This window comes from Lygodium microphyllum, chromosome 26 (genome assembly GCF_053477565.2).
Source record: "Lygodium microphyllum isolate KBCC chromosome 26, Lygodium_microphyllum_v1.1.10, whole genome shotgun sequence".
NCBI classification, from domain to species: Eukaryota; Viridiplantae; Streptophyta; class Polypodiopsida; order Schizaeales; family Lygodiaceae; genus Lygodium; species Lygodium microphyllum.
Window position 1 is genome coordinate 110743604 of NC_141160.1, and position 72089 is coordinate 110815692.

General features: G+C 42.2%; 1 protein-coding gene across 5 annotated transcripts; it reads right to left on the reverse strand.

The window, feature by feature from the left end:
- Window positions 1–18836: 18836 nt before the first annotated feature.
- Window positions 18837–47190, reverse strand: LOC148013676 (uncharacterized). 5 transcript variants are annotated; one of them, XM_087668416.1, is made up of 6 exons: window positions 47119–47168; window positions 21708–21757; window positions 21267–21361; window positions 20538–20617; window positions 19686–19812; window positions 18850–19606 (listed from the first exon to the last, which is right to left on the reverse strand). In XM_087668416.1, exons 3-6 carry the CDS (start codon window positions 21270–21272, stop codon window positions 19337–19339), a joined length of 483 nt encoding a protein of 160 aa, XP_087524542.1. In that variant the 5' UTR covers window positions 21273–21361; window positions 21708–21757; window positions 47119–47168; the 3' UTR covers window positions 18850–19336. The 5 variants fall into 5 exon arrangements, with proteins under 5 accessions (XP_087524539.1, XP_087524540.1, XP_087524542.1 ...); XM_087668413.1 differs by lacking the exon at window positions 21267–21361 and having other exon boundaries at window positions 18837–19606; window positions 47119–47172; XM_087668418.1 differs by lacking the exon at window positions 47119–47168 and having other exon boundaries at window positions 21719–21739.
- Between the last annotated feature and the right edge of the window lie 24899 nt (window positions 47191–72089).

A 72089-nucleotide genomic window follows, 5' to 3' on the forward strand; every position in this document is an offset into this window, starting at 1 on the left:
TCACTGGGCGTACCTAATTTGAGGACCCCTAGGTGTCGTGCTATGATTGTGAGTGCTTTTTCTTTTCTTTTCTTTTCTTTTCTTTACAACTATGTTGAGGCTATCAGCCTTTTAATGGGTTGGAAAATATTGAGATTCAAAGGCTCTGGAAATGGATATTACAGCGATGATTGTGCCCTAGCCTCATTGCTAGAGAAATAGTTGTTTAGATGGGGAGATACACTGGATATTTTGCAAAACCTCTTTGTATTGTGCGATGTTGGTACAATTGAGGTAACAACTGCTGTGAGTGCCAAGTGTAGAGTTTAACCCAGAAAGAGAGAGTGGCCCTTGATCCTACTTTGGGTCATGCAATGTAGGTGATTGGCAAGGGAGATTCTTGCTTTTGGCATTGAGGCTTCTGTCATGGCTCTTCGTGAGGTTGGTGGTCTTGCGGTGACTTGGGCCCTAAACACTTTCATACAAATACCTGTGTCGTCGTGCATCCACTTGATGCTTCATGAGAGTATATGCAAATCACATGCGTCAATTATGACAAGCATATGCAATGCAAAAATATATTATTTCATCTAAATCCTATGATGTTAATTGCGATGCATCTCATCGGCGCTTGTTAAAGACATGCCATGTATTAGTAGTAAGGGAGGTTTATACAGTTGGGGGAGCTTTCCCCTTTAACCACTCAAGGACAAAAATTTAGCTTATACAACATAGGGGCTATTCTATTTGTATGAGGCAGGGTGAGTTTGGGTGGTGAGGCGACTAGGGTTGTTGACTTGGCGTGTGCCGGTGAGGGGCTCCCATCAGGCTGGGCAAGGAAGATATCGGTTGGGACCTGAATGGTGTAGTCCCGCAGTTGTTTCAAGAATGATTTTAAATAATTCATCAAATTTCCTCTTGTTTCTAGCTGCCTTCTCCTCTTTCTTCGAGCACCTAGTACCCAAGCGTCTGGTGAGGGCCTGTACGGCCAGGGTTGCCACCCCTCGGGCATTCCCTTGAGCCTTTGTTTTCTTGGCCTAGGAATTTTTTGGTCTGCATCTGGGGTGGTGTCACTTAGGGCCTCTTTTCGGTGGGTACCTCTTAAGGGTAGGCACATAGCGCTCTGGCGGAGGAGCTTGTGCCGTATGCTCCCTCCGACGGTGGATAACGTCCTTGCAGGTTAGCTCCATTGGGTTCTCGATGACGACTACTATGAGGAAACCTAAAAAAAGTGAACCAAGGGTTAGGCTCTGAGGTAGGATGGAATTATTCACATGACAGGGATTAACCAATAGATCATCAATTGCATAGTAGTCATTGTAGAGGGATGGCCCCTATGATAATATTTGTCCTCCTTCAATCACGGGGCGTATTCCAGCCAATAGTAGATCTTTGCTCACCCCAAATCACAAGGACTGGTTGTGATGAACTAGGGCAGGAGTCGTTTCTAGAAGGGGAGATCGGAAGCAGAGGGAGAGCCCGTAGAAAGGGACGGTGCCCCATGTACGCCCTCAAAGGTGTTGATCAGGGCTTCCCATGGTGGTCATGAGGACTTGGATATTATTTATTCACAGTCACAAAACACATTGTTCATTTATGTACAATTTATGCATCTATGTTGCTTCCTGAAGATAAAGACCAATTGTAAAACTCACGATTATACTAGAGTGTGGCACACACATCCAGTACTCGTGCCAGCTTACTCAATAACAATAGATATTTTGCAACATCGAGTAGCATGGTACCTTGTCGGAGCCTACTCACAACATGTAGCTCCTCCTCAGTGAGAATCTTATTGATTAGAGGGCTTTCTTGGCTAGTTTCGACTAAGTCCATACCTCGAATGGCAGTTAGCACTTGAAAGGAAGTTGGCACCACATAGATTAGGTCTCTTTGAGATCGCCATTTGGCCAATCTCTCCTCTGAGACTGTTATAATCTGGGCTCCCAGTTTGACCATTGTAACGCGGTTTTCAAACCAACTTTTTTCAAATTGACTTTGACCCTCTGATTGTCATTTTAGTTGCTCTATCTCTAAGAGATTTGGTTGGCAGAGCACATCATTGAATGTCACAGTTAAGCGTAGTTCGTCGGCTTCCTCGTCAAAGATGAGTCACATGCATTCATGCAGGAGTCTATCATAGTACTTGTCAAGATGTTCTTGCTCTTCCCAGGATAGGGAAAATAGCAAGTATTCTTCAAGCTGCTCCCTAGGGAATGCGCTCATGTCTATAAGGACGTAGACATGTGCGAACACTTTGAGCTTAGCATCCAACTCAATTAAGCATTTTGCGACACTTCTATGTTCAATGAGGGCTTGCTAGGTTGGTATCTCATGCAAGGTTCTAGGAGTTTCCCTAGGATTTATCATAGTTGGGGACTTAGGCCTAGACAAGCAAGATTGGTCAACTAGGATTGCTAATGTCCTCGGGGTTTCTGTGTTTCTCCTGAGGCTTTGTTGTTATTGTGTCATGGTTCTCCTTGGATGTGATTGGTATAGATTTGTCACCGTGTTGTGACAGTGTTGTATCCACTCTTGATTGAACGCAAGTTCTGTTGTCGGTGGATTGAGTGTTGCAAGCAACCGCTGATGGTGATGGTTGCTTTGACTTATCAAAACACATTAATGTTTCTGGGGTTTCACCACTATTAGGGGAGATGGCAATGGGTTCCTTAGTGGGTGGACTCGATACTTTATTCCCAAGTTCTTCCATACTCTCGATCTCAATCTTCTTGGTATCCTCAACCACTTGTAACTGCCGTTGTGTTCGTTGTGTTCTCCTCTTGTTCATGGGCAATGAAGGTGTCGTTTGAACTAGGTCAGTCGGTTGATGTGCTTGGTTGGGCCTTAGCACTCTCTTTCTCTGGTGTGCTCTCATGGGACTTAGTTGTGACTTGTTGAACAGCCTTGCTAGGTTGATTGGTCAAACGCGCCATCTCCTCGGACACATCTTCGAGAGGTTTCTCCTCAAGTATAGGCTTTAGGTGCTTTGACAGCGCTAGAGGTATCAAGGATGTTGGTTGTGACACCTCTTCCATCGGTGAATGGCTAAGGACACATTCTGCAAGGGGCATTGTCACGGCCAAAGGCTATGACTGCTATGATTCCTGATTGGAAGTAGTAACAGCTAGTTCAATGAACTAGCCACTATTGGTAGGCTGCAGTGTGAAGTCCTTAAGCAAATCAGAAGTGGACGTGTCTTTTTTTGCCCTTTGCGCATTCACTTGTGCAGATCGAGCATTAGTTGAGCTAGTCACGATGGATTGCACAGGCATATCCTTAGGCTGAGAGCTAAGGGTGGTGTCATGTCCCACATTTTAGACATTTGGAAGCTCAGATGAAGATAGAGATTGGGATTGAGCAGTTGCACTTGACGACTGATGTTGTGCTTCCTATGTCTGTTTAGGGAAAGAGGGTGTAGGAGACTTGGGACTCGCTGTTAGATGATTCTGTCATTTTCTTTGTTGAGCAATTAACCTTACCATGACGAATGTTGTGCCTATGATGCTCGTTATCCTCTTGGTCAATCAAAGGCTCCTTGGGCACTAGTGGCTTTTGTGCACACTCGACGGGTACATATGATATTTGCTTGTTAAGCACGCTAGGCTATGGATCTACCCTTCAAATAGTCCTGTTTGGTTTCTTGATTTTTGTGAGGGGCTTAATCACTCCAACCTTGTTGAGCAAAGACTTGGATTTTCGTGTAGATTTCCTCCTTCGCTTCTTTGCTTTTGACACAATCTGGTCTTCAACTAAAAGAGGTGATTTAGCAGGGGACTTTGGTACCCAAATCCATCGTTTACCTGCGTAATACCCTTGAGCACATAGCAATGCTTTAGATATCCATCGTGGCATTGTGTTGGCTCTCCATCGATGCCTTCATCTATGAGGCTTCAGATTCCTTTGTGGTCTTCTACGATATTTGTAAGTCCAAAGCCTGTCCTTGGCATTATCTCATGACCTTCTTATTTCAAGTATGGCTCACTCACTAGTTCTTTCTGTTCAACATGCACTTGTATCAACTCTTGCAACAAGTCCTTGCTCTCATTAGTAGACTTGCCTGTTATGTTAGCACCTTCCTTGCTTTTCCCCCGAGGTTCGATGAGGCCACCCTTGCTAAAGGTTGTGACTATCCTCACACCCGGTAGTGCCAAGTGTATCATATGTGCTACATAATCAACCTCACACTTTGTTGCCTTTTTGAAGGGTCTTCCTAGGAGGGTTTCTTTTCCACAATTAGCACTATGTGGAGGAACATGGAAGAGGATAGGAAAGCTTTCCGTTTCAATAGCTACAAGGATTTTGCACTTTTCTATAAGTGATTTAGTGTCCCCCATAAGGACTAAGAGTTGCATTAGTCGATGTGAGCTCTGGTTGGCCTAGTAGGGTCCATGCATCATAGGTCAAGATATTAAAATCAGCTCCTTCATCAATGAGAGCATCAATAGTGTGCTCTCTTTTCGCAGTGAATTTGACCCTAAGATAAGCAGGCCGTACTATGTCTTCATCTTCCGGATCTTGACTTATGATTTTTAAGCCTTCTAACAAATGCCCTTGAGTCCCCAACTACATGACCAGATGTGGATTCTCCACTGATGTCTTGGATCGTCTGTGCAATGCTATTCAAGGTGCATCTATCGTCAAGACTGTCATATCTATCATCCTCGCAGTTGTAGCTTGATGCTGTTGCTTTCCGCTTTGACTAGATGCATTCCGAATGCAACACATACGTGTTTTTACGGTGTGGCCTTTTTTCCCTTATTGGCTAGATTGTCCCGTTGAGGTTCTAGGGTCTCCATGCTTGTGTAGAGCCATTACTACAATAGGATCTAATTTGGAGGACCTGTCACGGTGCGCATTCTCTCTCCAACCTACTTCGGGGAGGTGCGGAGGGGGCAGAGCCCCTCTGCGGGGGTCCGGGGGGGCATACCCCCCGACCCGCATGGCCGTTACGCTAAACACCATGCGTGATTTGAAGGACCATTCGTAGCCAAGTTTTGAACTACTTGCTCTAGATTTTAGCTCGATGATGGATCTATGTTGTGCTTTCAGCTCTATACGGTCTCTGGGTCGGTTTCAAGGGTTAGATGTGAAACATTAAAAAAAATCCAAATTCGGCCGAACAGGTTTGAATTGCAGTGGCCGAATGTCTGATTCGGCCCGTCCGAATGGCCGAGGTCCGAATGTAACTGGGCCAAATGTCAAATTCGGCCAGTCTGAGTGTGGTTGTCTGAGGGCCGAGTGGCCGAGTGGGCTGAGGGCCAAGTGCAATCACACGGGCCGATAGCTGAATGGTGAGTACAGGATGGGGTGAGTGGTCCGAGGGCCGAGGACGGGCCGAGTACAAGACGGGGCCAAGGGTTGAATGGTGAATTCGGCCGGGTCGAATGGTTAATCGGGCCAGGCCAAATGGCAACTTGTCCGAGTGGGGTTGGGCCGAGACGGCAGGGTCAAGGGCCGAATATCAAGTTGGTCTAAATGCATGATTCAGATGGGCCGAGCGAAGGGCATCCGAGTGAGATGGGCTAAATGGTTGATTCGGCTAGGCTGAGGGATGATTCTGGGACTCAGCCCAGAATCACTGTTACTCGGATGGGCCAAACGTGGTGCAATTTTGGCCGACGCAACAATAAATCGCTCGAATCACATGACTCAGGTCACGGCATATCGCATGCACCTCTAGATCAAAGCTATGGATAGAGGGGAAGAGTTATATATACCTAGAATGGCAAATAAACTTCACAATGCAAAGCGGCAAACGAATCAAACCCTCTTGCCCTGTTATGACAACAGAAACCCTAATGCTTGTTTTTCTTCTTTTTTTCTTTGTTTTTGCCTATCCTAATGCATCCAAATCACAAAGCAAATACCTACACTTCATACGAAGCAATCTATCACCATCAAAGCTATTCCAAGCTCTCTAAAGTGGGACAAGCAACCCCCTTGATGTAGGGTTCTACAACTAGCTCTGGAAGAGGTCTAGTGTAATCCTTACTTGTAATAACACAAACATCTTCTTTCCTAGTGCATCAAGTAGTCCTTCATATGCACTATTGAAATCACAAACAAAATTTATCCTAATAGGATATCTTTTCAATATTCCTTTGGTCTTCTCTTCCCCTTGGGATTTTTAGGATTTTCAAAGCTAAGGAATTTTATCATCTAGAGCTACCTACTAGGAGGTCCTCTATGTGTGTGTCAAGGTGACTTTGTCATCATTCTCTTTTGTTTTGGGGGAGTTTGGAACCTACGTTGCATTTATATGGCCATACTATGAAAAAATGTGTTATATCCATTTGTGATCCATATAACACCTTAATTATAGTATAATCACTAATCTTTCATATAAAATAATATTTTTATTAAAAAATTTAAATAAAAATTTGATAGAAAATACTCTTTCATATGAAAGAATTCTTTTACAAAATGTATACTCCCTCTCTATAAGTTGGAGCTCACAGTTCAAAGTTCACTCATGCAAAAGAAAAATTTGAAACCACTTCTAATATTAATAATACCTTGGTGCCAATTTGCATGCATCCTACACCAATGTGTTTAGGGTTAGAAACAAATATGTGTCAGATAAGGACAAAAAAGGTTATACTCTTAGCAACACCTTGGTGCTAGTTTGCATGCTTCCTGCATCAACATGTTTGAGATTAGGGACAAATATGCATTAGGATAGTAGCAACTTGGTGTCAAGTTGCATGCATCTTGTGCCAATGTGTTTAGGATTAATAACATGCAAGTAATACAAAACATTAATGCAATACACTTGCATCTTCCACTAGGCTTAGAATGAAGTGAAAGTTTTTCTTTACATCCATAGTAAACATCATCTTGGTGCAACCATGGTGTATTATTTGTATAAAGATTCCAACATGCTTTTTATAATAGGTATTGTATAGCATGACTATATGGTGCATGAATTTCTTTATATCATATTATCCATGGTGTAATATGCTTATATCATACACTAGCATGCTTAGGTGAGTACTTTCATGATGACAAACCAAAAGCATTAATGTGATAAGAGCACATGATCCGATATGTGTAGATTTCTCCAAGTCTAGGAAAGCATGGGTTCAACCTACAACATCCAATGGTTTTTAAATAAGACCCTTCATCAACCCCTAGCCAAGCCTAGCCTACACTTAGCCTATACCTATGCTTAGCCTAGACAAAGCTTTGCCTAGCTTGGTATTTTTAAACTATTCCATCAAAAGATAGATTAGAATAAGTAGCATGAGAAAGAGGTAACAAGGGTTCTCACAAGAAAGCTAGCATTTCATAAAATAATCTAGTAGTTATAGTTGGTTACTACTAGTGTTTCTCTTTTATCTTAGAAGAGCCTTTACCTAGTCATATCATCAAGAAAGCTCAACTGCATCACCAAGAACTCTTAGCCTACGCTACACCTAAGCTTATTTTAGCCTACACTTAAGTACACGCCTATCCTACACCTAGCTTGGACTAGCCTAGGCATACAACTAAACATAACCTAGCATAGGATAGCTTATGCCTAGGCTAAACATGTAATCTTTCTTAAGTACTAGTACTATGCTAAGTACTAAAATTTCTAACCAAATGCTATGTTACATACTAAAAATACACCAATTTATGCTAGCTACTAAAAACCTACCACACTATGCTTACTAAGATACACTTAGGTATATGCTAATCAAGCATAGACATAGGTTGTTCTATACTTAGGCTAGGCTAGGCTTGTCTAGGGTAGGATAAGGCTACACTAAGCTTAGAAGTGGAACTTGTTTGCCATATATTGCAAGACTTGTGGCTATGTGAAGTATACTTCTAATCTAAACTAGGTCAATTGAACTTTTTTGTCACATATTATACACATGTCTACATGTATGAGATATTATATCAACAACTTCTTAGAAAATTAGAGATCATGGTGGGCCTAATCAACCTTACATCAAAACTATACATGGAGTGTCATTGGAAAGTGCTCAATGATTACAATCTAAGTTTCCAAGGTTTTGCAAACTTCTAAATTGTATGCTCAAGCTATTGAACTATTAAACCTATGCAATCTTGAATCTCTCCAACAATGGATTAAGCTCAGCAAGTGGCTAAATTGAGAGATTAAGATTAGATTGGCATACCTCTTTAATGCTTGGGAATACCATTGAAGCATGAATCATCATGATGCCGCTTGCTCCATTGATCAAGTCTGATTGTTGGTTGGGGCTCCAAAAGAAGAAGATTTCAGCATTCGAATGCTCCTACTGATGAGGAAGGCTCCCATGCTTGTCACTAAGCTTGAGCTTCAAGAATGGGAAGCTTCAAGTGAAGCTTTCATGGCTGCCCACAAATTTTCCATGCATGATGAACTCCAAGTCTTCCTCTGGGTGAGAGGATTCATTCACGGGCTGAAGGGCTTGTATGGGTTGAGCTCTCCAGGTCAGAGAAGGCTTTAGTTTAAAGAATCCATGGCTGCCCCAAGCTGTTCCAAACTGTCCCAACTGTTGTCCACCATGGGAGTTGATTCCCGGGTCAAAATGCCAAGGGGAAAGAGAGGAGTATGCTGAGTCGGTGCCCAAGAGTGGTGGGAAGGTGGCAAAGCAGCAAGAGGAGGAGAGCAGGGGTGCTAGAGGAGGCAAGCAGCTCAGTGCAAAATGTGCCGCATTTTGCGGGCTGCTGCCTATTGTTCCAGATGGGCTGAAGGTAGTCACCAGGGTGTTTGCCAGGTGGGAAATGACCCTGGGAAGCTTGTGGGGGGGCTAAGTGTTGAGGTTGAGGGCTGGTTGCAGTAGGAAGAAGGGATTGGGGGCAGTCCACCATGGGAGCTTGAGGGAAAAGCTTAATGGGGAAGAGAGAGAAGTCTGGAATAAAAAGTAACTGTGGTTTTTTTTTCCCTTCTCTTAGCTGTTGAACCTCCAACTTGCCCTGGGACTCCTAAAATTTGTATGAAAAGAAGTGACGACTTTCTACTTTAACCGTTTTACCTCCAAATATGTCTGAGTCTCCAGCCATAGCTCCTGCTTGCTCCAAAAAGCTGAAGTTAACTGCAGTCCTTCTTGCTGTACCTGTACCTGTAAGCTAAGTAACTAGGGTTTTTGGGATTTGAAAAGGGAGAAAGGGGAAAGAAGAAAATGACCAAAGACTGAAGCTCTAATACCACTTGTAATGAAAGAAGTTGAGAGAAGAGAGAAGAAGAGCTGAGGAGAGAGAAAGAGAGCAAGAAGAATAAGGAAGAAGACTAGAAGAAGAGAGAGAAAGAGAGAAGGGAGGAGAGAAGGAAGAAGGAAGCCATGGAAGCTCGAGATGAAGGTGAAGAGTATGATCTTGATAATAACCGATTGCCCTAATCTAGGGCTCTTACACCTTAAATACCCCAGTCAATGTGACAAGGTGTCTAAACCCTAGTCAGTGTGTATCCCGCTTGTTACACAAACAATAGAGGCAAGGTGCCAATACCACTACCAGGCACCAAAGAAATGTCACCAACAATGATGATACCCTCAGAGAGACGGAGAACATATAACAAATCACCTCAGGGAGTTATAGGAATTGATGCACCATTGTCAAAGAGCCAAGGCTGCTTAGAAGTTGAGACAATCAAAGAAGGCTCCTCCACCTGATAAATGTGTAGAAACACTGACTTAGTGGAAATAGCCGGTGACAAAGTAAAGGTAGATGAAGGCTCCACTATAGATCCACCATTCACTCTCAAACGAAGGTGAGGGTATATGCTCTAGCACTTCTCCTTGGGGCGTGAGGTCTTCCCACAATGAGGACAGGTAGGATATCCTCTACACTTCCCCACAAAATCTATATTAGAGTCAAAAGATGACTCCAACTCCTTTCTCTTTCCTTTCTTCTTGGCTTGTCTTATACATGTAGATAAAATTGCATAAGCACAACCATGTGCATGGGCTCTATAAGAATCTGGCTCATTATGACTCACACCCTGCTCAAGCTTTAATGGGACTAGTTTCTCCCAAGTGGGAGTCTCCCAGATGACATGAGAAGTGAGAAGACTGGTGTAGAACACATCATATGTCGGTGATGGAAGATGTGAGAGAAGTGTCACAACTAGGTCCTTCGAAGAAATATTTGTACCAAGGAATGAAAGCTCATCTCGAATCTCCTCCATCCTATGGATATGGTCCCTCATCATAGGGGAATTTGTGACAAAAACCTATCGTAGTTTCAACTCAAGAGATAAGCAATGCTCAAATGTTTGGATCCAAAAGAGAGATGCCAATCTCCTCCAAATCTTTGTAGTGGTGTGGAGATGTCTAACATGCATGATCATAGAGTCTGTATAGCTCAAAAGAAGAGACGAGCAAGCTTGCTAATCCCATAAAGCTATTGAATCTGCAGTCACACCATATTGTGAGGATCCACAATAGGTCGGGGTATAGGGATTGCAAAAAAATCCCAAAGATCGCAATCGTCAAGGAGACACTCCATATGGCACGACCATAGAGGATAGTTCATCCATCCAGCTTAAGAGATGCAGAGAGAGAGGGTAGGACTGGCACCGAATCAAGAGATGCCATCAATGCCAATCCGAGACTAGAATCCCTAGAAGAATATAATAGAAAAGAGTAATAAGATGGTGGTTGCTCTAAAAGATCCCGAACCATATGGATCCCCCATAGCATACACATCAGGCATAGGCATCCTTTAATAAAGTACATGCAAGAAAATAAAGAAGATGCTACCATTGGAATAAAGGTGGCTAGCAAGAGATATCCTTGGGTTGTGTAAGTATGCTTAGCAAGAAAATGGAACTCTAGAAACATGTTATGCATATTGCAAAGAAAGGAAAGATTACTAAAGAGGAATTGCATGAGGTAGTAATTGTATCCAAGAAAAAACAAGTCAGGATGCTCCAATGGATTCTCTCTCTGTTTATGTATATCTTGCCAAAGCTCTAAATACAGAGGCTGTCGTACAAGAAAAAATAAAGTGAGATTATGTAAATCTAGGCATGTCAAAGAGGGTAGCAAAGAGGAGAGATATGTCTGAGTCTAATGCGTCTCACCTCTTGTAGGCCTTCACTTGAGCATTCTATGGAGAATATATTGAAAGAAAAGAAGTAGGATCATGCTAAATCAAAAGGAAAACATTGAGGATACAAGTTGCACATTAGAAAAATTTTGGACTTAAAAACAGGTTCTTAAAACTAATATAATTTAATAGAGGGCCCTTTGGATTGTCCAAGGAAAATGCTAGAGTGAATCTTCTCTCTCCAGATCTTGAGTTTTTTATTGAAAGAAGGGATAGTGGGGATTTTAAAAAGGAGGAAATGAATAGTGCACAAATTTTCAATTTTTGAATGAAAAATTGAGCAGCAAACCATTTCCCCTCTAGTCTCCATTTTGGTGAATTTTCATTGCCATTAAAGCTCTATGGAGAGAGTAATCACGATTTTGATCTCTTGGATTACCGCTACAATTTCTTCTCCGTACAATCTTTTCACAAAAATTTGTGTAGAGGATTAAAATGTGCTTGGTATAGACCTAAGACACACTTGAATCAAATCAACCCAAAGAACAATGTACTCACTAAGAAAAAGCTTCTAAATCCATGTATATTCGGTATAAAATCCGTGTTCTCTTTCACCTATGGAAGTAAAAAAAGAGAGATCCAAATCTATCCACCAAACCCTCTTTTCGGGTACTCAACATATAAGAGATAGCACCCAAATCAATGAAAAATTCTTTGTAAGCTCTAATTATAGCACTTTAGCAATACAAATCTTTGTGTAATGGCAATATAATAGTCCCTAAATCTCATCCAGATCTATAGCATACATACATCCACAAGCATGTGTCAATCTTCTCATGTCTCCACCCTGCTTTCTCCCTATTCTTTCTTGAGTTTCAAAAAGCTTGCTTTCTCTACCGAATTTCCCTTCCCTATAAGTGTCTATATGCAACCTGTAATTTGCATGGAAAAATGTAAAGTTGCTCCATTTGACATTGAAATGACCACTTAAATGTCAACCAAGGGGTACACAACATATTTTGTTTCAACTGGCATGTGAAGTGACTTTAAAACTCTTGACATACTCTAGCAAATCAAGTACCAACCCTCATGGACACTGAGACGACAGACACATCCCAAAGGCATACACATGAAATCTTGGAAGGAATAGAGCTCTTGTAAGGCTTCAACCCCTATATACTCAGTGTCACAAGATCCAACCCCTCTAAACCTACACATCCTCCAGCATGTGCCACCCTATCTTACTCTTCTACAGGCTCACTTTCTCATCTTCCAAAAGATCATCATCCTCATCCTCTTCAATTCTTCCTTGTGTAGACTCCTCTTCCTCATAGGTCTCTAACTCTCTTCTCTTGAACAACTTGATCCTTTTCCCTACAAGATGTATCTTCAAATATGTTCCATCTAATTCACATAGAACATATGTGGCATTATCATAAGCCTACTTCACAACATGTGGTCCAAATTATCTTTTGGAAACCTTTCTGGTAGTATTGTGTTGATTATCAAGACTGCTATCATACACTAGTACCCATTCACCTTCCTCAAGCGCTTTCGGTCTCAAACTATGTCTTCAATCAAAACTCTCTTTGTTGCAAATTCTAGCCTTCTTTAATCTTTGCATTGCATTCTCTATGTATCCAGGTCTTCTTTCTAACTAGAGGATTCTAAGAGCTAAGAGGTCCTCCCTACTCATTCCTTCCTCCCATGGCAAAACACTCCATGTAGTAGCCACTATCTTTATAGACATAAGCTGCTTGTCCATACATAGGCTCTGCTAGCATGTATCATATACATGAGTGCTTGGCACATGACACTAGCATACTCTCTAGTATCTACAATGTAGAATGTTTTATTGTGTAGGTCATTTCCATCTCCCCATGGCACTCCAATCTTCCTCCTCTCCACGTCGGCTCATTCGTCCACCATCTAATACAACATAGTCTAGTGGCTTTTGGTCATGTCAACCATGTCCTCATGACTACTACTATTCTGAGACTCACAGCAACTATTTTTTCACGCCATATCAAGAAAGATCCTTGGGTATTATGCCAGAATCCAAATGATACGATGTGAGTTGGGAACTTCCATAATTTACAATAGGTTCTGCTGGCACCATATCATTGAGTTTTTGTTAGGTGCTATTGTAGGTTAGATAAGGCATGACATGGGCTCTTTGGGAATTTGCTTCAGCTTCTATCTCTTTGTCTAGCCTCATTGCTCCATATTGGTAGTTCATCCATCTTCTTCAGTTGGCTCCTTTGTCCTCAATATCACACAAGTGCAACCTTCTATCGTACTTTGTCTCAATGGCTCTTCACTTTAGAGTAGTTCAATTCTCAATACTTTTTACCTTATTTACAATACTTTTCCATGGCAAGGACTAAATACACTGCGAGGAAGGTATATGTGCAATAGCCACCCTCAAAGACCCCAGTTGTAGCTATTTGAAGCCAATGTTAACCTTGTTCTCCCAAAAGGTTCCTCGATGCTTCATGAGCCTCTTGTAGAGAAAGGCACTTCTCAACCTTCTACTGAGGCCAAATCATCAAATGATAGTGAAGCCCTAACTTCTCCTGACCATGGACCTTCAATTGTTCCTATTGCTCTTGACCATAGGAAACCTTCAAACTCTTCTAGGTGCTCTTGATCATCACGGTGAACCTTTAGCTATCCCAATTGAGGAACCTTCCAAAGCATCTTCAATGAATAGAAAAAAAGGAAGTTAATGTGGTTTTACATGCACATGTAGTTTAGAAAAATTGAAAAAGCTCAAAATGTGACCAACCATCTCATCCCAAAGGCAACATTCACTAGAGTGGTTAAGGACATTTCTAATAGATTGCTTAGGGTTGCTTTTGTTGATGGGTTTCATAAAAAATGGCAACTTTCAAGTGTTATTTGTTTACAAGAGGCAGTAAAAGACTTCATCATTGATTTCATGAATGATGCTTACATTATTGTTGCTCATGCACACATGATCATATTGATGAACAACTTCACTATGATGAGCACACTAAGATATAGATTTGACAAACTATTGAAGCCCTTACTTTGTACTAATCATAAACCCTTTAAGATATTGAATATATCCCCAAATGTTTTTAGAAATGAAAAATAGCCCATTGTTGAGGATGTAACTCACTTGTATCCAACAAGAGGTGCAGTTGAGCGAGAGACTGTCTTGGAGGATAAAATGACAGAGGTAATTGAAAATGAGGATGTGATTTACAAGAGAATTAAGCCTAGCTAACTATGAGAGGATGGGAAAAGTGTTTCGCCAATGGTTGTAAATGTTTCTCATGATCCTGAGAAACAGGACTACCTTAGCATATCTTCTAAGGAAAATATCATATTGGAGAAGAAAGATATTCAGCTCTCAAATTTTGTGGTTTATTGTTGTTTGAGGTAAGGCCTTTTACCTCTCTTGTTTTTATTGACTTATTCAAAGATTGTTGAGCCTTCGTTCTCTTACTCTTTCTTTCTTTGTTTTGTGTATAGGGTAGACATTACTTCTCTTGGCGATGATATTGCTAAGAGTGATCTACTTCTCTTTGTGGACGTGTTTTCATTCTCTATATGTTGAAAGGTACGTTCCTTGTATGTACTAGGTTTTGGTTATTTATCTTCATATTTATTGCCGACTAATGTTTTACTTTACAGAGGACATAGGAGCCTAATCTACATTGACATTCTTGCTAGAGAGGTTATCGTTATGAATTCTCTTTCTGGAATTCACACCATGGCAAAAATGTATTGTGAAGGGTTTTCTCCTATTTTATGATTTTTCCTTATTTTTTATTTTTTGTTGCAGATAGGGTCTTTATTGATTGGAACAAGTTTTCATTTGCAGTGATGTTTAAGCTTGTTACTATCTACTGGGACATCAGCTTTGAAGATATTGTTGATTCTCAAAGACCTTTCAAGTTTCTCCTTCAAGAGATCCCATTACAAAGTGAGACACACAATTGTGGATGGAGAGTGATTTTGAATATTTGTAGGACAATAGATTCAAAGTTACTAAATACAAATGAGGTGACTATAAGCCTTCTTATCATTTAGTTTTAAGTTGAAAGTCTCTTGTGATTTCAACTAACTTGTGTGCTCTATTACAATGTAAAATTGCCTTGATTTATATATATGCTAGATAAGGAATATGTATATTGAGTTAGTTTTAGACAAGGCAATTACATCAATGGACCCTGACTCCCCTTTTCCACCTAAAACTTCCGAGGGCAAAGACAAGGGACAAGTAAAGGCAACAAGCAAGGACAACTCAACCACTAAGAAGACTACCATATTATCTACAAAGAAAGGAATGCTCAAGCTTTCTCCTTTGAAGTTTGATCCATCTCCTTTGAAGCCTCAAGAGAAGAGGGTGCCCTTGAAACTCAAATTCTTCTAGTAGCAACCAAAGAAACAATATATTGTCAGGAAACTAGTGATGATTAATGAAAGTGATGAAGAAGCAACCATGCCAAAGAAGGAGAAAGGTCCAAAAGGAGGAGAAACTAAAGATCATAAAGAAGCTAAAGAATAGCCTTATAATTATCCATTTGTATATGTGTACCTTAATTACATTGCCTTTGTACATTTGTACTACAATTTTGTAACGTCGATATAATGAAATCTTTTGATCTTACTCACATGAAATACATTGTTGTTTATAGAATCGTATTAAAGTTTAAAGTTTGTGCCAAGTGTTTCTTTGCAATACTTATGAGGGTCTACTAAACATTACTTTTGGCAACAATGTCTATGAGCAAGAATAAAGTTGAAATTGTTTATATATTCATGATTCAAAACTTGAAATGCTAGGAGGCAAACACCTCATACAAGAAAAAGAGCATCCATCTCTTCTTCCAATTATAGCACCATTATTCTTGAACATAATTATACCTAGAAATTTGTATTATCTAAAAACTTCATGGTGTCTCTTATATCCTTTAGACTCTAATTGAAAGTTACATTAACCTCCTTTGTTTCTTATCCAATAACTTATCAAATAACTTCTACCTTAAGTTTTAATGGCATACAATTAATATTAGGATCTAAAGGAACCCAAGTACCATATCTAAGTTTGTATCTCCCATAAACAAGGAAAACATAAAATTCCTTTATTCTCTTCTTTTCATGTATGGCATGCCTCTTTAGCAAGGATCTGTTATTGCCAAGGATTGTTGGGACCTTACTTCTTGCCTATTTGTCAGTAAATCTTTGCTCCTTGAGATTAGGAAATCTATTATGCACACCCTTGATGGTTTCTTTAAGCAAGCTTGGCTTTTTCTTTTTAAAGTGAAAGTAACAATCTTATAATTGTATGCACTCTAAATTGACAACAGCTCATGACCTCTTTTCCATAGTGTCTTACACCTTTTTGAAGAGGTGATGTTGCCACCTAAAGAGCCATCCCTACTTCTAAAACATAGTCTTAAGCATCCTCTACCTCCTCCACTTGGGCCCTATATATTACATCATCCATAACTACCACCATTCTCATAGGGTTGCTACCTAAATGGAGACTACCTACTCTAGCAAACTAAGAGGATTGAAATTATGGAATAAAAGTGGAAAACACTAGAGCTAATGGTAACAGAGTCTGTATGGTAGAACCTATCCCACGAGTTTGTACAATTCATCCGCAAGTCGAGACAGTTAAGGGGAAGAGAGTTCATATAGCCATACAACCAAGATGGCTAAGGTGTGGTCAAGGAAGTTCATGTGACCTTTTGGGGGTTGTCATATAGTCACACACCTCAAGAATGGGGGTACGCCTATAGAAAGAATATATCTCTATTGTCATGCATACGGGATTGGAATCATGATGTTAATCTTGCCCACATCTACAAGAACACACCATATCACGATAAGTGAAACTACGAATAATAATACTCTCGCTACATATAACCTCAGCATATACTCTTTAGTATAGTATAGTATAGCATAATATAACTTTTCCAAGTCTATCATAGTATAGCCTAGGCTAGCCTAGTCTATCATAGTAAAGTCGAGCCCAATCTACCATCATATGGCATAGCCATTGCAAAACAAATAGGAAGGACCTTATTTGAAAATTCCTATGGCCAATGGCCTTTCAACTAATATAGTCAACCGTACACCCACCACACATCCTCCAACCACAATGGAATACTTGACAATGGACAAGCTCAATATCACCCGAACATAATGTGGATAAAATTAAGCAAACCTACTATGCCAATGGAGTTCTCTCTAATACTAATGCCATTGAGTTCTGTCGATGGGAATCATGGGCATCTAGTGTAAGATGGATACATTAGCAAGATCTTACTCCAAGAATCCAAAGGCTTACTTAAAGAATTTTCGTATTTGACAAGTTTGTTATAAAGCTCATGCACATCAAACAAAGAACTAGACAATTGGTCCAAGACTTAAACACATGCCATGAGCCAAAGATAACTTGTTTGAAAGAAATATGATAGCCAACAAGGATGATTATAGTAAGGAAGAATTGATTCTACTTCAAGATAATAAGAAAAACAAATTCCAACAATATAACTAAGCTTTGAAAGGTAGCAAAATCAATCTTGCGACAATTAGCATGTACCATTGGAAATTAGGCTAATCAACACAATTTCTAACATTCCTGGCCTAAGGTTAAGATTTGAGTTTGTGTAGCAAATTTTGAATGAGGTCTCACTCACTATAAACCCAAGTGCTTAATAGTTCAATTCATTAATTGGTCACTTAAGAATAAGAATTTTCATGTATTTACCAAAACTTGTCCAAAAAGTTTTGTATGTACCTACCAATATTTTTATGTTGGGAAGATTCCAGTAATAAACTACAGCACTGCAATGTTGTCTAATAGAATTTTCCAATGCCCAATTTGACAAGGAATTCAACTTGGTCTTCCCTATGATCAAGGCAATTTGCTACACTCCGATGAGGTTCCACCTGGTAAATAGAGTTTTGGGCTTGAATAATATCAATATACATAACTATCAATTGCAAGACTCTTTGTATTCCTAATATAATATTCTCTATAAACTTGACCTTGTCAACAAGATCCTCCAGATGCTTTGGAAGGCTAAAGGGAACATTCAACTTTGGAAGGCTAAAGGGAACATTCAACATTGCCCTGATGTGGTTGAACTTGGAGGAATTTCTTATTCTATGAAGAAATCAAAAAAATTGCATGCTATATAAAGCCATAACACTACCCTGCTTATTTACGATCCTTCTCTAAGATATGCACTCATTGTACTATTCAACAATATGGGCATATTGTTAATACTCGTTATTTGGATTCAAATCGAAATTATGCATGACAAATTATCCCTTAAAACCAGTGCAATGATCATCTAAGTCACCATTTATAAATCAGAGGCATCAGCCACAGGTTCCCACTCACATAAAGCTAGTTATCTAACAATGGCATACTGCCATGACTTAGAAGAGTGTTCCAACATTACATTAAGTAATAGTCACACTCAGTAAAGGCTCTTATTGCTCTAGTAGGTGGATGGAAATCTCCACAACTACTCCATTCCTTAATAATGAGAATTGAGTCTTTATTTTTTGAAAAACAAAAGCCAAATGATCCTTCCGCAGACCTACAGCGTTCAATATATTGATCGGATTCCTCCATGCATGTTCAAACCAACAAATACTATCTGCAAGGTTCCAGCTAACAACTGGCCGTTCATTAAAATATTTGAGTTGCAAGAAGAAAAGAACATACAACAATTAAAGTTGACCAAGTATTCAGAATGTGTTCGGAATTTTGGAAAATTGTAATGATGAGACTCGTAACTTAGAAGAATGTAAGGAGTATGCTCTCTTCTTTTAGTTCCTACTTTCAAAGTGATAAGTACTACAAGACCTTCTGACATCTAACAGAACACACACATACATTACAAGCACAAGCATGAACAATACAATCTATTATATTAGAAAACAGTGTGCTAGGAGTGAATGTAATTCTATCCAAAAGCCAATCTAACCTCTGCAACTCAGTTACCACAATCTCCATAAGAGAGCTCACAGCAAACTGTTATTCAGCATGGCCTGTACATAAAGGATTGAACATGAAGTATTGGAACTAGGTCAATTAAGGGATGCTCAGGTTTCATAGGTAATGTCATCATAATCTGACACATTTACAGTTTTGCCATTTTGATTTGCACTTGCACTCGCATCAAGACAGACATTTTCTGATTGACAAGGGTTACATTAGTGGTTTTCCTTTTAAGCATAGATAAATTGAACTTGACATTCTGTTGATGTGAAGAATGCATATTGGCAGAGAGAGTGCTTGAAGACACAAGCTATCAGATTGAATAGCTAATTTCTGCTCTTTGGTCCCTGTGAAAATCATATTGCGGTGCACTTATACGAACGTTTTTGCACGCTTGCTTGTACCACTTCCCAATATGCCTTCTTGCTCCATAGCCCTCAGTTTGTTTCTGATAGCTATGATTTTTGCACTTCTGCTGGTTTGAGACGAAGAATGTAAACTTGATGTAGCTGATGTGCTTAGCATGTGCGCTCCATGAGCTGGTCTCTCACTAGAAATCATCCTTTCATCAACAAAGCGTACGACTAGGGGCCTTCCAAAAGCCAACTTGCCATCAAGACCATCTTTTGCCTTCTGAGCTTCCTGAACATATACATTGAATCATCCTTAGGGCATGATATCATGCAACCTATAAACCCTCTACCTCAAAGACATCACTTACCTCTTTCTTACTGTACTCTACAAAAGCAAAACCACGAGGTTCCCCTCGTCTTGGACCATGTGTATGCCACATATACTCCTCTGATAAAATCTTGCCATAAGGTGAAAACATCTTTATGACATGGTACCTGATTTAAGGAAAATAAGCCTTTCAAAAATAAAACCCTCCAATCAGACAAACATAGCCAGAACTAACTTCTCATCACCAGATGAGAGCTTATAGATTCATGACTTCAGAGCTGCCCCATTGAGTTGTGCAGTACCAAGACAGATGTACAGATTGAGACTTCTTAATTGATCTGTTTTACACACAGACCAAGGACAAAGCTTTGGCAGGTTGTAAAAGGAGTATTGCCCAAGGCAGCAGGTTGAGGGTGATGTTAAATTGTAAGCTTCTGGCAATGGTTCCTTCCAATCATTGTGGACAAGAGAGGCCCGACAGCGATCACAATCAAAGTATAGTTTTGAGATTGAGTACATCTTGCTAGTTCTCACTAGAGCCTCAAGACTTTTTTCTATTAAGGAAATGTATCCTGCTATGGATTTCCATTAAGAAGACTTAAAGCAGTGACTTCAAACCTATACTACGGCAACCCAGGTAAGTTCTGAGTGTTTTGTGAAGGGCCAGCAACAGTTTTTCATATTCGTTTCACATTTTTGTATCATCATTTCAGTCTAAAGATATTATAATACTTTCTGAACAATTTCAATTTCCTCCAAGCACGCAGAAACTACCCTTATAGAAATTCCTCACAGGAGGCCAACAATGGCTTCAATGCATGCACAAGCACCTACCTATTCTTCATCATACCCATTCTTGCATGCCAACGTGACTGTAACAGAAGTAGCTTACTCTGTCACTCGATGATCTAGGTTTCCCACATAAAGCTTGTTCTCACGTCTTTCTTCCACCGCTCCATCTTTTCTGTGTTCCTACAATAGAAGGCCCAACATAATGGACGATGTGAGTCACTTAAAAATTATATATTTGCAGATGTTATCCTAACTTAAACTGTGTCCTATCTTAGAATTGTGATTATGTAAGGATAGTATTTAGATGCAAAAATGTTATTGCTATCAGAAAGTATCGAGCAAGCAAACAATAATATGTCAAGATCCTGTTAAATGGTTTGAATGAGTGCTCAATCAGAACCTTTCAGAAAGTACTACCACAACTTCTTTAAGATTGATTGATGCACAGCTGACATGGTTTCAGCCACAGTTGGTATGCCTAAATCATTACATAGAATCTAAACAAAAAATTTGAAACTCCTCAACTGGAAAAACCAACATTTGCCTTCAACCATCATTGCTTTAAACATGTTTCCACAACCGAAAACCCATGATTACAAACCTTCCTGATATAAAGGATCTATTAAACTATAAGGTTCCTATCACACACATTGAATACTGTGGTGTTCACAGTAGCTAGTTTTGGAAACAGCAAGATAGGAAACAAGTTCCCTACAGTATTAATTTGTAGGAAATGTCTCAAAAATGTTTCTTACACATATAGCTAAAAGTATGGGCCAGAACATGTATACATGAGATATTCAAGGAAATAACCCTACTTATCAATTACCTGCATGACCAATGGTCAAATTCTATAATATAAACCAGCCAAAAGTATCATATCTTCATACATGCCATCTCTAGACCCAGTAGTTCTTCAAAGATCTACAAGAATATAGGTGTTACAAAGTATTTATTGCAATGTAATGCATCATGCAGAATGCAGTAAACTGTGAACAATCATGGCTGTAATCTAGTTACTAGAGAGAGAAATGAATACTTGATCAGTGTATACTAAATACAACAGTACTTAATTGATGTATACTAAATATAACAGTAAAGATGCAAATATTCTGACTGTTGATATTGAATACAGCAGTGAACTAATGAAGTAAACTATCTGAATACTCTAAATCCTAATGCAGGAAGCTCTTTCGCCACATTTTTCAGGACAACAAAATTTTTGGAAGATACGAAATGCCTTTCATTTGTAAGAAACGTTTTTTCTTACAAGTTTCGTACATTTTGTACTTTCAGCAACAAGTTTTTGCAAGATATTCCCTGCACACAGGAAACAACACATGGGGGCATTGCCTTATTAAGAAACACGGTTTGCTAACAGCTCGAGATGAAGATACAAACCCATCACGCCGCTAATATGAACTAGTTTCTCCTATCTGTTACACAACTAATGCCATGCAAAGTCCAATAGAGGAAGAGATTGAAAACTGATGGTAAATGCAGGACATCAAGAGTACACATATAATGCCAATGCTGAATCCTCTACATCTTGTAAAAATTTTAAATGAAGATCGAGAGGTTAGATGTGACCTTTGTCCATCATTTAATGCAAGTGGTGTAACACAGACAAATGTTTATTCCCACACAAAAGTAAAACTACTAGACCCCCAAGAGAAATACCTATGACCCTGTGTGGAGTCAACATTGGATCGAAAAGATGAGAGAGTCGGTTTAGGTGAGATGGACTATGTTGATGCTATTGTAATATTAAGCTGTTGTAGAGTGAACATGGCTGAATGTATCAAGATTGGGCTAAATGCTGCAACTACAGATATATTAACAGCTTGTTGGCAGCTCACCAGTGCAGGAACGTTGCATCTAGGTTACATGCAAAGACTTGAATGTGCAAAAGACATGGATAGAAAGTGAAACTTACTTATTTCACAGCTATACTACCATCACAACTCAACAAATCAGCTTCCTAGATCCTTGTACAAGTTATATATTTGTTATTCCTCTAAATTTTTCTTCCCATCAAATCAAAGGATATACATAGAATAGTGCATTAGAGCTGGCCACTATTGAGTGGCCAGATGTATGATAAAAATCACGTGTCAAAATGATGAGGAGCAACAGAAGCAAAAAGATAGAGCTGTTGTAAACACAAAGAACTGAACAGAAGAACAAGCACACATGGACTCAAAGATAATGATATTGAAGGCACAAGAGTGTGTACAAAGGTACGGGCTGTGGGCAACCAACAGAGTGCTCTTGGTCTCCCTTCCTCCAACAAGATGCAGTGTGCTCATATCAGATGATATTAAAGTGGAGGAGAAGGTCTACCTTAAATAGGCTGAGAAAATACAACAAAATAAACCAGTCGGCCAGCAGCATTAAATGCCCAAAAATCAGGTCGGCCAACATTAAATGTGCACTGTTTTAAAAATGAAATGCACTCTGCCTATGAGCTGTGACACACAAGATATCTACATTGAGAACACCCTCTCTCAGATCACGGATGATAAGTACAATAAAATATACAAAAATAAATGACACACCATGGTACATACAACAGTGACAATCAAATAGGACCATGGATATCCAAGCATTGGGTGAACGAGCCACCACGACACTGATGTCAATGTTTGAACCAATCCCTAACTACAAAGGGTAGTGTTGAGCTAAATGCATTACAAACTGATTAGCTCTTTAAAACAGCCCCAAAACATGTAAATTACCAAAAGTTTCATCAAACAGGGCATGGTCCTAGAGAGTTTTTGTCTCCCATAAGCAAAACCCTAATTTGGGAGGTCCAACTGCCAACGACTCCTCTTACATGGTCTACAACTGTCGCCTAGCCTCCCACTACTACCGGTGATCAATTGCCATCATCTTCAAGCGGTTACATTGCTGCATTTACTAGTTCTGGCCCCAAAGACACTTGCGTTTTGGTTTCCAACCTGGTGCCCTTCCATTTCCAGCATTGGTTTGATTTTCGTTTGCATTTACAACAAGTCGTTTTTGTGTTTTCAACACTTTTCTTCATCAGTCTCTTACTTCGATTGGTGGTTACTGCACTTGGGATCCATCTCCGATGGACGACACACATCGACACCTCCCTCAACCTGCTCCCATGAGGGCCACCAGCTGTTGAACAACTTTGCCCTTGAGCATTTTGTACATTCTCTCGTTCATTTACAAAATTCATTCATTCATTTCACAGTTTTTTCTTCTTTGTTTGTGTGTGTTTTTGCATTTTGCATTTAGGGTTCACATTTATTGCCTTATTATCTGAGTTATTGTGTTTTAGCCATGTTTGTGTATTCTTTGTTTTCCCTTTGCAAACCCTAGCATATCTTCACAAGTAGAAATAGTTGCATACCTGTCATAAACCACCTCTTCAAAAAGCATTATCATGACCATGGATTCCCTGCCTTCAGCGAAACTGCCAAATTGCCCCTTCTTGTGGAAACAAACTAGGAATAAAGGCCTCTCTTTTTCAAACATCCCATCACAAACTTGAAAGATAAATCAACTACAGGATCTAAATCTGCCAAACTTCATTGGTGCGTGTAGAAAGCCATGCTTAGGATTCATCACACTTGCATATGGATGAAATTCAGATATCCCATCAACACCTACTCACACTTTCTCTCTAATACTAAAGAGTCTTGAGGTGATGCAATAATAGGGCTGGAAGAACACTTATGAGACCGACGCGGACTTCGCCACATAGCCAAAATCAAAGTCAAAGTCCAAGGATGATGAAGAGTCGGAGGAGTTGTCATGGAGATACGAATTTTTTATGCTTTGCTTAGCATTTGATTTAGTTATAAATCAAATATGCAAATGTGAGGTGCATTGTACAAGATGATAATTTAAATGGCACGCCAAGGATCCCAAGATGTCAATGGGTATCAAAGGCAAAAGTTGTAATAAGTTATACAGTGTTGTGTGACCACATGTCCAGTAGATAAATGAAGTGGAAAGCTTTGCCTAATGAGGAGTTTAATTATATGCCTACAAGACAATTGTTGCTTTGTCTGCATGAGGAGTTTAGGCATAATGGTGACTTGGCAGGACGACTTTACATATGTTAGGAATACTCGGTGGAAAATCAAGTCTTCTAGGTGTTCACTTAAGTGTTCTTGTAGTGCATGCTTTTTGCTTGTGTGTAAAGACACTTTACAGAAGAGTTTTGAAAGGCACTTTACACAAACTAATGCATGCTTTTTGGTGGGGGCTTTTTGCTGAAAACTATCTTGCTAATCATGCTAAGGAGTTTGCATGAAAATCAGCACCAAAAACAGGGAAAGAAGGCTGAATTAGTTCGTGGTGAAATGGAGAAGATTGCTATGCTTCAAGAGCTTCATCTCTAACATAGAACAAGAGCCAAATTTTATTTTTGACATGGTATCAGAGCACAAGAGCTCGGAGAGTTAAAGACCCTGTTCATCAGAGAAGGCAAAGACAAGTTGCGGGTTCAACATTATCTATCGATTTCCCCCTTCATTTCCGTCGCATCACTAGGAGACAAAGATACCCTTATCTTCCTCTCCCACCCACCCTCCCTTTTACAAGTTGATACTTCGGTGCTATGACTTCTCCACAGGCAGATGGGCAGACCACTAGGTGTTTCTCTTCTGGCATCACCAGAACCCGCACCGATGCTTGCTGACATGAACCTTTGCTCCCTACTCTGCCAGAGTATACACGTCTATCCTCAGGCACTCATTGTGCCACCTCTCCCTTCTGGGCCATAAGAGTTTATTCTGCATCGGCTTTTAGATTTTTATGCTCAAGGAAATAAGATACATCCAATGCGCACTAAGCCCTTTCGAGCCACAGGAGGATCGGCTAGTACCACGGCCTCCTTGAGAAACCACCATAATGCGCTACATAGGTTGCTTCTACTTCTTCTAGGGTTTCAAGAATGCCACCTCAACAACCCGTGGTTCTACAATTCACTCCCTCGAGAGACGATGATGGTTGGATACCATCACGTCAGCAATCCACTCCTTCGAGAGATAAAGGTTGTTCGACCCCTTATATTACTTCGGCTCCACAGTCTGCTCCACTAAGAAACAATGATTGTTGCCCACCCTTGGCTTAGCCTGAGCCTCCCTTTTCTCCAACCTCGACTACTCAGGTTTGAGAGGCCACCTTTGGGACTTCTTCGATACCCCAAATACCTTCTTTAGCACAATCGGTGGCACTTCCTTCGTCATTAGATGATTCAGAGTCAGTGATTCATGAGTTTTTAGATTCCCTCCCTCTCGTAGAGGGGGATATACTCTCTTTGCCCTCAAAGGGGCCTCTTCTTCAGCTTCAGAGGGGGGCCCTGCAACTCCACTCTCAGGGGGGGCACCTCCTCATCATGAAGTTTGTCACCTACCCTTTACTCTTTTGGGATGGATGTCTTCGAGCAATCATTTCTCCTATTGATACCCAGGATCTTCAAAGACCACCTAGATTGGGGCCTTGGAGGTTCAACCGCGACTTGGTGACAAGGCCTTTGAATTCCTTCCAGCATGGAGTTACGGAGCTAGTGGCTTCTCTCCTAAGGTGGAGTCAGTTTCTATAGTTCAACCTATCTATTGTTCCTTACTACAAGTTACCTTTCAAGTGGAAATCTTGGATCTCTGGGATCCTCTTATTCTTCATCGTATCTCTCTTCGCTCCTCTTTCTTCATCCCTTTTTGGGCCTAAGAGGGGGTGTTGAGAAACCACTTCTTCAGTTTACACATTTTATTTAGGGTTTCACATTGACAGCCCCAAAAAGGGCTGGTGTCCACATTTTGGCCACTTTTCAGTGGGTGTTGTTAGAGTCATCACCTCGACAAGCAGGCAGGCACCGCGTGGCAGGCAGTCGGCCAGCTGCCATGTGGCAGCAGTCTACTACAGCAATCGGCTGCATTAATTGCAGCTCACTTGATTATTTTCTGCCATTATTTTCAGCCTATAAATAGGCTTTGTATTCAGAAGCCTAAGTCAATTGTCTCATACAGATTTCACGCTGCAGACCACAGAGATTGCTCTGAGGGCTGACGGAGACCGAGATCTTCGAGGTGGAGACATACGCAGATATTCTCTCTGCACCTGTGTATAATTCTACATCCTCATACAGTATTCTTCACTACAGATTTTCTGTGTTTCACTGTCTCTTTCTCTCTCTCTTCTCTCTCTGTTCACTCTTTGTCTCGGTCATTCGCTTCCGCATTGCTTCACTCTGACATAGTATCAGAGCATTGAAGGATTTGACCTAGGGTAGACCCATTTGAAGAGGAGATTTCAGCACAACACAAGGCTGTGTTTTCAGTGTTCAAGTGCGAGCAAGTGGGCTGCGCATCAGAACAAAGCTGAGGCAAGAGTGGGTACGCGAGAAAAGAGAAAAGATTTACTGAAGCTCTTGCTAGTTTTCTTTTGCTGTCAGAGAAGGAAGAAGGCTGCATTTTGGGCCTTCAAGTGCAAATTTTACCTTTTCATCACCTCCGGCAGGTGAAGAAGGAGTGGGATGAGTGAACCATGGCCCTAGCAGGCTGTATTTTCACAGTCAAAGGGGGCTGCTCTTTGTATTTTATGCAGGCATTGTAGGTGAAGATGTCTTCTAAGGCTGAGACAAAGTTTCAGGCGATCATGGACCGAAAGGTGCTCATCCTACCAGCTCTTCCTTCAGATCAAAAGCTCGATGGTGAGAACTACCGCATCTAGTGGGTCATGATGCTTGCTATATTGGAGTCCTATGATTTGGCGGAGCTTGTTACGGAGGCTATCAATCGTCCTTCTTCGCATGACGATTCTCGACTCTCTTCCAATGAGAAGGTGGTGTTGGCGAAGGCTCAGGCACATTGGGATAAACTCAATGCTCGCATTCGCTCGTTTTTATTTCTCTCATGTACTACAATTGTTCTCTCTCATATAGACCATTTAATAGTGACTAGGGAGATATGGCTGGAGTTGGATCAGATGTATAATTAGATGACCATCATGAAGCGAGTCTCTTTGGAAGTGCAAATGCAGACCATGAGTGTCAACAAGTCATCATCCATGTGGAAGCATATCAACAAGCTAAGGCAGCTTCAAATGCAGGTTCAAAACACAGGGAAGGTGATCAATTTTGAAGACATGGCGATAACTCTCCTTTCACAGTTACCGTCTCACTTCAGTGGTTTTTATTCCGCCTTGATTGCTTCAGGGCGGTCTAAGACTCTTCAATGGGAACAGTTGGTTCCTATGGTCTTGGACCAAGAGGAGTAATTGAAAGGAACCAATGCTTCGAAATCTAAGGCTTAGGTTGGTCAATCCTCTCAGAAGAAGGGGAAGGACCAAAAGAAGAAGGGCAAAGACAAGGAGTCTACTTTTCACATTTGTGGCAAAACAGGTCACGGACAGAAGGATTGCCCCGACAAGGAGAAGGAGAAGAAGGAGAAGAAGGAAAAATCTTCAAAGGATTCGAGAGTGGTGGCTACTTCCTCATCAGCTGCTTTCCTCCATTTGGAAGTGGTTGAGGATTCAACCCTGACGGCTTCTAATGTTGTGTCGATGGCCCCATTCACTCAGGAGTGGATTGTTGATAGTGGTGCCTCCCGACACATGACTCCTTTTGCAAGTGTTACTCATTTGCAGCCTTCTCATGGTCAAATTCTCATTGGTGATAGTTCGTCTATTCCTATTCAGGGACGGAGCAACATGCATCTTATTCCAGATAGGCATGGTGGTGTCCATGCATCCGAGGTACTTTATGTGCCGGCTTTGGGGTATCATCCTCTCTCTGTGCACAAGATTTGTGCCCTCGGCCTTTTGGTCGAATTTGATGTGGATACTTTTCGAATTCTTCATGGAGGATCGAGACAGGTTCTTTCTTCAGGTTATGAGGAGAATGGAGTCTACAAGTTGTGGTCTTCTTCTGCCTTGACTTCTCTTCTTCTTACCTCTCAAACCCCATCCGAGCTTTGGTATGCTCAGTTTGGCCACCTCACTTAAGATTACCTTCAAAAGGCGTCTAAGGACCAGTTTGTTCCAAGTTTATTGGATATTGTGGTGAGCCAGCAACCTTGTATATCCTGCATCTGTGGAAAGCAGACTCATAATATTGTTCCCAGAAAGGCTTCGAGGCGGTGTTTAACACCCTCGGAGTTTGTTTCTATCGATCTTTATGGATTGATGAGGACGGAATCCCTACGAGGGAGCTTGTATTTCATACTCATTGTAGATGATTACAGCAGGATGACATAGGCTTATTTCTTAAAGCTGAAGTCGAAGGCTTTCTCCAACTTTAAGGATTGGTTGCTCTTTGAGGAGAACCGATTGGAAGGAAGCTAAAGACCTTACGATCGGATAAGGGCGGCAAATTTGTTTCTAATGATTTTGCTCCGTTTTGTGCAAATTGTGATATTCACCAAGAGTTTGCCAATACAAACACCTCTTAGGAGAATGACATCTTGGAGCGGAAGAATCGTAGTGTGATCGAGATGGCCCGTACCATGATGGAGCATCATCAGACACCTCAGTGTCTATGGGCCGAGGCTGTGGCTAGTATAGTTCACATCCTTAATCGTTCCCCTACTTCCGTTGTTGTTGGTATGACTCCTTATGAGGCATACTTTGGGTCAAAGCCAGATGTTTCTTATTTCAGGGTTTTTGGGTGTGATGCCTATGTTCACATCCCGAAGACACAACGTGACAAATTTGAAGCGGCTTCCAAAAGACAGGTGTTTGTGGGCTATAGCTCGCAATCTCAAGGCTATCGATTGTATGATCCTGTTAAGCAAGATGTCTACACGAGCCGTGACGTTTGGTTTGTGGAGGTTCTAGCCCCAAAGGGAGGTGAGGACCACCCTGTTCTTGGAGATCCCGGTGATAGCTGGGCCCCAGCGATTGTTCCTCTCGAGCATGTGTCTCTTGAGGACTCTTCTTCGGATGAGAAGCCTAGTTCCCAGCCACCGGATTCACCGATTGATTCTCCCTTGTCGATGGACCTTCCAGAAACTTCAGCAGATGGAGAGCGCCCCGGCATCCTCCTCGTTGGGCCCGTGACACGCTCCGCAATTCAAGGATCGAGGAGGTCCCTGAGGAGTGGCAACCGCGGGATGGACCGCGGAGGTCATGGAGGCACCAGACATACTATGGAGCTTGTTTGCTCTAACTACTATTTGATATCTCATGTTACGCAGGATAGAGAGCCTACCTCAATGAAGGAAGCTTTACAATCTGATCATTGGCGGAAAGCGATGGAAGCCAAGTTGGAGGCTATTGAGCGGAATGGCACTTGATACCTTGTGCCTCGTCCCTCTCATAAGAAGGTGATTGGTGTCAAATGGGTCTTCAAGACCAAGTACAATAGTGACAGTTCTTTGGACAAGCACAAGGCTCACCTTGTTGCTTAAGGTTTTGCTCAGCACCCCAAGTGTTGATTTCCATGATACTTTTGCCCCTACTACTCGTATGGCGACTATCCATGCTATCCTTGCCTTGGCTAGTCATAGGAGATGGCCCGTCTTTCAATTGGATGTGAAGTCGGCCTTCTTGAACAGTGATTTGAAGGAGGAGATCTGCATAGAGCAACCTCCTAGCTTTGGTTCCTCAAATGGGACGGTTTATAGATTGACGAAGACCTTGTATGGCCTGACGCAAGCTCCGCATGCTTGGAACGAGAAGATTGATTCGTTTCTCCAGGCAAAGTTAGGCTATCGACGCTCTAGGGCCGATCCCCAACTTTATGTGCACACTTACGAGGGTGGTCATGTGTTGTTTGTTTTGTATGTTGATGACTTGATTGTTATAGGTGACCATGCCCAAAAGGTCAAAGAGACGAAAGTAGCTTTACATCAGAAGTTCGAGATGATAGATTTAGGACTTCTCCATTTCTTTTTGGGCCACAAGATTTATCAGACTCAAAGGGGGATTTTCATCTCTCAACAAAGATATGTACAGGAGCTCTTGGTGACTTTTGAGATGGAGAATTGTCAGTCCATTTCTATTCCTATGGATCCAAACTAGAAGGCCACTTCTCACTCATATTCTCCTTGGCGGATGCTACCCGCTACCGTCAATTGATTGGATCATTGATTTGGCTCCTCAACACACTGATTGATCTCTATTTTGTTGTAGGTTTCTTAGCTGGATTCATGAGTGCACCTCAGTAGGTGCATTGGCAAGCTGCTCAGAGGATACTACGGTTTCTCAGAGGAACGTCCGACCTCGGGATTTCCTATCCAACGGGTCCAAGTGCTTCCAATCTTGTTCTTGCAGGTTGGAGTGATTCGGATTGGGCTGGTGATGTGGACCAAAGGCGGTCTACTAGAGGTTATTATTTTACCTTGGGTGCTAGTGCTATCTCTTGGAGTAGCAAAAAGGAGCTCAAGGTAGCCCTGTCTTTGACTGAGGCAAAGTATCAAGCCGCATCTTCTACCACATGTGAGACTATGTGGCTTCAGTGATTGTTGGAGGAGCTTGGCTACCCCAGACTCGCCCTACTATTCTGCGGTGCGAAAATGAGAGTTGCATTGGGTTGGCACGGAATCCCGTATTCCATACCCGGATGAAGCACATAGAGATCCAGTACCACTTCATCAGGGAGAAGCTTCTGGATGAAACCATTGATGTGGAATACTATAAGACCGAAGACAACCTTGCAGATTTGTTTACAAATGCACTTCCCTAGGCTCTACTTTGTCGACATTCCAGATCCCTCCGTCTGTTGCCTTGTCCAGGATCTAAGAGGGGGTGTTAGAGTCATCACCTAGACAGGTAAGCAAGGTCATGTAGGCAAGCGCCACGTGGCTAGCAATTGGCCAGCTGCCACATGGCAGCAGTTGGACTGTAGCAATCAGCTGCATTAATTGCAGCCGACATGATTATTTTCTGCCATTATTTTCAGGCTATAAATAGGCTTTGTATTCAGCAGCCTAAGTCAGTTTTCTCACACAGATTTCAAGCTACAGACCGCGGAGATTGGAGACCGAGATCTTTGAGGTGGAGACTGTTAGCCTGCTCTTTATCATTCTCAGTCTGTCATCTCCTGGTTGTGAGCTCCTGTCAGAGTCTGACAGGAGAAAGAGGAGCTCTGTTAGTTCATTTAGTGGCTGTCCTTGTTAGTCTGCAGCCTCTGGGTGTCATACAGTCCATTCTGGACTGTTATTCTGCAGTCGGCCCATTTTCTGGGCAGGTCGGCCAGATCTGGCCAAAGTCGGCCAGATCTGGCTGGTCGGCCAAATCTGGCCAGGTCGGCCAGATTTGGCAGGTCGGCCAGTTTTCTGGCCTGGGGGCTATATATAGCAGCCCCCCCAGTCATTCCAGCATTGTACACTGCAGGTTCAGCACTGCCTCCGTCATCTCCGTCTCCGGCATTGGTGCTGCCATTGCTTCCAGTCTGTTCTGGTCCCCTCACTGACGCTCCGGGCTGCGTGCAGGGACTGCTCTGTCCATTTCAGTGTATTCAGCATTCATCTCAGTCAGTGCAGACTTTCTTCCTTCATTCTCTACTTTCTCTCTCCTCTCCTCTGTGTTCGTGTTCTTCTTCCGTTGCGCACTCTCACATGGTATCATCGCCAAACTGAGAGCACGGAGGTCTTCATCGACTGGAGAGACACCACACCTATCATCTGTTGCTGCCCCCCTTCTCTCCAACAGCCAAGCGGCCCCTCCAGGTGGTCTATACATTTGCGTTTGCTGCCTCAGCCCCTTCCAGAGGCTGCCACGTCATCAACCAGCCCCTGTCTACTTGCGTTTTCAGCTGGGCGGCCTTCTCTTCAGCTGGGCGACTCCATTACAGGCTGCGTTTTGCATCCAAGGTGGTCGTATTCCCTCCTAGCGGCTCATCTCCAGCTGGCGCTTCTCTTCTTGGCTGTGTTTTGGTGCCTGGCAACTTTCCCTCCGTCTTTTGTGCCCTACACAGCTGCGTTTTCACCTCCTGGTGATAGGCGACCTGATTTCCCGGAGTTTGGTGGTTCTTCTGGTGGTTGGTGACCCTTCTGGTGGTCATTCTTCGGCATCGGCACAGTTTTCTTTGGTGTTTGGTGTTTTGCAGATTTGGAAGATGTCTTACCAGTTTTCAGGCTTTGATGACTCAGAGGATGAACTTCTTTCTCATCATTCCTCTGAGCAGAGGCGGGATTATCGTGAGGTTCGACGTCGGGAAGAACCTCCTCGCACTCGTCCTTCTTCAGTCCATGCATCTCAGAGGGTTCCATCTACCGCGAAGGTTTCTTCCGTGAAGACTGCTTCAGATGTGCGGTTGCCTTCCTTGATTCCCTCTATTCAGGTGCCGATTCTCCCTTCCTTTCCGAAGGAAGATAAGTTGGATGGTTCCAACTACTCCCTCTGCTCATGCAAGGTGGCCTGCATCCTCGATACATTTGACCTTTGGGAGCTTGTTTCTTCACCCATCGACCATCCCCCCGTGGATTCGTCCGATGGCACCTCTCTGGACCATGCAGCCTTATGGGATCGGCTCAACTCTCGAGCCTGTTCCTTTCTTTTTATGAGTCTCCATGATTCTGTTCTTGTACATGTTCACAGGTTACAGACCGCGGCGGAAGTGTGGAAGAAGCTTACGTCTTTGTATCAGCACAAGACATTTGCCCACAAGATTTCCTTGGAGAAGAAGTTGCGGATGCTCAGTCTTGATGGTTCTCCTTCCATGAAGGAGCACATCACGAAGATGGAGGATATGCGAGGCGAGCTAGCCTCTCTTGGTCGTCTGATATCGTCTGAGGATATGGCGATGATTCTGTTGACTCAGCTGCCATCACCCCGGTATGATGTCTTCTACACCAGCCTCATCACTTCGAGGACCCGTGAGACACTCCTATGGGAGGAGCTTTCCCCGCTTGTCTTGGAGCATGACGAGCGACTCAAAGAGGTGGGAGCCAGTGGCTCCACCAAGGCATTTACGGCCGGGACAGGTGGCGGTAAGAAGAAGAAACAAAAGAAGGAGAAGGCCAAGGACAAGGAGGAGGACAAGAAGGATGCGAAGGAGCAGAAGCCCAAGTGTCCCCATTGTGGGAAGGGCACTCATCCCGAGGAGAAGTGTTGGCAGAAGTATCCCCATTTGAAGCCTAAGGAGGACTCGAAGGCGGCCCCAGCCACAACAGAATCTGCGTTTGTGCATGTCTTTGTTGAGGAGGATACAGCCCTAGCTTCTACCACACAAGAGAAGCCTTGGCTCGTAGACAATGGAGTATCTTCACATATGACCTTCCGTCAGGATTGGCTTTAGGATCTTCGTTCCAAAGGGGGTACAGCCACCATTGGTGACAATTCTACAGTCGAGCCAAAAGATCCCATCCCAAAGAGACCAAGACATCGGGCCAAGGGTGTCACTTTGGAATGCCTAAAGACCTACCTGGATTGCAAAGGCAATGGATATCATCTTGTGACTCACCCAAGAGGTCACCCCAATAAAATCAATACATCAAACCAAAGGTGTCACAATGGATTACCAATGTGCTTGCAATGATCACAAAGGAGATAAACACTCCAATGGGCCTTAATTCAATTTTACATCTTTTTTTCCTTACATGGCTCAATAGTTCATACAAAAATGAGACCAAAATATAGATGACCATAATCAAGGGTGCCAATGTAGAGGTAGGATGTGATGTTGATGGTTCCCCTAGCTCAGAAATGGATTGTGGATGTGATGTTGATGGTTCCCCTAGCTCAGAAATGGATTGTGGATGTGGATATTGATGGTAGGATGTGATGTTGATGGTTCCCCTAGCTCAGAAATGGATTGTGGATAATGGCGATTCCCACCACATGCCTCCATCAAAGCAAGGTATTAGCACTTGTGGATGTTGCAAGGCAATGCCTTCATCAGCAATAGTTATTCAGTTCCTATTCCTAGCATAGGCGAGATTCAAATCACTCAAGATGGACAGGGAAGTGCTCCCAATCAGAAGTTGTCTATGTGGCTCACACCTCTTATCAGTGAGCAAGATTTGTAGGCTAGGGCTGCTCAGAAGTTGTCTATGTGCCCGGTCTTGGCTCACACCTCTTGTCAGTGAGTAAGATTTGTAGGCTAGGGCTGCTCATTGAGTTTGATGCTCACTCTCTCACGATCTAAGATGGACAAATGCCAGCCGTGGTGTGCCAAGGTAACGAGGAGCATGGCATCTTGTTGAAGAACACAACTCTCTCATTATCTCCTTTCTTCATAGTCCAAGACCAAGTTATGGCATGCTTGGTTCAATCATCTCAACCACGGGTATCTTTAAAAGGCAATTCACGACAAGATGATTCGTAGCCCGCCGTGTATCATGTATCAAAGTGAAGTTGCAGTGAGATTACATTTCCAGCAATGCATCTCAACAAGCCAAGTATCTCTTGGATTTAGTCTTCACACATTTGTGTGGACCTATGTGAGAAGAGTCCCTCAAAGAGAGCAGATATTTTATGCTCATCATTGATCTTTTAGCAAGATGACATGGGCTTGCTTTTCTCAATTGAATTTGAAAGCATTCTATCTATTTCAAGACTGGCTTATCTTTGAAGAAATACGACCTAGGCACAGGTTGAAATTTGTTAAAGTTGACAAAGCCAAGAGTTTAGCTTCAAAGAAATAGCTCAATTCTACACAGATTGAGAGATACATCAAGAGTTTGCCAACAGCGATTCACCAACACCAACACTTTGTTAGAGAATGGGGTGTTGGAATGCAAGAATGGGTCAATGGTGATGGCAAGGAGCATGCAGGAGCACCATCAGGTGCGACAAGCTCTATGGGCAGAGGCTGTAGCAATGATTGTTCACATCCTTAACAGATCCCCTTCTTCAGCAGTTCCAAGCATAATGCCTTTTGGGACAGATTTTGCATTAAGCATAATGTCTCTTATTTCAAGATCTTTGGGTGTGATGCATATGTTCACATTTCAAAGGAGTGAGAGAAGATAGATCAAAATGTTGAGCTAAAATATGCATTACTTGCTGATTAGCCTCTTAAGCAGCCCCAAAACACACTAAAAATGCTCTTTTAGAGTAAAACCCTAAAACGGGGAGCGGTTCGAGAGAGTTCAGTAGAAACCCTAAAACGGGGAGCGGTTCCACATCTATAAATAGACAGGCTGCCCCCATTCAGCAATCATCCTTGTTTTGCAGGTTACACCAGCCCACACACCCTTTGCTGCTGTTGCCACCCAGTTTCCAGCCTGCAGCCCGCCTCCATCTGCTGTCCAGCCATCATCGACTACAGCCTCATCATCTTCAGCCTGTCCATTGCTGTAGGTGACAGCTCTCAGCTGCTGGCGACTGCTCCAAACTGTCCCAGACTACTGTTCAGCCTGCTATCCACCATCTCCAGGGTCAGCCAGCCTGCGTTTTCAGCATTGTAGGCCCTGACACCTCTCAGACACTGTTTCAGCCTGCTATTTACAGCAGACTGTGCACAGTTTCCAGCCCCCGATCAGTGGTACACTGCTGCGTTTACCAGTTTCCAGCCTCCAGACTGCTGCGTTTTGGTGACCAGCCTGCTGCCATTCAATATTCAGCACTCCTACACTCCGACTGGTGATCACAGACTTGGGATCCGTCTTCGGTGGACGTCACACTCCGACATTGCTCTGCCCTTGAGCACACTGCACACTCTTACATTCATTTACAGCATTCATTCACCTCAGAGTTGTGTTCTCTCTCTCCCTTCTTCTATTTGTGTTTGAGTTTTTGTGTTTGAGTTTTGAGTTTTGTATTTAGGGTTTGAGTTTTGCCCTCTGTGACTGTGTCTGTGTCTTTGTGTTTCTGTCGTGGTCGTACACTCTGTGTGTCCTCAATGCAAACCCTAGCAGTCTTCTTAACACAAAAGGCATCATGGCATTGGTTCATGGCCTGCGACTCCCAATTAGTGGGATGTAGGTTGTCCGATCCAAAGACTCAAAATGTCATGGACATGCACTTTCTAGAGTTTCTGACTTCCAAGGGGGTTGAAGAGCACCCTTTTCTTGGAGATTCAGTAACAGGTGTCAGGTAGTAACAACGGCCAATTCATCATGAGCTGTCAAAGGATGAGGCTCAAGTGGAGGATGCTCCACTGCTATCAAATTCACCACTAGTGGATGCTGAAGACTGCAGAGAATGAATGTTAAATACTGAAGGCAGATATGTACAACAGGTTGTGCAAGTATAACCAGCCAGAGATTTTTCTCAACCTGTGCATGCCTACCTAAATAGGCAGGAAATAATAAAATAAAATGATCAGAGGGCTGCATAAAACATGCAACCGAATAAAACACAATAAAATGATAATAAACTGCTGCAAAAAATGCAACCTGCCACGTGGCAACCCTGTCTGCCCTGACCAGCCTGCCCAACCTGCACAGAATCCTGCCCAAATTTCTAGCGACTACAAAATTGCTGCCCGACCTGCTCCTAAACATGGTGCAACTGCATAATCTGCCCTGTACATGCCTGTGCCCCTCCTAGAGGTGACCAAATCCCTAACAATAGAATGGTCCATGATGATCATGCCAGCATCAGTAACATTCAAGAGAGTTTTTGCACACCAATTGTGGGTTGACGACCGATGCCATAGTAGTCAATGACCCGACTTCAGTAGTAGGAGAAACAACATTTATGCGCTATTGTCCCACATCAGCACACCAATTGTGGGTTGATCGGTACCATAATAGTCAATGACCCAACTTCAGTAGTAGTAGGAGAAGCAATTGTGTGCTATTGTCCCACATCAGCATGATCTTTCATAGATCCTACACTATTCAATGTGTGCATCTTCACTGAGAACAATGATTCCTCATCACTCGCATCATGTTTCATTAGTGGCATGTTGCTAGAATTTCTGAAAATTCTATGTTGTTCATGGATCGCAGCAGTTGAGAAAATGTGTACTCACCATGAGACAACCACAAGCTCACCTCCTTAGAAAAGATGGCAATGTCCCAAAATCCTATGCTAGTAACAAACTATAGCAACTTATACCTACATGTGAGACAACCATAGGCTCACCTCCTTGAAGAAGATGGTGATATCTTGGAATCCCTCGCCGAAATGAAATTAAAGTGGCTCATACTTGCACTTGAGTCAAGACAAACACACACTCACCTCACACATGAGGAGAGCTCAAACACTCTTGCATGGTAGACAACACACAATAGGACCCAAAGGTTGAAACCCCTTACAATAATTCTTTATCACTATTCAATTCAGTTCACCTGCAAAAGTGACATTGGAGATGTAAACTTGATCCCACAATACTGTGCATTACAAAACAATGTGTAATACACACAAATCTCAATTCCAAACTAATTTGGTTTGTTGTACAACACCTCAACCCTGTTCATCAATCCTAGTGCTTTGCCCTAAACTTTGCAAAAGCCACTACCTAAGGCTTAAGCTTTGTTTTAACCAAACTAGTTCAAATTTTTTTGTGTTCACACTCTTTGCCAAGTAGTTTTTTCCAACTTCGGAGGGGCAAAAGAGCTCCGATTTGAGATCCGTCTAGAGGGCTGGCTTTGTGACGTCAGAATCCATAAACCTAGCCACCGTCATGCACTTTCCAACTCCCAAATCACACAGATACTTCATAACACCAAACCTTGCGCACGGGGACTAAATGGGGGGTCAAATGGATTCCGATCGAGGAACCCAAACTTGCGTTGGGTTCCTGGCATCAAACTCCATCTAGGAAAACTCTAGCTCATCAATCTGCAACCGTTTATTTTGCATGAAAATTTGGTCTTTTATGGCCGCTCAGGCTCTTTTCTGCTTCAAAAATAACCTTTAAAGTCCGCTCTCATTTCATGCATTTTCTACACCCAATTCATTGTCAAACTAAGTGAATTCAAACCTACATTATTGCCACAACAAATTAACATTTAACTCATACCTGAAACCAAAGGGGAATTGCTCCGATCCCTACCATATGCATTTTCCTACGTAGCACGACTGATCCACAAGTGCAAATGACCTCCTCACCTTCAATGTTAGTCTCCAACCAACTTTAAAGCGTTTATAAATGCACATGAATAATTCAGCCTGCCAATCTTTAAAAATGATGGCTAACATTTGAGCTCAATTTTATGGAGCATTTGCTTTGACAAATATCCTACATCTAGCTCATCAATCTACAACCGTTTATTTTGCATGAAAATTTGGTCTTTTATGGCCTCTAAGGCTCTTTTCCGCTTCAAAAATGACCTTTAAAATCCGCTCTCATTTCATGCATTTTCTACACCCAATTCACTGTCAAACTGAGTGAATTCAAACCTACATTATTGCCACAACAAATTAACATTTAACTCATACCTGAAACCAAAGGGGAATTGCTCTGATCCCTACCATATGCATTTTCCTACGTAGCACGACTGATCCACAAGTGCAAATGACCTCCTCACCTTCAATGTTAGTCTCCAACCAACTTTAAAGTGTTTATAAATGCACATGAATAATTCAGCCTGCCAATCTTTAAAAATGATGGCTAACATTTGAGCTCAATTTTATGGAGCATTTGCTTTGACAAATATCCTACATCTAGCTCATCAATCTGCAACCGTTTATTTTGCGTGAAAATTTGGTCTTTTATGGCCTCTGAGGCTCTTTTCCGCTTCAAAAATGACCTTTAAAATCCGCTCTCATTTCATGCATTTTCTACACCCAATTCATTGTCAAACTGAGTGAATTCAAACCTACACTATTGCCACAACAAATTAACATTTAACTCATACCTGAAACCAAAGGGGAATTGCTCTGATCCATACCATATGCATTTTCCTACGTAGCACGACTGATCCACAAGTGCAAATGACCTCCTCACCTTCAATGTTAGTCTCCAACCAACTTTAAAGTGTTTATAAATGCACATGAATAATTCAGCCTGCCAATCTTTAAAAATGATGGCTAACATTTGAGCTCAAATTTATAGAGCATTTACTTTGACAAATATCCTACATAATCCCCATGCAATCCCACACTATTCCTCTTAAACTAGAGTAATTTCTTGTCAGAAGTGGATGCAGTGATGGAAGCGTGGAAAACTGATGTAATAGACTGTTAAACACAAGAGACAAAGAAAAGAGAAAGAGAAACACTGCAAAGGAAAAGAGCACTGCACAAGGAACTCAAAAGCAAAGAGATACTCAGGAAATGGAATCCATATACCAAGATATGAGACAATACAAAACCAATGTGAGTCACTAGTTATGAAGGCACTGGCACCTGGTTTGCCTCCACCAAAACCAATCAAGTGATGAATGATCAATGAATGTGGAGAAGAAGTGTCATAAGGACATGTATTTTTGAAACCTCACTTAACATGTGGATTAATTTTTAATCACATGGTTAAGTAAATGTTGTACATGTGAGATGTAATCGAGGTTACAGTAAATTTACGAGCACGGGACCCAAGAAAATCACATTATGTCAAAGGCAAAAGTTGCTATAAGTTATGGCGCACAGATACTTGGTGGTATCTCGTGCATGCTGTTGGCCTAGGTCATTCATTTGGCCATAAGTGTCAGTTGATGACACTAAAAAAGTGGCATTTAATAGTACCTAACATCAATCTGATGGTCAAAGATGGCACAGAGACACTCAGGAACTGAAGTTGCCTAGCCAATTTAATTATTGGCCAATCAAATTATTTTTTAGGATACTGAAATAATTATTAGATCAATTTTCAACATTTAAATATTGAAAATTAATATTTAATTATGAATAATGCTCGAAAAACCATTTGGAAAGGCTACCACTCGTTAAAAATGCCCATGCAAGATTGAAAAACGTTTTTAGAGATTGGAGAGAGGCATTTTTAGTGTATTCACCTTGCAAGAGAGAGGGAGGAGATGCTGCTGGTCTAATTTGCAGCCATTGGAGGACCTTCTAAGGCAGCCAAGGCCAAGAAAAGACCAATCAACAGCAGGTGACAGCATCTACAAGCTGTTGAGACAGGGCAGCAATAGTAAATGACTAATTTTCTTCAGTTCTTTCATCTACAAGTTGTTGAGACAGAGCAGCAACAGTAAATGACAGATTTTCTTTATTTCTTTGCAACAAAAGTTTGAATTTTCTATCTCCTCAGAATTCTCTCTCATCTCCCAACCTTTCTACAGCCTTGCTTCAAAGATTGCAGCATTGAGATCACCAGAGAAAAGGCTGCTACTTGTTAAAAATGCCCATGAAAGATTGAAAAACATTTTTAGAGACTGGAGAGAGGCATTTTTAGTATATTCAACCTGCAAGAGAGAGGGAGGAGATGCTGCTGGTCTAATTTGCAGCCATTGGAGGACCTTCTAAGGCAGCCAGGGCCAAGAAAAGACCAATCAACAACAGGTGACAACATCTACAAGCTGTTGAGACAGGGCAACAATAGTAAATGACTGATTTTCTTCAGTTCTTTACATCTACAAGTTGTTGAGACAGGGCAACAACAGTAAATGACAGATTTTCTTTATTTTTTCGCAACAAAAGTCTAAATTTTCTCTCTCCTCAGAATTCTCTCTCATCTCCCAACCTTTCTACAGCCTTGCTCCAAAGATTGCAGCATTGAGATCACCAGAGGATGAGAAATTTCAGATTTCTCTGCTGTAAACCCTAATCTGCAGCAAAAATTAGAGTTTAGCAACAGCCTCAAGAAGGGTGCCAAAAATTGGAAGTCCAAGACTTGGATTCAACAGGGCTGAAGCTGTTTTTAGCCTATTTAAGTGGAGGGACAGCAAATAATTGAATTTGGGACATTTTGCATCTCCATCAAAGCGGGTGAAGGCCAATTGATTGCTTGAATCAAGGGGAAAGTCAAATTAAAGACTTGGTAGTCATTTTGAATAGCTAGGGGAGTTGGAATATCGAAAGGGATTCGGAGAATCCCATCGTACATCAATTTCTTCTTCAATTAAGTTAAATAAATACCGAAAGGGACGCCAATTTTGGGGCCAACAGGGTATCCAATGTCCAAGATTATATGGTAAAGTATACTTTTCAATTTTATGAATTTGTTAATTGCTGTAAATGATACTTAATCAAGTTATTTGCCACCCTATCTGAGAAGAAAGGCTGGTTACAAAAAGCCTAAATAAAGAGGTAAAAATAATGCCATAAATCATGTCAAGTTGGCCAAAATAAATGCTAAAATGACAATCATAAAATGCCTAAATAATCAAGATAATATCCCGATGCCCTAGCTCACTAAATCACATACATAGACTCAGCCATGAACTAACATATCTGCTAACATTTCTCACAAGGAAATTATAAGAGATTCACTTTTTGCTGGACAAAGTTGCCTAGAGAGTGCACAAGGCTTGAGATCTCAAAGAAGAAGGGAGAATCTCCACCTATTATGCTATAATATTCTATTTCAAGAGTATAGACTTAAAAAAGAACAATCTATCTTATTGTAAATGGCATTATAGAGCTCATGCAAAGAGGAGAAGTTTGGTTATTGTCCTAACTCCATTCACACTATCAGCTCATGCTCCATAACTGAAAGCTTCAATTCTGCAACAAAGAAAAGAAGGATGGTTGTCTACAAACTTAGGCTGATCAAATGAGCGAGAAAGAGACACCACATAGTCAAATCAACTTTCTAAATAAGTCATCAACTGCTCCTTAGTTTGATCAAGGGCTAATTAATCAATGGCTTATTAATCATACATGAGCTGCTCACTAGATGAAACTTAAGCACTAAACTTGCTTTACAACTTAGGCATCATGCTTATTGGGCGAAACCGTTCAACAATCATTAATTTTAAGGTGTAATTTTTCAAATGAAATGAAGTTTCACATTACATCTTGTTCCTTTTGCCATGTCCTTGTATCTCATAGCCTATATGCTTATTCATTGTATATGTCTAATGTCAAATCCTTCATGGCCGATACAATGTCACCATGCTAAGAATTAAAGTCCATTTTAATTAAAAATCTTAGTGAAGTTTAAATCATTGAGTTCATTTCCCATTCTAGTGACACTGCCAGAGCATAAGCAAGAGACACAAAGAGAAAAGAACAACCACAATGAAGACAAAGGAACAAAAACTGATATGAAACAAACAGATGAAGATAATGACAGCCCATGCACATGTGGCTAAGCTTTATCAATAAGGGCACCGAGCTATGAGCAAGAAAGAGATCTAACTCCAAAAGGAGAGAGATGATGATGATGGCTGGAGAAAAAAGATGACTGCAACAGCAGTATGAACTGATTTTGGCCAAATAAGGGAACGCGAGATGTGGAGATTTTGATGAGAATGATCATGAATAGATGCCCTAGCTAGGAAAAGATCAGGAATCTAGCTGACCTACCTAAATGCATGTTGAACCTACTATTAACCAGCCAACTGCCTATCAAGATGGCCAACCTACCACTTAAATGCCCAAAAATAATAGCAGCCACAAAAGTCAGAAACGTTTAGAAACGAAATGTCAAAAACGTGTTTTGCAAGTTTCTTTCAAGAGGGGGTAGAATAAGAAACACGGATTCTTTTATATAGGGACTTTTTATAGTTTTAACTAGGAAAAGAAGTTTTAAATCTCTATGGAACTCTCTCTCTCTTAAACAAAAAAATGTCAATCAAGCCTGAGTGATAATACACGAGAGTCAATTGAGAATAATATGTTACACATCTATGATCCATTATTGACTTACATCAAGGTTAGTCTTTGTACAAGCTATAGTATGGTTCAAACTTGAAACACTATGATTCATACATATCCAAGGTTGCATTCCGGATCCATATAGTACGATCCATCTAGTCTAGGGGGTCGTGTATGATCCGTCCAATTCTTGTCCCCCTTTTTTTTTCAAGTTGGTATTCTTCAAAGGCCAATTTTTGGCTTTATCCTTTTCCTCTTTATATTCACTGACCACTACTTGCACCTCATTTACCATCTCCTCTTCTTCTACCTCTCTCTTATAAGCTCCTCTACTCTTCTCTCTCGGATCTCCTCCATCCACTTCTCTCCACCTCTCCATCCTTCCTCTTGTGTCTCATCCCGTATGTGTAGCTCTATGTGTAGATCCACTTGTGACTAGTCATACCATGATCCATGAATCATAATCCATCATTGTAGCTAGCTTCTTTTTTTGATCCATTGTACATTATTTTCAATATTATAAATGAAATTGGATCTTGGAAATTACTTGTAACTAGAGTCTTGGATTTATATTTTGACTCAATCTCTCATCATGTTCATGACTCATTATTGAAAACTAAAGCAAAGACATTTGTGGTTTGTAAACTATATTAGTATTGGGTGGATAATGCCTTGTGGCACTCTTATCTCATGGATAGCCACTCTCATGTTGAAACAAGTAATATTCACTAACCTAACCCTTAAATTTCTATATAGTTTTTAATGATTGTATGAAACAACAGATTTTATCCGACATTTTTTATGTACGTTCGATACCGTACTAAATCCACAAACTAGACAGATCATACCTGACTATCCTATACATATCACATAAAGAAAATTGAAATAACCATGTAAATAGTCCATGTACAATATGGATCAAGTCAAGTTGCAACATCATGATTTTCATTCCAAAACAAATTGATAAAATGTCAACATCCAAAATGAAAAAATCGGTACCGTACTAAGTCCACGTACTGGAGGGATCATACCTAACTACCCTATACATATCACATAAAGAAAATTGAAATAACCATGCAAATAGCCCATGTACAATATGGAGATGAGGATTGCCCATTAAACTTAGCAAACACAATCTTGTCACGCAGCTCATTTGGGCCTTGCTGCCCATGTATGCCATGTGCTACACGCTGCCCATGTATGTTGTACTGCCCATACATGTCTTGGACTACGTCAAGCTGCAATATCATGATTTTCATTCCAAAACAAATTGATAAAATATCAACATCCAGAATGAAAAATAATATATCGTAAGTAACTCATAAATGAGACTAAAGTCGTATAATAATCAACTCTCAAGACAAGAATAGATACTAGATTGACAAAGTCCAATAACCAAACAAAATCTCAAAAAAGTAAGTCTTTCAATCTCTCATTCAAAATCTTGAGCCCTCACCAGTCATTACTCATCATGATCATCATGTTTAACAGTGCCCAACATTTTTGTCAAAAAAGCCATGTTTTTTGGCTCCCAACCCAACCCAAAAACACATGTACATTTTTACTCTCAAAAGCATTTCTTACTTCAACAAACATTTCATAAGTTTTGAACTCAAAGAAACGTGTTTCTTTGCTGCCATGCCCAAAATACAAAGGAAAACAATCACCTATTCGAGAATGCCATGGCCCACATGGCATGCCGAGCAACAAAAATGCTGATCTAGATGTCTAATGATGTTGTAGCAAGGTGCCTACAAATATAGGAAACCTCCACCTAATGTGACCAAGATGAACACCCTTGTCATGCATAAAAGATTGACAGACATGGAGCACACCAAAGCTCCGAATGTCCTCACCAAAGGCTCACAACCAAGAGACAGACACAAAAAAAGGCAAAAGAAAACATGTTTGCTAACAAAGGAACAAGTGAAGCCGTGTGTAGTGATAGTGATGACAATGCAGAATGCGAAGAGCATTGGACTTGGCAAAGATGTATCTAGAATTATCATTGGAGCAAAAATCGAGCAAGAACAACAAGACACAAAACACAATAAAAGAGCATCATAGGACGTTGAAGGCAATGATTTACAGTGCCAAAAGACAATTTACAACCACATCAAAGCTTGTTGCTCGAGCTATATATAGATTTATCAAAAGATGTCAATCTAGCAAGATCATGTAATTGAACCAAGAGGAGCAACTAAAAAGAGAGAGAGAGGGGAGGAGTGGTCAACCTTGTGGAGTGAGTGGCCACTTCCCCACTGAGAGTATTCCAATGAGGTGCAACTGTAGCATCATTCGAGCACCCCATGCAAAAACAGCACTCTGCTAGAGGAAGGACTATTTGCAGACACATTATTCATTATCTTCTTCTCTGTACATTTCCTGCTTGTCAGCCTTAATCTGAGTCAAACAAGGACATTGGTCACTCTACACTGTTTGTCTGTCATTCTTGTGTGTCAATCTTTTCCATTTCAGGCACATTAGGTGGAGATTAAGGTTCCTTTTCTATTTTATCCACTAGTTCACTTAAGCCTGTTCACGCTGCACACTAATCTAGTGGAGTGCACTTGTGGTAGATGGGCAGCTAGATGCCTCCTCTGCAGCCTACGATTGGCCCGCTTTCAGCTGGTATGGCCGACATTTTTCTTAGATGGAATCAGGTTGGCCATCATGGGCAACAATCTGCCAGATTTAGCATCCCTTGCTTGTTTATAGCTACCACATTGAGTGTCTCCACACATTTATTGATCCATCACTCCACATAGTTTTTCTCTCCCTATCCCATCTTTGACAATCTCCCCCAGTTTTGGCCATTCCCTTCTTGTCAAGAACGGCTAACAAGGGATTTTTTTGGGGGTTTGCAGGCCTGCTTGACGCGGGGGGTGGGGACAGTGGGCAGCGCTGGGGTTGGTGGGTGGGTGCCATATAGAGTCGTACCAAATCAGCCCACATCTCACACATGGTTCCTACAATAAAAAGCACATGTACCCATGCATGCGCATGCACATGTTCTATGATAGGATACATTCACCCAAAGCTCCACCCACTACAAGACATGCATGCATTTAGTAACTATGGGCATTTAAAAAGGTATTTGTGTAAGCCTTCTCATCCCCCATCCCTGCCCCCTACTTTTGGCCATACCTTGTCTCGATCCTAACCCTGTCGCCATTGAACATTCCCATCCCCCATCCCCTATTACTAAAACAATCAGTTCCCTACATTCCCCTTCAATAGACATCACAATCCTTTGAAATTTGCACACCATCAAGTGCCAACTGCATCGAAGTCCCAAACTATATAACCAATACAACATTCATCAGGTGATAGAGAAGCAATGCTCATCTTTGGCAAGGGAAGCTCAATGCCTCAAGTGTTTCAGACGAACCTCTCAACCCTGCTCTCTCCTTTATCCAAGTCGATGCAAAGTAAATACATGCATATAAAGCAGATCTTTCCAGTAAATAGTTTATGGGTGTGACATGCCCTTAATAAAATAATGACATCAGGGAAGAAACAAAGGATTTATATAGATTCCCTGCATATAGTAAGCAACATTACAATATGTTCAATATTGATACATTGTGTGCGGTATTTAATTCATTTTGTCCCCAGTGTGGCAAACTAATGCCTTTGTAGTCTATGATCTTTCACAGTACTTCACACACACACACACACACACACTCTCTCTCTCTCTCTCTCTCTCTCTCTCTCTCTCTCTCTCTCTCTCTCTCTCTCTCTCTCTCTCTCTCCAAAAAGTGGTAACCCACTTGTTTAATCAACCCACAAACCCAGGTTCCAATCTCCCCTTTTTGTTCATATTACTAGATGACGTACAGCTGTAGGAATTGACCATCTAGTCACCATGTGTTACACCTACCAGCTGAGCTACACATGCTCTCTCTCTCTCTCTCTCTCTCTCTCTCTCTGCGCCTGTTAATAATTATTCACACCTTAAGGACCGATTCAACAAAAAGAGGAGGCATGTAAAATTTGACGACGCAGGCCATCATAGGATCTTGCTCTAATCGCTGCTCGATCTATCTAAGTAGCGTTAAAAAATTAATCTAACAGATTACAACCACACCGAACAGAAACTTCCGTTGTGCGCATTCTCTTTGATTCCAATTGAAAACAAGTACCTGGACAGTCTTCGCCATGGAATATCATGAATGATGAGATCCGTAGATGTAACTCTCTCGCACACTATATATTTGTACTTATATTTATATTTATATTTATGCTTGTATTTATAGACTTATATATGTGAAAATGACTTTAAGGCTGTGAGGGTCGTGTCACACGCAACCTTTGCAAGTTTTGAAAGTAATAAGGACATGGCGTGGTTTGTTCTTTTGCCTTCTTACTTACTAAAATTATCAGTAGGGTAGCAGGGCCAATAAGGGTGCACCTCCCTAAGAAAGAATGTTACACACTCCAAAAGAGGTGCACTTCATGTAAATGATCAATGGCATACATTTCAACTTCAGCACATCGAATGGTCGATTGAGATTGCAAAGCAATTCTCTACAAGTTGTTTCATTTATTGGTCCTTGGGTGCAACTTATTTATTTAACACTAAAGCACTTTGATTTGTTGCATATCTACATGCGCAATTTATTTTCCCACTCTTGTGCAAGAGGAGGCGTAATGTTGCCTAGTTGTAGGTCTGCAACAAATTTTAAAAGATCAAAGGAGCTCACATTTAGTGACAACCTACTGGCCCCATTACCCTACCTTTACTTGAAAGTTTGAGAGGAGACCCACCTACTTAGGCTTGCACTATCCAAAAAACTCATTTTCCTCTCTCTCATCTTATTAATAAGCTTGCCAAACTTGTAATCTTGCATTCCTATGTGTGCATAGGCGGCACCCTTCAAATGTAGAAGCAAGCTCATCATTTTCATCAATGTGTACATAGGGGGCATTGACTTCCCTATCAAAGACATTTGGATTGGTGCACTCCTCTTATAGAACCATTGGCAAATTGATTACTTTATCAATAAGAACTAAGAGGCTCAACATCTAATAGTGAATGAAGTAATCCTTTTTTAGGGACTAAAAGTTATAGACTCCAATAGGCTAACATTCCCTCACAATTATAGCTCAAGTTTCACAAAATACCCAACATTAAATATGTGCATGACCATTTACATTTGATAATACATGCCTAGAGACCACCAATTTGATAGCTAATATTATATCTACTTTTCTTATGTAGCTCTAACTTTCAAAGTTTATCCCTTATCTTTAGACTAAATCAAATTCTTATTAAAATAATCTCTAAGAAAGAGTTCTCACAAGGATAAGCACCATGACTGCTGATATTGCAACCCGGAAGAATCTTCTAAATATATACATTTTGATTACTTAGAGATGAGTAATGGCATATCAACCAAGTTTGTAAGTGAGATCTCCACTTAGTTGGGTTGCATTTATGAAGTAGGCATAGAAGACCAAGTAAATAACCATTATTTGTTAGCATTGTCCATTAGGGTATATACTTTTACATGGTATGGTGGTGTGGCGAATTATCATTCTAAAAAGTTACTCTTAGAGGAAGAAAAAGCAATCCTTGCTTTGGAACTTAAAGTAGTTTGGGGAGCCTCTCTAGGAGTTCAGATGGCCCAAATTTGGATTTGTGGCTTGGCAATGACCACATGTGTGCAAAAAGAAAAAACTTGTTATTACCTCTAAAAGAATTGTGCTTGGAAAAGTTGTTGGCCTCAATGCCAAGAGCATCACTTGTGACATGAAACCCTAATGGGGTGCAGGGGACAAACGTAAATCCCTATTAAAGAAGAGCTTGGAGGAGGGGCTTAAGGTGCAACATAAACACATGGAGTGAAACATACTGCATGGACACCACCCTTTTCCTAGTGTGGCCATTACTAGCATTTCAATGTTCAAGAATTGATATTTTGGTGCCAAAATGATTTAGTGGTCCTCTTGATTCTCAACTTTTACAATATTTGGTGTGCCTCTAGAGGTAAATCCCAATACGTTCAATGTGCTCATGAGACTCACCTCTATGTATCTTTTTGCTTCAAATGCACCTTCCTCACTAATGCACCATGAACTAGCTCTCTGGGGGTCATGTCAAATTCAAATAATTGTTATGACATACCACCCTATAAGTAAATTGCAAGTTTTTTAAATTTGTGGCTAATGACATGCTGATAACTCTATGATTAACATAATTAGTACATTCATTGAAGTGGCACACATGATGATCTTAATAGTTTTCTCTTGGAAGCTTAGGAATAAGCACGACATATCATCACCCTATAAGTAAATTGCAAAATTTTTCAATATGTGGCTAATGAAACTCTAATAACTCTAAGTTAGTACATTCATTGGAGTGGTACACAAAATGACATTAATAGTTTTCTCTCAAAAGCTTAGCAATAAACCTTGATGTAATGAAATCCCCTATAGGTTGAGATATAGATCTTAACAAGCTTAAACAACTCCTTGAATGCAATCATGGTTTTCATAGTTAACAATGATAGGAATGATTGATTAATGAAATAGCAACTTGTATGTAGTCCATGGACCAGAACCATTGAATTCTATGATCCTTCAACTCTGATTGGGATAGACTTTGAGGGAAATTATTAAGTTGCTAGAATGAATAGTGCTTTGTTGTACACATATACACATGTTTTTAATTAAAACATCTTGAGTATTGAATTTTGGTTAGTTAGCTTTAGTCAAAATTTATACTTTTGCTTTATTACATAACTAGAGATCATGACTTTCATGGTTTTGGGGGTTTACTACCTCAAATTAAGCTTGGGAAGGAAGGAGGAGAAGTTTGTGCAGAGCTTGATACAAGCATATAACAAGGAATTTGATGAACTTAACAACCCTTTGACGTTAGCCAACCTTGAAGTTTAAGACAAGCACAGCAATGAATACACAACTCCCAAAAGGGAGAGACTATTATTGACAACATTTGAGAGTGTGCACGAGCAACCTCTCTCATTTGGCACTCCATTTCACCAACATGGATAATTGGGCTCTTGACTACTATATTCTCCTAAACCACGATCATTTTGTAGCTATAAGCATAAACATAAGTCATGGGAGAGCAACATATCACATCATCAACTCGAAGGTCCCACTTTTTAGGCCTTCAAAATACAACCTCTTCTCCTCCTTTCCACTTATAAGATAACATATTTGAAAAAATTACATCCTATGAGAGATATTATGCTTAAATAACATAGATTGTACATGATTCTATGCCAAAGCTATTTCAAGGTTGCTAAATAATAACGATCTAGTAGAGTGTTTGAGTATATTCTTTTCAAACATCATATTTTTTTCTTTAGAATGTGTTCTTGAGTGTGTCAATGACCTAATCTCATTGAGCCCTTTCAAAAATTGTACATTAATATCTAGTGGGTTTTCATTTACCATTTTATGCAACTATTTTCCACTTGTATTCGAGATTAGTTGGTACACATTCATTTTGGTTAATGATTGTTATTGTAAGCACTTAGGAATTGTTTGTGTCCTCCACATCCATTATCTTCTCATCTACATGTAAGGGAATGCTCCAATGCATGCATATGCACCCTTGTTTCATTAAAAAATGGATTCATTTAGCTCATTTTGTACTACCAAGACAAGCATAAAAGAAATGCCACACAATCCAAAACATTAGAAACTACTTATACCAAATGTATTGTTATCTTCATATATACATCACATGCACATAATGTGGCATATACAATGGACCCAGGGAATTCACTATATGTATACCATCTATATCACGTGCATTCAAGGTCTATTTATAAATATCTTTATCTGTGAATTTTTCATTAATAAAACGTAACCCTTTTCTATTCAATCTATAAGTAACCCCTTTATATGGGACCCTTATGTATGTAAAAAATGTATTGTAATGAATGAAGCTAAGAGGAGAGAGGAGAAGAGTGGAAGAGAGAGAAAGAGAGCAAGAAGAAGAAGAAAGAAGACTAGAAGAGGAGAGGGAAAGACAAAAAAGAGGAGGGAAGGAGGGAAAAAGCCATGGAAGCTGGAGATGAAGGTGAAGAGTATGTTCTTGATAATAACTTGTTGCCTAATCTGGGACTCTTACACCTTATATATCCCAGTCATCAGTGTGACTGGGTGTCTAACCCCTAGTCTGTGTGTATCCCGCTTGTTATAATCCATCCCAACCCTGAAGGTTGTTGCCCTAAAAAACAAGGAGAAGTAGAGGGGAGTGATGGGTGGGCTAAGGGAGGGTTGTCGAGTACTACTTTGAGCCCTTTTACAATGGAAATTGGGTGGGTAAAGACTAGGGACAACATGTTGTCCAGGACTGGCCTACTGAAGTAAATGGGTCATAACTTTTGATAGGCTGCTCCAAATAGGGTTTACCACATGTCGAAAGGAAACTTATGATGATTACTTTCAGCCTATGTAGGATGCACATGCCTGAGATTTGGGTAAGTACAAAACTATTCTAAAATAGTGTGCAATCTACAGGCATAGAGTAGTAAAATGGGGCATGTCTAGCTAGTCTTCAGGCCGTGGGGCCATTTGGAGGTAGAGGAATTCATCGACAATGGTTGTTGGGCGCCAAGAGGCTTCTTCTAGGGGTATGCCTTGCCATTTGATGAGGTATTCTTTAATGGATCGAGACCGTAAGTGCTTATCTCACTGCCCAATGATGGCCTTAGGGATATACTTAGTGGTGCCTTCTTCATCTATGGGGGGAAGCTCTTCCACATAGTCAATTGAGGAGCCCATGAAGGGTTTCGGCTAGCTGACATGAAACACATTGTGGATTTTGGTAGTGGGGGAAAGTTCTAAGCAGTAGGCCAAGTCACCAACTCTCTTCAAAATCTGGTATGGGCCATAGAAGCGGTGGGCCACCTTGTTACTACTGCCCTCTTTGAGGGTCAAGTAGTTTGACTTAGGCACTTTCAAAAGGACCAATTCCCCTTCTTGGAATTCCAAATGCCATATTTTCTCATCAACATAGAGTTTCATGTGTGTTTGGGCTTTTTGAAGGTTCACTTTATATTGCTGAAGTAAGGCTTGCATGTGCTCCACCAACTCAGCCTGACTCTGAGGGTTGATCTTCTCATTAAGTAAGACTGTGGGGAGGGGAACCTTATACCCATATAAGGCCTCAAAAGGGAAAACTCCAATGCTAGAGTGTGTGGAGTTATTATATGCAAACTCAGCTAAGTGGAGCCACGTATCCCAATTGTATTGTACATCATGGCAAAAGTGCCTCAAATATGTCTCAAGACATTTGTTCACTCTTTCAATCTAGCCATCAATCTGAGGGTGGTATGCAGTGGATGGAGCAAGTTTGGTCCCCATGGAGGTGAAAATTGTCTGCCAGAAGCTGCTCATAAACTTTGCATCTTGATCATGTACTATGACTTGTGGTAAGCCATGCAACTTGAAGACATTTTCCATAAACTGAGTGGCCACTTTAGAGGCAATGTATTGGGTCTTAATAGGGATAAAGTGGGTAGATTTGGTATGGCAATCAACTACCACATAGATATTGTTCCACCCTTTCTTGGTCGTGGGAAGGCTAGTGATAAAGTCCATTGTGATGTGAGTCCATTCCCCTTCAAGGACAAGGAGAGGCTGCAAAAGGCCGATGGGCCTGAGAGTACTGTCCTTGTTCTGTTGGCATGGAACACATTTGGCCACAAAATCCTTGGCATCCCTCTATAAGCCTTTCCAATGAAAGCTCTTGGCAATCCTGTCATATGTTTTGAAAACACCCAAGTGACCAGTAGTGGGGCAAGAATGCATCTCTTCCATGATGTTCTACGTGAAGGGGGAAGTGTGTGGGATGACAATCTTGCCATGGGACCAAATAAGACCATGCTTGAGTTAATATTGGGAGTTTTGAGTCATGACCCCATGTTGTAATTTCTGGAATATGTGGTTGAAGTGATCATCTAACAAGTAAGACTCTTGAAGCTCTTCAACCCAATCATTATGCAATTTGGAGATAGAGGATACTCTGCATGCCCACATTCGAGAGAGTGAATCAACCACAATATTATCCTTGCCCCGAGTGTGCAAAATGTCAAAGTCATAGTTTTGTAAGGTTGCCACCCATTGCCTTTGCTTAGGAGTCAAAGTGGTCTGAGTCAAGAAGTACTAGAGGATACGGTGGTCACTTTTTACTTGGAAGCGGTTGCTATACAAATAGTGGTGCCATTTCTTGATGTCATGGAGGATGGCCAACATCTCTTGGTCATATACATTCATTTGCATCTCCTTCTCATCAAGCTTGTGGCTCTCAAATGCAATCATACCATGCCCTTGCAACAATACTGTACTAATACCCCTACCTAGAATGAAGAGAGACCAAGGAAACTATGCAAAGAAGTGGTGGTGGAAGGAGTGGGCCCGTCTCTAACACATTGCACCTTCTTCGAGTCAGAGCCATTTTTGCTCACAATGTGTCCCAAGTACTCCACATATGTCTACATGAAGGTGCATTTGCTCTCCTTAGCAAAGAGTCAACTCTCTCTCAACATGTCAAACACCCTTCTAACATGTGTCAAGTGCTCCTTGGACGACTTACTGTAAATGAGGATGTCATCAAAGAAAACAAGCACAAACTTGAACAGAAAGGGTTGTAGGATTTTGTTCATGAGGCTTTGAAATGTGGCGGGGGCGTTAGTCAACCCAAAAGGCATCACTAGAAAATGATAAAGTCCACGATCAATCCTGAAGGCCGTTTTGACCTAATCTCCCTTCCTCATACGAATCTGATAGTAGCCAAAGCATAAGTCAATCTTAGTGAAAAAGCATGCCCCTTTTAACTCATCTAGTAAATCGTCAATCCGTGGGATGGTAATCGGTTCTTCACCATGATTTTGTTCAAGTCTCTGTAGTCAATGCACATGTGAAAGGAGCCATCTTTCTTCTTGACTAATAGGACAGGGGATGCATAGGGGGAAGAGCTCAGTTCAATGAAACCCATCTCCAACAACTCCTTGACTTGCTTTGCAACCTCTTCATGCTCATACTTGGAGAGTCTATAAGGGGGCTTGTTTAGTGGCTTGGAATGAGACTCTAAATCAGTGGATGGTCCACTTGCCTCTTAGGAGGAAGGGTTGTAGGCATCTGAAATAGGTCACTATATTCCTCAAGTAAGGCCTATTTCTCAAGTAAGGCCTGCAAGATTGAATCATTAGATACTGCAAAGGGCTGACCCAAATCGTCCTTATTCAATTGCAAAACAAAGATTTGTGAGCATTTCTTAAACTCCCTTTTGAGTTGCTTTGCTGTAATGAGCTGAAAATCAGCATGATCTTGAACTCCCTCTAGGTGGATGTGGGATGTCCATGCATCATAAACTCCATGTAGAGCTGAGAGAAGTCTATAGTAATTTTTTCCAATTGTTTCATCCAATCACAGCCCAAGACAAAATCAATGGGGTCTGTATCTAGGGAATGAGGTCAACCAATGCCACATAATTTTCAACCAAGCATAAGGGAACTGCGGGACACACATGCGTGTTGATTTCTTCTTCTCCATTTGCTACTTGGACCTTCAAGGGGTGGTGTAATGCCATAGGGATGCATTTCAACCAATCAATGGTTGATTTATTGACAAAACTGTGGGTGCTACCACTGTTCACAAGGATGAAGACATGCTTTCCATGGATGCTTCCTTGAATGCAGAGGGTTTTGGGGCTTCCGAAACCCGTCCAAGTGTTCAGGGAGAGAGAGCAAAGGGAAGTGGTAGGTGGGTGGGGTGCCAGATCAAGTATCCATGATGGATCACCACTCGGATCGAAGGGAAACCCATCCTCTGGGTCATAGAACTATTCGTGATCAACATCCTTCATAGGCTCAGCCTGGTCGGGGGCAGGTTATCCTTATCATTGTGCCAATCTTCCATGACGTACATGCTATGAACCTTGACCTTAGCTATCTTGTACGGGCATTTGGAGGCATGATTAGTAGTATACTTATCTCCGCATTTAAATCATAGCCCCTTTTTCTTCCGTTCCTTCACAACATCCAGAGAAATGAAGTGTTGGCTACTGGATCCATGGGAAGGTGATGCAGTGGACTATTTATTTCCAGCATACTTATTCTCAACATTAGGGCCAAATGTTGTCCCAAAAGTACCCATTTTTCTTTTAGCATAGAAGGAGGGGTAAGTGGGGACTTTGGGGCTGTTATTAGGCATAGAAGTGCCTCGAAAACCACCTCCCTATGGGGCTGATCGTGAAGGGATGCGAGGCTATCCAGAACCTTACTAAAAATGTTCATTCTTACCGTACTTTCTCGGATATCTCTCAGCTAGTTCAATTGCATCAAACAATGTGGTAGGTTTTTGGGCCATGACATCTACCGATAGGCTTGGTTCCAACCCATAGATATACTTGTGCAATTTAGCATCATCGATAATGCTCTCCACATACATTGTCAAGTTCATGAATTGATTTGTGTACTCAAGTATAGTGAGGTTACATTGGTCAAGGGTGTACCATGGTCTTGCCAACTGCTCTTTTTCAATAGGAGACACAAAAAATTGGACCATATGCGTTTTAAAATCTTCCTAGTCAATGAACTAATGATTCTCTCGATTGATATAGCACTACCATGTGTGGGAAAATCCTTCCAAGTGGAGAGAAGTAAAAAATATTTTTTGATAATCGGTGTAAGGGTAGATATTAAAGTAGGACTCTAACTTGGATGTCCATTCCTCTAAGTCATATGGTGAGGAGGATTGCCCATTGTACTTTGTGAGGATGATCTTGTCACGCAATTCATTAGGGATTGCCCATTGTACTTCGTGAGAATGATCTTGTCACCCAATTCATTAGGGCCATGCTGCCCATACATCGCGTGGTGGCCATACATGCCTTGCTATCCATACATCCCATGTGTGCATTAATCTCATGTTGTCCATTGTAACCAGGCTGTCCATGGTTGCCATGCTGGCCATTGGTACCATATTGTCCTTGATGGGGCTGATTCATATAGGGTGCATGGGGGCTCTTAGGGAGAGTGGGGGATTTGCGAACAAGGGTGTGAGAAGGCCTCAATCGAATGTTGGCTACATGGTTGACAAGGGAATTCAATAGGGGCTCATCATGTGCATGAGAGGGTTCACCAATCTCGTAGGTAGAAGGGGGAATTTCCTTAGCCCCAAGTATACCCTGTGGACTATGCAATGGTTCCTAATGGGGAGGATGTCTAGACTCATGCCTAGAGTGCTTGAAACCTTTCCTCTCTAAGAGTATATTCACTACTTGAGAAAATGAAGTTTTGTAAGTCATGCTACATATGTCATGGTATATGTGATCATGGACAATCATATGGCTTGGTTGAGGCCTTGACTACATGTGTCAGTGATGTACTTACTCCAAAAACATGACTCACAAGTTCATTATGAAGAAGAACCACTAAAGTTCATGAAGGTTAGTATGTTTGTGAGCATAGGACACTGTATATGTCTTGCACCTTACTTGTGTGACTAATGATACATGCAAAATAGTCAAGGAAGAAAATAAGAGGGCAGTGTGATCAGCGCCCCATTTTTCGGGCAGTTCTTAGGACTGAAATAGGGCGCATCTTGAATGGAGGAGAATGAAGCTCATACACAAAGGAGCTCAAGCCATGCAACCACAAGCATCTGAAGAAGACTCCACTTGACATGTGAGTACCACTCTTCCCATGTATTGACGAAAATGGAAGGCCACTCTTGGCTATGTAAGACTGAGTAAATATGTATAAAAAGGAGGGTAGCAGCCCATTCAAGGATTCATTCATGCTCATGGAAGAAGAAAGAAGGAAGCTTTGAACATTGTTTGTGTCTATGTCTATGGAGTAGCAACTCTCTCCTATCAAGTGAGCCTCTTGTTCCACTTCTTGATCTTTATTATCAAGACTTGTGGGCTGAACTGAAAGGCCCAAGAATGCTCTTTAATAGACTGAATCTCTGTTTTACAAAGCATCTCTTGCATGGTTCAAGAGGTACATGCATTTATAAAGAAGAAGAGAAGGGCAATGTCTTATGTACCTACCTTTGGATGTAGACTCTCTTCTCTAACAAGAAGCGATCTTGGGAGACATAAAGCTCTGATTTTGAACTGTTATATGCAGCCCAATAGTCTCTTTATGGGCTGAATCATGTCACACTAATGCTCCATTTCTATTCTCATGGTTTATGAGAAGAAGACATACTCTATTTTCACTTGTAATTGCTGCATCTAAACACTCTTGCCTTGTAAGGGCATTGTAAATACTCTTTGGGAGATTATTTGTGTCATCTTGGAATAATCTTGGCAGCCCAAAACATGGTATTTATGGGCTAAAGCTTTATTTGTGATCCTCTTCTTTAATCTTGGTAGAACATGGGCTATTCTTGGTTCAGATGAGTGTCTACAAGCTTTAGTCTTTGTAAGTAAGATTCAAGGACATCTTTTGGCAATGTTATGAGATACTTTGGGTCTCTTCATCTCAGGCTAAAACAGGGTATTCATGGGCTGAAACCTATAAACATAGATTCTACTTCATCTACAATCATTGCAAGTACAAACTAGACATGGAATTCCCTCTACATAGTATCTTACTTCCTCTTCATTCAAGGAAGGTTTCAAAGAAGTCTTTTGGAGATTTCTTGTTATGTTTTGGAATTAATCTTGGTTATCCATAATAGTCAATTCACAAGCTGAAGCTTTTATGCGGCTATTTTATTCAAGCTACATTGATCTAAGTCATAAATCACATAATCTTTTTATGAAAAACTAGCAACAGTGAGGCTAGTTCCATAACCTTGAATCATTCAAAGGCTGATATAGGTAGTCTTCATCTTGAACCTCTATCGTCATTGTACTAATCAATTGAAAATAGAAAGTGTCTTAAAGATCTTCTTCATGCCTAGACTGAAATAGGTAGCTATATTCATAGGCAAGGAAGGGCAAGACTCTTCTTGAATCAATTGAAGTTGTCCTCCTATTTGCAATTAATCCATCTTGTGACCATAAGTTTCAAGCTCTTAACCCATTCATTCAACCGTCTTATGTATAAATCTACCTTTCCAAGATTAGTCAAAATATATAGAGAACTGAAGGTTGTGAAATTCATCTTGAACCTATAAATATTCACTTAAATCTACTTATCTCTTGAGGACACATCTCCATCTATCTTGCCCAGTTTTCTTGCCAAACCCTTGTGGTGACCTTCAACCCTATGCATAGTGCCACTGTTGAATCATAGCTCATCATGATGCTCGTTTGCTCCATCAATCAAGCCCGGTTGGTTGGGGCGTTCCCATGGAAGAAGACTTCAGCATTCGAATGCTCCCAACGATGATGATGGTTCTCGTGCTTGTTCCCAAGCTTGAGCTTCAAGGAAGGAAAGCTTCAAGTGGAGCTTTCATGGCGGCCCACAAAACTCCTATGCATGCTGAGCTCCATGTCTTCAATCCGAGTAAGAGAAGTCATTCACAGGCTGAAGGGCTTGTGGGAGTTGAGCTCTCAAGATCACAGATAGCTTCAGTTGAAGAATTCATGGTTGCCCAAGCTGTCCCAAACTGTCCAGCTGCTGTCCACCTTGGAGGTTGATTCCCAGGGCCAAGATTGTCAAGAAGGAGAAGGTAAGAGTGTTGATCAAGTGCCTAGAGTGGCGGAGGGTAGTAGGAGGGAAGGTTGGATCAGGGGGGCAGGCAGAGCAGGGAACAACAGTGCAAAGTGTGATGCAAATTGCGGGCTGTTCCCTAGCCTCTCTCCTGGGTTGTGACCCTTCACAAGGGTATTGCCCTCGATCAGGGGCAAGAGAGTAAGACTCTTGGGGCTTCAGTAGAGCACTTCTATGGCTGCTCTGGAGAAAATGAAGGGTTCTTCTCTGTTTGTGGCTATGGCAATTTGCCTGGGAGGAGAGAGAAAGAGGCTAAAGCAAAAAGTAGTTGAGTTTTTGTCTCCTCTAACCCCTCGGACTCCAAACTTGGCCTGGAACCCTTAAAATTTACATGAAAAGAAGTGATAACCTGCTATTTTAATCGTTTTACCTCCATATATGTCTAAGTCTCCAGCCATAGCTCCTGCTTGCTCCAAAAAGGTTAGGTTAACTATGCAGTTCTTCTTGCTCTACCTATACCTGTAAGTTGAGTAACTAGGGTTTTTGGGATTTGAAAAGGAAGAAAGGGGAAAGAAGAAAAGGACCAAAGCCTAAAGCTCTGATACCACTTGTAAATGAATGAAGTTGAGAGGGGAGAGGAGAAGAGCTAAAGAGAGAGAAAGAGAGCAAGAAGAAGAAGAAGGAAGACTAGAAGAGGGGAGGGGAGGATAGAAAATAGGAGAGAAGGAGGGAGGAAGCCATGGAAGTTGGAGATGAAGGTGAAGAGTATGTTCTTGATAATAACTTGTTGCCCTAATCTGAGACTTTTACACCTTATATACCCTAGTCAGTGTGACTGGGTGTCTAACCCCTAGTCTATGTGTATCCCGCTTATTACATGTGTAAAAATGATATTTTAAAAATCCTTATGTTGAACCCACGTGATACATACATTTATTTATGATTAATCTCCCCGAGACAATGGAGACCATGCAAGTAATTAAATATGAATTTAGGTCATATAGGTAATGATGTTTTGGCACCATAAGCCTTCAATAACCCTTTGCAAAATTGCAAACTTATAATAATATTAACATGTTACAAAGTACACAACCCTTTGTAAGGGCTTCTTTTGGTTGCAAGAGATATTGTGGAGACTATGCATAAAGTTTTCCAATTATGTGCTAATCAATATTTGTGTTAGCCTTAGAAATCTACTATACTCATTCACATCTATATAATTTTACAAAACATTATAGAAAAGGTAATTGTTCTTGTGTTATCCATGCAATAGGAACACTGACAACTTTTGCTTCACATCTAGCAAGAGAAAATGTGATGCCATAAGAATACAAAAAATGTATCAATCCATTTTGGATCCATCTCTCCACGTAAAGCCCTTACACTTCACCCACACCTCCATAAGAACTTTGACCAAGGGGTATGTAGAAGATGTAAATAATAATATCTAAGAAACCAAAAAATGTGTGTGTGTGTGTGTGTTACAACAAAGTATAAACTTGTGCCCAAATTTCCATGAACTTAAGACAAACTTCTTGCACAAGCTTTGTAGATAAAAAGTTTCTAGTCCTTTATTATCAATGTGAAAGATACATTATAAATTAGAGTCATAGCCATTAAACGGATAGATACTTGGAATATGAAAAGGGGGGCTCAACCTAGTACCTACAAACCAAATAAGAAGGTAGTTAGTACGATCTAAAATACACATTCTTATGTCACAAGTGTTGTAAGTCAAACATAGATGCTATCCCTCTATCACTTAACAAAGAACAAGGCTACCTTGCTTGTTGCCATGGCAATCTACAATAGCTTTGGATGCACCACACAATGCTAAGGAGTTTTAAATCCTAATAAAAGGTTTAAGATAGGAGGATCTTGAGGAGGGTTTACCCTTTGGGTTTAAGTAGCCTACGTGTGTGTAACAAAAAAGAAGATCAAAACACACATGGGGACATAATAAGACTCCTTCTCTTAATGCCTAGTTACCTTCATAAAGGAGTGTAGAGAATTTTTTTGGGGTAAAAATTAGCACCATAAATTTGTGTAGACTATGTAGCCCCCAAAATCGAGTCAACTTGGCATAAACGTGCCAAATTAAAGAGTTGTAAGTATACCACAATATATAAGGTTAGAGGTTGTGTGTGTGTGTGTATGTCTTAAAAGGTTAATTATAATGTTGAATCAACTCTAGTGCAAGTGCTAGATCCTTCATATATAGTGTGTGGCATCACCCTGTGGTTAGACCCAACTCCCCATTTCACCAGCACGAGCACAATGCACTACACAATACGATAGACACCCCCCCTTAGGCGGAGCACTGCACCCTATCCTTCCAAGCATCACCAACGTACCCAACCACTGACTTCGAAGGTCCCTCGTCAACCACTCACTATCTGTTTGACTTCTCCAACCAACCTTACTACCACACTTCCAGGAGCACCCGAGTTTACACATTGCCTTGCCCTCACATGGCTGCTTCGCCAACTGCCTCTTAAACACCAACAATCGACAAGAGTGCCATGGAAGTGGCACCCATCTCGGAGGGGGGTAATGTTAACCCCAAGCCGAGAAGGCGCAATGATGAATGAAAAAGTGGAAAGAAGATGGAAAATGAGCAAGGACACGCAGGCGGCCTCTAAAGCTAAGCCGGGGCCAAAAGCATAGTTTTAAATAAAAGGTGCCTCAAAAACTCCAAAAACTCTTGTAAAAGAGCGCCAGGCTCCCTCCCGTGCCACCTGTAAAAGAATAGTCAAATATAGGCCTAGGGCATGAAGCAAAAAGAGGGAATTAGAAAAAGGGACCTTGCCACAATGGTCGGTCATGTAAAAAGGGATGGGTGCCCATGGGGTTTTAGGGTTTGTATATATAAAGTTCAAAAAGTGAATGGAAGCTCATTCTTTGGTGTGTGCCCAACAAGATCTCTTCTCTTCTTCTCTTCTTCTCCTCTCCTTGCTTGTGTGTGCTCTTGAGAGAGGGAGTGTGAGAGTGTGAGGGAGAGAGTGAGTGGGAGTGAGGGATCAAGAGGGTGAAGCTCTTCACCATCTCCTCTTCTCTTCTCTTCTCTTTTCTTCTCTTGCACGCGCGGCTATGGTGGATGGAGCTTGGAGATGGAGGAGGCTTGAGGATGCTTGCGCTAGCATCTAGGATCATGGAGCTACCGAAGTGCATGGGAGAGAAGGCAACTCATATCGGCATCAAGGTAAGCTCACTACACTCGTAGGATCGATGGCGCGTCGGCTATGTGAGAGGTAGCCATTAGAGCTCGCTTGGAACGCTTGAAACAATAAGCGGTGTGTGGGTCTTGGCGGTTGAGAGAAAGCTCCCACATTTTGGTTCCGTTTGCCGAGGCCAATGGATTCAAGCTTGAGCGCTTGCGTGCCCCATATCGAGCATCAAAATAAGGGATTCTCCTCTGAAATAGAGCTTGAGGTAGGTAGGAAGGTTGGGTATTTTGATCTTCGAAACAAGTAAGTATTTTGGGTTAGTTAGTTTGTTTGATGATTGGAAAATAGGGAGAATTCATTTCAGTTTGTTGCTTTCGATTCTTGTTGCATTTAGTATGCTAGGATAGGATTAGGAAATCGAACCGGGAAAGGGTAGGGTTTACTGTTGCAAACAGGGCATAAAACATGCAAAAATGGCAAAAAGCTGGCTTGGGATGCTTAATGTCGGCAAGTGAGTGATCGAGAGTGTTAAAGCCCTGCCCGGGAAGGGGTTTAAGAGCTAGGAGGCCAAGGAAGAGCTCATTTGCAACCGTTGTAGTGAGAGAGAGAGAGAGAGAGAGCCCTCGTAAAGATTCGATTCGATCGCATCATCGGAGAGCCTACCGCTCACCCCAAGTATACCAATCACTTCCCTTGGTGCCTTAGCCAGGATCTGGAAGTTTGTGCTTGGGATGATTGCCTGACTAGGGAGATTCGATCAAAATCGTCATTGCGCAGCATTTGTCGCGCCGCGTTCGTCCCGTTCGACCCACCCATTCGGATCTCGACCCGAAAACCCTAATCGGTCCTCGGCCCAACATTCGACTTGGCCCGTCTGAGTTACTTTATTCGGCCCTTTGACCAAACCGATACTTGGCCCGAAGTCCACTCGGCCCGAGTCCACTCGGCTCAGGACCTGACTCGGCCCTCAGCCCAACATTTGGCTCTGCCCGTCTGAGTTACTCCACTTGGACCTCGGCCTACGAAAAACTTTTTGCACTCGGACAAGTGCGATTTGGCCCGTCCGAGTCACTCACTCGGCCCCTGCAATTCAGACCAATTGGGTCGAGTGTGTGTCTAACTCAGTCTCAGAGATTTGACCTAACCCAACTGGAGCTTAGCAACACAACCTGTCGTAAGCCCTCTTGATGTTCAGAGCGTGATTCTGGTGCACCGAGTAGACAAAATCGTAAGGCATAGCCGCTTAACAGTTTGAGTGGGCTGTTGCATTACCTAGAAACCCAGAGACCTAGAGGTAACCCGCTGAGCCATAAAACCCTGATCGAGCCCAAAAATGGCAAGGCAACGTAACCAAAAGTCCCTAAATCCCGTCTAGATGGTACAAAGCCTATCAAGCCCGAGGGTGCATGAGACACTTAGAGGCTATTTGCCGCACTCACCTTGAATTTCCGCACTTGAAGTGCACTTAAGAAAAACTAAAAGTCTGATTGAACACAAGTGCACCAGAAAGAACACATGCATGAAGTGGAGATAACTTGAGGACTGTATTTAATAAGTCAAGGAACTCACTCAGATAAGCCACTCAAGGAACCCATGAATAGGAAAGAACCCACAGACGAAGACAAACCATCAACATGCAAAGTAGGACCAAGCAAGCAGTGCAAACGAAGGGGATTTGAAAAACCCACTCAATCTGATCGATAGCTTGGCGAAGCATGAGAACTCGACTATGGCAGAGGAAAGCTCAGACCACAGGTCTAACGAGGAACTCAACTTGGGCGTCTTCCCAGAGGATATTTAGAAACTGGTCAGTAGCTACAATGCGCATGCTCGGTATGAGCATCGCGGTCGAACAGTAGATGCTATCATTGCAGACTTAGAAAAAGAGAGGAAGCTAGCCCATAAGGCGTTGCAAGGCATAGTCGCGTACAATAGAGACCAGCAGGCTAGGAGTCAAAGGCAAAGCACGGAGTTACGTGAGATACAGTGAGTGCTGAACTTAGCCGGTATAAACTGAATGGATCACGAGAGAGCCCTAGAAGGAGACCTAATGCTGAGTGAACTTCTTATGAAGCGATTGTTAGACAACACCGTAGCATAGCAAAGTGCTGCAGCATTGGCAACCTCATTGCTGGTAGGATTAGGAGCAACCCCAGGCTCTAAGAGCCAGTCTAAAATCCTAATAGTCGCAAAGTAGCTCGACAAGTATCAACCCCATGACGACCCATACAACTTTGTAGAGCAGTTCGAGCATCAAACTCTGAAGAAACCATCTCGCGAGGTTTGGAAAGAGCATCAACCTTTGGTGAGCGACCAGCCCCATCATCCCAAGATAAGGGAAAGGCCACCAAGACGAACCACAACTTGGCTGATATCAAGATGGACATAGTCAAGCTGCAAGACCTGTGGAGATGACCAATGTGGCCACACATCCAATGTGTGTACTGTGGCGGAAATCATTTGCTAGCTGAGTATCAAGACCCTCGGTTGAGACCTTGCGCTAACTGCGGCAGGTTTGGTCATGACGTTATGCACTGCACATTGCCCAGGAGACTTCCATACTCCCAACCATATGGTCAGCCTTACCTAGCAAACAGACCGTAGCCACTTTTTGAAAGGGGAGCCCCATTGGCCCTTCTTGTGCCTAACGACATCAAGCCGACTGTCCCTAGGATGGACATAAACCCTACGGGTATACCTAGGCCGCCCGGTCCCTATGTGACCCATCCACCAAGTGACGCTCCAGTCCACTACGTGGAAGAGCCAAATGAGGAAGAGACTTACTTATACCCTTATGTCTCTCACGACGAAGAGGGCAATGCCGTCTTTATGGACTATCGACCAGTACTAGTGATGGCGTTAGAGAGAGGACGAGGTAGAGGCCTAGGAGGGCAGATGCAGGATCCAATCATTTGTTGGACTTGTGGTCACCCAGGCCATGTCTCATCGTGTTGCCCCGAGAGGGAGCAACAGAACAGAGACAAAGCTGACCTAAGGTGTGTTGAGTGTGGAATCACCCATCTCTTCATCGATTGCCCAAAGCGAGAACCTTCTCCAAATTCAGCCGAAGTACCATCTGTCCCATTGGGGCTGTTTGGCGTCGAGAACCTTGATGGGGAGGCCACACCCATCCCATTGTGGGTCATGACCTGTGCCCAGAGAAAGCAGGCCGGCATATCACTACCGGGACCCAGCAACCTCGATGTAGCCTCGATGGGAAAAACGAGCTGCCAACGAAGGAAGAGGAGGCCGGAGGCTAAGATCGCACTAAAAGCTGAGAGTGCTACAACTCTGCCTGTTGGAAAGAAAGTCGAGGACGCAAAGATGGAAACTTCAGCCCCCAAGATGATCTAAAAGAGAAGTGCCAAGGTAGGGGAGTACCCACATCCGAAGCACCAACTCGAGGCCATAGAGAAAGTGAAGGACTGGGTAAAAGAGGCCCAAGAGCACTTAAGGGATGTTGAGCCCATCCTAGAGGACGAGAGTGAGGATCTCATCAGCATGAGCATGACTGTCTCACCCCCTTGACCAAAGTCAGGAGATGCAACCGCACCTCAGACAATACCCCTTAGGGCAAGCCTTGAAATTGCAGGCCCACAAATCAGTCACGGCCATTGGCCAGGACAATCAGGCATAGGAGAGGGACGAGCAGCCAACAGCCTCCTTACCATGCTAGTGACCACCCCAGTGACATTAAGCCTAGGAGACCTGCTTAAGCAACACCCCACCCCATGGCAAAACCTCAAGCAGTGGGTCGAGGAATCACGAGAATAGGCATCGGATTTGCAGGATCAGGACGCAGAAACACAAATATCGAGTCTAACACTATGCTCTGTGCCAAAATCCTTGCACGTTAATGCTTTCTGGGAAGGCATCGAGATGCATGCAGTGTTACTAGTCCTAGCCTTAGGAGATAGAAAGGGGATCATAGACACGAGAGCTGGGGTTAGTGTGCTAAGCCACGCAGTACTGCAAACCTGGGGAAACCCACTTGTTGAGACCGCTCGGTTTAATGTCACATTAGCAAATGGCATGAGGGTGAGGCCATTCGGGGTACTTAAAAACTGGCCAGTGAAAATCGCAGGTGTCTAGTTCTCTGTCGACTTTATAGTCATGAAGGGGGTGGACTACGATGTCCTATTAGGCCGGCCCTGGATGGGCAATGCCAGAGTTATTGTGAAGATTGGGGTAATGGCTTGATATTCTTAGGCAACAGGACGAAAGTTGTGAGGGTAGAGATGGACACTTGGAAGACCTCACCAGTCAACTTGGATGCCATCTCCTCGATGCTCAAGGGTGACAGTCAGGTCAAGAAATCTTATGGGCCCTTGACCAAGTATATCCCATGTCCAGAGGATGAGCGGGATTGGATGCATGTCCTTGCTACAGTCAACCTGTCATTCTCGGATCAAGAGGCACATGAGCAAGCCATCAAGATGATGGGCACAACCGATGGTATGCCCTCTATACCAATGTGCATGATGGAAGGAACCCTTCTTGGGAGACCTAAGCCCGTCACCTTCCAAGTGCTAGGCAACAAGAGAGAACTCCAAGAGGCCCTGGAACACTTAACAAACAAGCTGGCTGACAATTCAACAGCAAACCTCAAACCATTCCAGGATCTCTTAGGTGAATTCGAGTAGCAATGGACCAGGGTGCACGACTTGAACCTTATGTACAACTGGGCCTTAGTCCCAGATCGACGACAAGAGATGTACCAAGCCCCACGGGATGATGAACAGCCTGGCGGCGCAGAGGACTCTGACGACGAGTACGAAGACTGCCAACCCTTCACTAATGGAAGTGAGGGTGAGGTGGATTCGGTAGAATACGATACGAAGGGACATGAAATAGAACAAATACGGGTGGATTCCAAACTGCAAAAAAGAAGTGCCTACTACAAGACAGAGCGAGGACTCATGCACGTAAATTGTGACCGCACCTGGTTAGAACCGCAGGAGCTATAAACCTTGAGCAAGAAGACCTAGCTCAACCAGAAGTGACACCAGTGCTTAGGGTAGAATGACCATCTGAACTGCAACCACTAGGGGAGACCCCCTCTTCTAGCGAAGATGGCGAGTTCGACTCTGAGTCGGTGGTAAGCTTGGATAGCGACCCAGAAACACCTAGGCCGCCCAAGACCCGACACACAACCGAGGACTTACTTGTCGACCTGAGGTGCAGACGATTGAAGCAAGGAAGGGTGAACCAACCCAGGGACACCCAAATAGACGAACAACGAAAACCACGTGACCTTCCAAAACGATTTACGAAATTCAAGAAAGGAGATAGGGTAGTGATCTTGATGGGTGCCAAACGGCAAAGGCAAACAAGCGAATTGATCGAGAGACTAGCCTGGGTCAAAGAGGTGAACTTAGCCCGGGAAGGGGAGACATCTCGATTAGTTTGGGAGACAGATTGAGCTTTAAGCAAGCCTGGAGTATTGTCCTGCACTTGAGGACCCAAACTGTGTATATACTTCGGTGCAAATATTATGTGAGTGCTCGTGCATACTTAGATATTACGTAGTTAGAAGACCGCGGGCTAGTTTCTTGTAACAATGCGTGGATGAAGCAAAGTTGTCCATGTTGAGAAGAAGTACATGTGAAGGTATATGAGACATTTTTTGCATTGTGACTGCACGACATAGCATAAGTGAATACAAGGACACCGCACTTTTGGTAGCTGGAAGCTATTGGACTTGCTTGATGAGGACGGTGTACATTTCATGGCCAATCGTGCGGTGCTTACCACAATTGATTGCAATGGTATTAAGGCAGAGTGCAAGAGAGAATTGTGCAAGTGGGTCAGGGTGACATGTCCGAGACAAGCTCCCTAGGTATGTCCTGCCCTTGATATGCCCTAAACAATTGTGGGTGATGCTAAAGGGCTAGGGGACTAGGAATGGAGCCAGTCAACCAAGGTCACTGGACGTACCTAATTTGAGGACCCCTAGGTGCTGTGCTGTGATCGTGGATGGGTTTTTTTTTGTTTTTTCTTTCTTTCTTTCTTTTTGTTTCTTTTTCTTGTGCTTTTTTCTTTCTTTCTTTCTTTCGTTCTGTTCTCTCTCTCTCTCTTTTTTTTTTTGGGACTTGCCTGAGTACAACCATTACAATATGTTGAGGCTAGCAGCCTTTCAATGGGTTGGAAAATGTCAAGCTTCGAAGGCTCAAGAAATGGATATTACAGTGATGATTGTGCCCTAGCCTCGTTGTTAGAGAAGAAGTTGTTGAGATGGGGAGATACACTTGAGATATTGCAAACCTCCTTGCGACACACGCGATGTTGGTACAATTGAGGTAATGACTGCCGTGAGCCAACTATAGAGCTTGACCCAGAAAGAGAGCGTAGTCCATGAATATGCTTTGGGCCATGCGATGTGGACGGTCTGCAAGGGTTATTTTTGCTATCGGCAGCGTGGCTTTGCCGCGGCTCTTTGTGGGGTCGATGGTCGTGTGGCGATCGGGCATTGAACACTTTCGCACAAAGACCTGTATCATCCTGCATCCACTCGTCACTTCATGAGAGTACATGCATGGTATATGCCGCAACTATAATAAACCAGTGCAACGCAAGGAGACATCACTTATCTGAATTCTATGGTGTTGACTTAGATATTTATCACATGCGCTTGATTAGCTTTTTCTTTTGCTAAAGACGTGAAATACATTAAATGCAGATATGAAAAGTTCATACAATTGGGGAACATGTCAACACTTAACCATTTGAAGACAAAGAGTCCTGGCCAGGTAGCTTTTAATAAGCCTTTATACAACATGGGGCTACTCTATTTGTATGAGGCGAGGCGAGTCTAGGTGGTCGGGCGATTGGGGCTCTGCTCTGGTGCGGGGCTCCCGTGGGGTTGGGCAGGGAACATGTCGGCCGAGACATGAATGGTGTAGTCTCGGGGCCACCGTTTCCAAAATACCTTTAAATAGTTCATTGAATTCTTCCTTGTCCCGAGCTGCCCTTTCTGCCCTTGAGCATCTGGTGCCCAAGCATACATTGGGGGTTTGTCCCACTGGTGTTGCCATGTTGTGTGCACCTCCTTGAGCGTCCGCTCCCCTGGCCCGCGGCTTCTTCGGTCTTCGTCCGGGCAGTGTCGCTCAGGGCCGCGTTTCTTGGCGTACTTTTTAAGAGTGGGCATGTAGCGCACCGGTAGAGGGGCGTGTGCTGCATGTTCTCGTCGGCTGTGGAGAGAGTCCTTGTAAGCTAGCTGCCCTTGGTTCTCCATGTTTTCCTCGCGAGGGGCATGTAAGATGCAAATCAAGGATTAGGATTTGTCACATGATAAGACCATTCATATGTAAGGGATTATAGTGTAGGTTATCAAGCGCATAAGATGAGAAGGGGAGGGGTGGGGCATGCACTGTTGTTGTAGAGGGATGGACCCCATGATGTATATTTAGCCTCCTGCCACCATTAGCAGATCTTGGTTCACGCTGAGTTACGTCGGCTGGCGGTCATGGATTTAGGCAAGGCTCCTCCTCGAAAGGATAGACTGGGAAGGGAAGAAGGTGTATAGAAAGGGACTACACCCTGTCTACACCATCAGAGTTGTTGGTCAAGGCTTCCTATGGTGGTAATGTGGATTGCATGCCCTTCACTTGGAGGTGGGGATGGTCACACGGCTTTTAAATGCGTGATGAGAGGAGGACTTGAGAAGCTTAGCCTGTCAAACCCAACTCTTCTCCCTGCGCTTGACTATCATTGCTTGTATGTGTTGATATTGTTTATACACGATGACACAAAAATCAGTGTTTATTTATATACATATTTATGAATCCATGTCACTTCACGAGGATAAGAACCAATTTATATACCATATAGCGGCTCTTCCTTTGAGAGTCATATTGAAGAACATCATTAAATGTCCTTCTTCTTGGATACGACAGTTAAACATCAGCTTTTGAAACTCCCTAATGTGGAGTTCCGCATCTTCCTCAACTAGCCCATTAAAAATGGGTAGCGGGTACCCTAGAGCCGGCAAATCCGTCGTTCCTGCTGGAATTGCAATAGGCTGCGCCATGACGCGGATTGGATTTGCACTAGGAATAAGGACCGGTGGGGTTACACCTCCTGTACTTGACGTGGACTGGCTTATAGAAGGAAGGGGAGCACTAGAGCTTCCACCTTCTCCTAACTTACTGCTTGTGGTCCTAAGACCACTAGATCCACTCCCTCGTAAGGGTTCAGCACCGCTAACCTTAGGGGAATATCTCCTAAAAATTTCAGCACGTCGCCTAGCTCTTTCGTCTCTTTCTTGCTTTTGGATTTCTGCTAGACGATGCTTATCAATAAATAACGGATCAATCTCAGTATCCTTTGGCATAAACTGCTAGTTGGTCCTTAAACAACCAGGATTCGAGAACCGCCACTTTTAAGCGGCTCCCGGTAGACGCACCACTGATGGACCTAAAAACGGGCAGGCACTGGCTCATGCACTAGCCGGACCTCGTCACTATGCACAAGACAACCCCTCGGCCTCGCGGCCAGGAGCGTCTATCAAAATCTCTGCCTTCCTACACATTGCGTTTGTAATACGTTGTAGTCCAACTGATCCTAACCCAATATTACTCCTCAGAGGGAGTCCCTTTCACATAGCCAAATAGGCTCGAATCACATACACATGGGGTTCCTCCTACGGCTGAATGCCGTCAACCCTCTGCGACTCTCCTACACCTTGGGGATTGGCCCCTCGATGCATCGCTCAACATTTAGACATTTCGCACAAACGTCACTCAAGGTACCAAATAACCGTGTCCAGGAATGTACCATTGTCCTTACTTGATTTCCCTTTTAGGATCCCACGACTAGCCTACAGCATGGGTATCTCACTGCCTCTCAACGTAGGTCGTGTTCCAAAACCAATTGCAATGCATGTCTAGGAGCTAATCACTGCTACTCTTAAAGTCTTTTCATGCTCCATGCATTTGGTGGATGCCTAGTGCTCAAACATTTAGCAAAACAATATCGTGCACAGGTGCAAATCATTCTTTTAATGGTTTCCAACTACCGTCCGTGCTTCGTTGCATGGGCCTAGCACCGAGGTGATCCTCGTGCTACTAAGCTCTTAATTTTAATTATCATCCGTCCTAAATGCTATGCATAGAAATCAGCAACTTTATCATCATCTCACACGGCATTTAGACATATTTCCACTTCTCTACCCTTCCCCGTTTAAGTATTGCATCGTTGGATAGATTTATAGGGTATTTTGACATCATTTTTTGTGTAGAAAACGGAAAAAACCACACTAGAACAAGAAGGTGGGGTTGAACTGAGGCAAATCCTCATGCTTCAGTCCCCACAACCATTCACAAGCATTGCTCTTATTTATCCTTATTTTCCGGAACCCAAAATGCATTTTTCCCCTATTTTTCATGGTTTTTCCCTATTTTCCCTTATTTTCCCTGCATTATTTAATTGCTGGAAATTCAAAACAGGTTATGGGCTGTGGCCCTTAGTTCCTTCTTGCAGAAAAATGAGAGTTTAGTTGATGTTCCTATTTACTTCCCCCTTTTTATGCCAAAAACCCTCATTTTTCCTTGTTTTTTCATGTTTTACGTGTTTTAGCATATTATTTTGACCCACAAAATGCATATTTCTCTGATTTTTTTATCATGACCAGCAAGAACTCATAGAAAACAGTATCATGAACAATTATTATCCCACATGAACACCATTTCATCCATCAAAAGCCATAAAAACTCAAATTTCCTTTGAAAATCTTAAATTACCGCTTATTTGCGTGTTTCGGGTTTCATGTCCATGGCTGTAGATTTGGAAAACAGCAGCACTTCATGTCCAACAACGTCACAAATCACCATTCTCAGCCCGTATAGCAATCCGATCCATGCCGGACAAGCCTCCACCATTCTTTCTTCTTCCTTCTTCTTCCCACATGAACTTGCCTTTAGAAGAGAGAGAGGGAGGAGAGAGAAAGACTGAAATCAGAATTCTCCAAAGAGGGCATCATTGCGCGAGCGAAGGGCGGCGATAGAGTCTGCATACAGAGGGGAATGAGGGGCAATGATGATTGGGGGGGGTTGTTTGCAGGCTGGAGATGACATGATCAACATTGAGGGCGCATTTTTTGGACGTGATGGCGCCATCTCCTCCTCCTTTCTCTCACCACGATTTGCATCTAACATTTCATGTGACTTTTAATCTTGGGCTCCCAAGAGTCACTTACTCATTTTGGCCAAATTTTGTCCACCTCTTCGCATCTTGACCGGTTTCTTGGCCATTTCCCTGTCCGGACTCGGAATCGAGCTCTGAAAAATCCTGGGCGTCCGGCTTAGCATCCCGCATTGGCCAGTAGTTTGTGTCAACCCGCACGACTATCTGAAA

Excerpts from the sequence above, each read along its gene's own strand:
- LOC148013676 (XM_087668413.1), bottom strand. The coding sequence starts at position 47,146 with ATGATATTCCATGGCGAAGACTGTCCAG. Across the intron at positions 21,758-47,118 it reads CCATGGCGAAGACTGTCCAG|GGAATATCTTGCAAAAACTT; the intron begins GTACTTGTTTTC and ends TCCTGTGTGCAG. Across the intron at positions 19,607-19,685 it reads TAGAGTACAGTAAGAAAGAG|GAAGCTCAGAAGGCAAAAGA; the intron begins GTAAGTGATGTC and ends GTATATGTTCAG.